This window comes from Pinus tabuliformis, chromosome X, assembly GCF_031772625.1.
Source record: "Pinus tabuliformis cultivar Carrire ecotype Pingquan chromosome X, CPIR1, whole genome shotgun sequence".
Lineage (NCBI taxonomy): Eukaryota > Viridiplantae > Streptophyta > Pinopsida > Pinales > Pinaceae > Pinus > Pinus tabuliformis.
In genome coordinates this window covers 1,506,547,223-1,506,619,311 of record NC_142308.1, presented here as the reverse complement: position 1 = coordinate 1,506,619,311, position 72,089 = coordinate 1,506,547,223, and the positions used below count along the sequence as shown (strand labels likewise).

At 38.5% G+C, this 72,089-nt stretch overlaps 1 long non-coding RNA gene across 7 annotated transcripts; it reads left to right on the top strand.

Moving 5' to 3' along the window:
- The first annotated feature begins 53,646 nt into the window (after positions 1-53,646).
- LOC149145771 (uncharacterized) lies at positions 53,647-65,448 on the top strand. 7 transcript variants are annotated; one of them, XR_016264654.1, is made up of 7 exons: positions 53,647-54,407; positions 54,608-54,705; positions 55,091-55,169; positions 55,398-55,486; positions 65,014-65,091; positions 65,197-65,231; positions 65,388-65,448. It is a non-coding gene; the product is annotated as an uncharacterized LOC149145771 (long non-coding RNA). The 7 variants fall into 7 exon arrangements; XR_016264648.1 differs by lacking the exon at positions 65,388-65,448 and having other exon boundaries at positions 54,613-54,705; positions 55,096-55,169; XR_016264650.1 differs by lacking the exon at positions 65,388-65,448 and having other exon boundaries at positions 54,613-54,705.
- Positions 65,449-72,089: the final 6,641 nt, after the last annotated feature.

Below are 72,089 nucleotides of genomic sequence, written 5' to 3'. Positions count from 1 at the left end.
TGATAGGGGGTGGAAGTCCTATGCTTGATTTTTTGATGAGCTAGCAGGTCTTCAATTAAGTTGGAGGTGAACTGGCTTCCTTGATCGGTGACTAGCTCTCTTGGGTAGCCAAATTTGTAGAAGATGTTTTCTCTTAAGAACTCGGCCACCTTTTCTTCTGTCGCTGCTTTGATTGCCTTGGTTTCTGCCCACTTTGTCAGGTAGTCTGTGCACACAATGATGTAAGACCTCTGCCTCGAAGGAGGATTGATTGGACCCACAAAATCCATACCCCACTTCTCAAATGGCTCAAGAGTCACTTGAGGTTGGAGAGGCATTTCATCCCTTGGAGTCGGTTTCCCCATCCTTTGGCATCGGTCACATTGACTGATATATCTTCTGACATCTTGATGAAGCGTGGGCCAATAGTAGCCTGCCTGCAGGATTTTGAAGGCAGTCCTCTTTGCTGCAAAATGTCCTCCACAAGGCCCGTCATGACAGGTGAGGAGGATATCAAAGACTTCCTCCTCCCTTACACAATGCCTTAAGATCTGATCAGGGCCAAGCTTGAATAGGTTGCCCCCGATCCAAGTGAATGAGGCACTCTTTCTGACAATTCTGCTCTTTTCTCTTGAGGATAAGTGCGGAGGGAACTGTGTTGAAACAAGGTAGTTTGCTATATCAGCAAACCATGGAGAGAGTACTGAAATAGAAAACAGATGTTCATCAGGCATCTGGTCATCCACTGTTCCATCCTCACCTGCAGGTAAATCCAATCTAGACAAGAAGTCAGCAACAACATTCTCTTTACCTGGTTTGTCAACGATAGTCAAGTCAAACTGCTGCAACAAAAGTAACCATCTAATAATACGAGCATTCACATCTGGTTTATTCATTAAATATCTAATTGCAGCATGATCAGTATGTACAAATGTTTGATAGCCAGTGATATAATGTTGGAACTTGTTCAGTGCATGGACCATGGCCAGGAATTCTTTCTCAGTTACAGTGTAATTCAGTTCCGCCTTGGATAAGTTTTTGCTGACAAAGTAGATGGCATATGGAAGTTTTTGTTCAACTTGTCATAAGGCTGCCCCTATGGCTTTGTTCGAGGTATCAGTGTGGATGTGGAAAGCTAGGGCCTAGTTTGGACCTCTCAAGATTGGGGCAGACACCAACTTGTCCTTTAATTCATTCAGAGCCTTCTGACAATCGTCAGTCCATTTAAACTCAACATCCTTTGCCAAGAGGCTAAACAATGGCGAGGCTAGCTTGCTGAAGTCTTTAATGAAACTCCTATAATACCCCGCTAATCCTAAGAAACTTTGAACATCTCTTACCTTCTGAGGAGGTGGAACCTTCTTGATGAGAGCAATTTTGTTAGGATCCACTCGTAACCCCTGGCAAGAAATGGTATGGCCTAGCACGGTCCCTTCAGTCATCAAGAATTCACACTTTTCAAGACTAAGGGATAGGTTCATCTCAATGCACCTGGTGAGGACTTTTCCCAGATTGGACAATGCTTCCTGGAAGTTGGACCCATAAGGAGTGAAGTCATCCATATAGATTTCCACCGAATCATGGATCAGCTCAGAAAAGATGCTTAAGACGGCTCTCTGGAAGGTGGCAGGAGCATTGCATAGTCCAAAGGGAAGAACTCGGTAAGCAAAGGTACCCCAAGGACAAGTGAAGGTGGTCTTATCTTGGTCTTCCGGGCTGATTTGGATCTGGTTATACCCGCTAAACCCATCCAGGAAAGAGAAAAACTTCTTTCCTGCCAGTCCATCCAACACTTGATCTATGAAAGGTAGAGGAAAATGGTCTTTCTTGGTAGCTTTGTTCAGTTCTCGGTAGTCCACACAGATTCTCCACTTCCCGTTTTTCTTGGGAACCAACACCAAAGGGGACACCCATTCGCTATCCGAGATGGGGTAAATGAATCCGGCATCCAACAGTTTTTGTAATTCCTCCTTGACGATGTCCTTAAGGGCTGGATTCATTCTCCTTTGGGGTTGCCTAACCGGTTTACAGCCTTCTTTGATGTAGATGTGATGGGTGCAGACCGAAGGATGGACTCCTTTCATCTCCTTATAGCTCCAAGCAAAAGCATCTAGATGACTGGCCAACAGACTACACAGCTCCTTTTCCTGGGAAGGAGATAGGGAGGAGCTGATCTTTAACGTTCTCTCAGGGCCGAACTCCACATTTTTTACTCTGGGAGTGACGGGGTCGGTCACACAAAGGTCCACTAAGTGCTGGCTTGGGCATCCTCCACCAATTCCTCTAAGGACAATGCACTGGGAGGTGGAGTCTGGATCAAGGTCTCAATCAAATCGTCCTCGGTTGGGAGGCTTCCCCTAGTGGTGTCTAGGGTGCACAAAGGTGTTGAGTACACCTCATCCTCTTCTCCTTCCTCCAACCAAAGTGGTAAGTCATGCTCTAATGAGGGTTGGGCAGGAGGGTACAGGACTAGCTGCTTGGACATAGGACCATTTTTTATGGTCATGTTTCCTGCACGGCAGCTTATGTAAGCATCTGTAGTGGCTAACCAAGGCCTTCCCAAAATAAGAGGGTATCCGGTAAGCTTTGCCTTTGGTTGCAGAACCAAAAAGTCAGCAGGGTACTCCCAAGAGTCAACCGAGACCAAGACATCCTCTACAATCCCTTCGGGAGTCACGGTGGAGCGATCTGCTAGTTCCAGGACTGTCGAGGTCTTTCTCAGGGAACCCTGAAGGTTGAGTTTGAGCATGGTATCCCTGCTCATCACATTAATGGCAGCCCCCAGATCAATCAATGTGTGAGGTATGATGGTGCCATTGATGTGGACATCCACTACAGGACTCCCAGGATCCAAATACTTTGGGCAGATGACTTGTCCCAACATAAGATCAGACAGTTGTCCTATGACATTGATGGTTGAAGCATCTCTTTTTCGCCTGCCTGGATGTCTGAAACACTTTTCCTTAACCAGTTTGTTGTATATCGGTACATCTTTGATGGCTTGGAGAAGTGGTATTTTCACACACAACTGTTTGAGCTCTCCCAGAAGCTCATCCTCCTCTGGGTTGGGTTGTGTGGTGGCTGTTAGTCTCTCAGGAAAGGGTGGAATGGCCTTTGGTTCACTTTCCTGTTTATCTTCCTCGTCCTCTAGGGGAGGAGGTTGGCGATCCGGAAGAGTCTTTCCAAATCACAGATTGATCTCCTGGATCTCCACAGCATAGGTAGGGCATGATGTTTCCCCAGTATATACCTGTTGGACCTGTCTGTTGTTGGGGTTCGGGTTCGGTTGAGCAGGCATTTGGGGCTGCCTTGGAGGAGCAGGAGGTAATGGTTGTGGTTGAGCCGGTGGTGGAGGCAAAATGGCGGGAGGAGTATTGTACTGGGGCCTCCACCCCGGTTGAGGTGCATTCCACTGAGGCTGTGGCTGGGCATGTGAGTGAAACGGAGGAGTAGTGGGCTGAGTATGGTACTGAGGTGGGTAAGACCATGGAGGAGGTATAGACCAGGAAGGATGAACAGGGGGTCCCCAGGAAGGCATAGGAGCAGATTGGTTGGGGCTGTAATAGGTTTGGGGTGTCCCTTGTGGTGGGCTCCAGTATTGTAGCAATAATGCTACAACTCCTGGGGCTTCCTTCTTTAATTTTATCAACCCGGTAGTTCGTAACAAACTTGGAAGCGAAGGTGTTGTATGCACAAGTACTAGCTCTTGTCGCAGCTGTCACTTGGTCAGCTGGCACAAGTCCGCTAGGGCTCAAGCCAACTTCTATGAGTTCTCAGAAGAAGCTTTTTAACCGATGAACGAAAGCTATCTCAAAGGAAATTAACCTACTGCAGAAAGGAACTGAAGGCCAACGAGAAATGAAAACCCTAACAAACCCTAATTCTACCAGCTAGTCCTACTGGTGCAAAGGTGGGAATGCAAAATACTGGAAGAGGTGCCATTACTTCTAGGAAGGTGAGATGCATGTGCCTAGACTACTTTGATCTAAATAAAACGTATTTTTGTATTTTTGTTCAAGTTGTTGGAATTATTATGTGTGTGCTTCTATCTGGGTCTTTGACTGTGCAGGGATAGATCAAGGAGGGAAATGCTTGGAAGAGGTAAGGAAGGCTCAGAGAGGGTCTAAGGGATCCCTAGCATCCTTTCAGAGAAGTTCATAAAGTTCAGATGCTTGGCAACCGTGTTTACAAGCTTCTACAGGAAGTCTGCAGGGGTTCTACAGGATGTTCATAATTTCTACAGGAAGTCTGCTAATTTCTACAGGATGTTCTGCAATAGGATTTTTGGGTGAGGGATGAGTGGAAGAGGCTATGTGGATGGACAGGGAGGTAGGAGGGGAGCTTTTGATGACTTATGGACGGAGAGATGAGATGGAGAGGGGGTGTGCAAAGCTGGTTGGTCTGGAGGAGGTTAGAGGAGATGGAAGGCCGAAAAGGTGGAACCACGTGGGTGATAGAAGAGTTTTGGAGGTAAGTGGTCTAACTGAGGGAAGAGTGGATGGCCTAGGCATGACTTAGGAGGGTAAGGGCGTGAGAGAGAGACACTGCACAGTGTAAATGAAACAAATCATCCGTGTCTTGCATTAAACCGAGATTTCATCAACCTATTCTAACTGTTTTTATAAAACCACAGAACAACAACGTGATTTTGTAAGGAAACTCTTGCATGGTACTGAAACAAAGATTCATTCCACAAGATCTGAATGCATGGATGCTGCTACAACCGAGAACATTGCATCAAAGCTTGCATGAACATGTAAAATTGTGTTTTTGGTGGGTGGCACGGGCTGCAATCCCAATCTCTAAACAGAGGTGGAAGTGAGTGTGCAATCAACCCTTTTTGGAGCTCTGATTAACTCTAATCTCCTTACTCTAATCTAAGCTACTGGAAGCAACTTTATCCATGAAACTAACCTACTTAATCACATCAAGAAATTCAACTCGGCAAACTGTGTTTCCAAATGCATGTAAAGGGAAAGAAATACAATGATGAAAGAAAAGTAACAATACAAAGAAAGGAGGTCTATTGCTCTCAGGTTGGGCCCAACCCCGAGAGCTATAGCTCCTCTAAGAACTTAGAACTAAACTCAAATCTGCCTGCCTTTTATTAAAAGATGATAGTCATAAGTCTAACAACATGCCAAAAATGGCTTACAAAGAGCAAAACAGTGCTATCAGCTCGTATTCCAGAATAAACAACAAAGTTTCAAAAGTCCCCATCGAAGGCTACAGCCTCATCATTTATACATTACAAGGGCCAAGCTGGCCTCCTAAATTAGTGGGGTTTGGCTGCCCAAACTAAGAGTAATCTGTTGTTTCCTTTCAATCCGTTTGGCTGCCTTCTAGCTCGGTGGTGGTTGGAGCTCGGAGTTGGGGTGGAGATCACGAGGAAGGCCATTCAATGTTGTGGACAGCCTTCCTACAAAACCGCAATCCCATCTTGGGTGTCTCCTAGCCTTCATCTGCGTGGTTTTGCTCCATTAAATGTCAAAAAAACCTGAAATGAACATGTGTTAGCCACCTAGGAATAGTGACTGCCCTCCTTCGTACAAATAACATGAATATACTAAAAAATGATGCATAAGTGATGAAAAATGAAGGGTTGAGCAAGGGTAAGTAGGCCAAATGAGCCCAAAATGTTACCAAATTTGGGGCTCATCATCACCCCCCGGCTAAAGTGATTGCTCATCCTTGAGCAACTAATCCAGCTCCTCATCCTTCATTGCCTTTACTGCCACCCTCACATCCCAAGCTTCTGCAGTAGTGTCCTCCTTGCTGACATGGAACCCAGCCTTTCTCTCCACCTCTTCCCACTGTTCCTGCTCATCTGTCTCTATGCTGCCTTCCATCAATCCTAACAGCAGAGGTGGGCTTAGCTTGAGGCCAGTCCAGCTGGCCTGGAGGTTCTGCATAGATTTCTTATAGAGGGGCACCCGTACTAGAGCTTCCCTCATTCGAGTTGGAGTATGATATTCCCTGATTTTTAGACTGTGGGCCAATGTATTCCATCGGCGGGTGCAAGCGTGAACACAGTTGTCCCCTAGCAGTCTCTCCATATCCTCAAAATGCGCTATGGCCTGGGCTTGCTAATCCATATATTTCAATGAAGCTTGAGGGTCAGTGGATAAGTGTTGGTGTGCTGATATTAATGCAGTTGGATCCCCTGGTTCTGCTCTAATTAGTAATGGCTCATTCAGCTCTCGGTTCATGACCGCTTTGGCTTCTGCTGCTCTTTTGTCTTCATGGTTCAACCATGAGGCAAGTGCCATTAACTGCATATCCCCCAAGACCGTGTTGGGATCCCATGAAACCACATTAGGAAGGGCCAAATTATGGAGGTAGAACTCCGATAGTTTGGCCTTATCCTCAGATGAACTGGTATTGCATAATTTAGTGAACTGCTGCGGGTCTTGGAGCTGAGGTATACCCCTTTGCGCCAAGATGTTGATTTGAAATTGTAGCCATTGGTCTCTCAGGTACAGGCCATAGGATTTGGCCGGCTGTCTGCATTGTATAGCATCCATGGCCCAACTGGCCATGCAGGCCAATTGTGCCTCTTTCTGTTGCAGCTGTTGTTTGAGAGCTTGCACCTCAATTTGTGCTTGCAGCTCTATTTCCTGTAGATGTGTGGTTGGCTCCCCAAGACCGGTGTGCAGTTCTTTTTTGCCTTGCTGTTCTGCTGTGGTGTCCCCAGAGGATGTGCCTGTTCCTCTCCTCAGCTCCTGTAGCTACAGTCTAAGCTTTTCGTTTTCTTCATGTAGGAACACCCGTTGGCAATTTGCCACGTGTTTAGCCATAGCTAATTCCCTTCTGGCCTCCTTGAGTTGCTCTTCCAAGGGGCCTATGTCTGCCACACCTTTTGATTTGGCTATTTTCATCCACGTGTGTGATCGTACTCTCTCTTCCTCCAATGCAAAGAACAGTGGCACAATGAATTTCTGTGGTATAATTTTACCAGCTTCCAAGAAGTTATAGTATGAGCTCAGACTTGGCTGAGGGCTAGGCTCCGGAATGTGCTCTTTTTCTTCTTCTCTTGGTGGCTCTACTTCGCCCTCCCTCGATGGTGATGAGGGTGCTTCTCCTTCCATTCTCTCTGTTTCCTTAAGCCGGGCTAAGGTTTCCTGTAGAGCAGCTTCAGCATCCTGTAGCCGGGCTTTTGAAGCCAATTGGTCTAATCTTTCTTTCCAAGTAGTTGTTTTCGGGCTCCCCCTCTCATAGGTGACTGATATCTTTGAGGGGGACCTCTCCTTGGGCGAAGTAGGGGCATCACCTATAGTGATTGGGCTGCTGGATGGAAGCTGTGGCTTGCCCGTTTTTATTCTCACACTTCTCCTGGCTTTAAAATATAGAGGGGCCTCCCTCTTTCTCTTTTCCTTTGGCTTAGGAGGTGTACTGAGAGCAGCCAGCACAGCTGCTGCCTCCCTTGCAAGAACGTCGGCTTTCTTTTCCTTGGGTTTTCTCTTTTCAGAGCTTCCTGTAGAAGGCCCTTTTTCAGCTGATTTCGGGCTTCCTGTAGAAGCCGGTTTCGGTTTTCCTGTAGAGACAAGTGGCACCACTTTAGGTTGCTTTGCTGAGGGTGTTTTACTTTTTGACTTGATCGAGGCTGCTGTCGAGGTGCCTTTGCTGATGTGGACCTGCTCAGTCTTGTCCACCCTGCTTTGTAATCTCTTCTCTCGGGGTGTTAATATGGGTGCTTCCTCTTTCTCCTTGGCACCCCTTTTCTCTTGTTTCTCCTTTTTCTCTGTCTTTGGTGTTTTGGCCGTGGGTCTCTGGCCTTTTTCTTTCTTTCCTGCGGGTACTGACTCCTTCTCCTCGCTGCTGGAGGAACCAAGCTCTTCAGTCAACATTTTTATATTGCCATCCTTGGTCAGATTTCGGAAGGCTTCCCATGAGAGAGGGACTTTGTATGTGTGGAGTGCATCCTCCACGAGGAGCTTAATGAGCCCATGATGAGCTACCTGGTCTGGTGTGCCCTCCCTCAACTTGGTGGCACATTCAGTCATAGACTGCAATAGAAAGTAGGGAATGCTTAATTTGTTCTCTGCAGGTAGGTCCATATGATGCCTCAATTCGGTGAGTAACCGAAAATGGTACCCATACACAATGCTAAACCGACCTTTGCAGGTGATGTATTTCATGATTTGGAGGCTGACTTCGCTCCAAAGTGGTAGTAAGCTAGTCCTGCGAACCCCGTTCTTATCTTCTGAGAACTGCTCCTCTGGTGGAAAGAATTCTTTCTTAGCCTGTTGGCCTAATTTCCTCTCTTCTTTGTCCCATGGTACTCCCATTGGGAGCTCGGTAACTCGGCTGATGAACTGTGGGGTGAGTCTAAGACTCAAACCCCTGAAATTGACGGTGGTTAATGTCTTTGATTTCGGCTTCAGAGCCCGCAAGAACTCTTCTGCCACCTCATCATCATACCCCTGCAATTTGTCGCAGAACGACATCCATTGAGCGCGGGTGAACAGCTCCACCACCTCAGGGTTCTCTCTTAATTTCTTAGAGTCGACTGGTTCCTTTCTGATGAACCCACCCGGCATGGTGAAAAACTGCTACGTTGGCTGGAGGTGGCGAATGCAAAAAACTAGCCTTTTGGGACAGAGCCACGCGTACAATTCGCGAAAACTATCTCTAGATGAGTTTTAACAGAGCTTTAATTACAAATTATATCTTGTAGGAGACTTTACATACACCCTGACGACAATTCATGCAAACGGCAGACAATACTTGCATTCCTTTATGAGCAGACTGTAGAACGTCGACTCCGCCACCCTTGAAACCAATTGCATGGGAGGCAAGGTTCAGGCTTACCTTTTTAATTCGCCACCTTTGACGTGAAGAGCCCAATTTTCCCGTGACAGCGAGCTTCCTGTAGAAGCAGCTTTCCTGTAGAAACAGCGCACGGGTTCTGGAGAACACTGCAGTGGTTCTGCGCTCTCTGTGCTGCTTAACAGACGTTCGAACGGCCGAAGACTTGGAGTGTCGAGCTTCAGAGGAATCTGGATGCTCACTCGACTTTCAAACGGCTGATGATAAATGCGTGGGGTGGCAATCTAGCCGATAGATTTGAATCCGGCGGAATCCGTGGCGCGGGGGTGAGCTGTCCCTGCCGGACCGTTGGGCGACGTCACTTAATCATTCTACTGCAAGTTCGCTGACTGCCGCATCATTCCCCGCAGATCCGCCGCCGCCATTTCTGTTAAAACGCGCTTCTCCCCGACTGGATGGCTCTCACATGTGCACTAGCCGTTCCTTTTGCCACGACCACCGTTTACACATCCGACTAGACCATCTGACTGGTCGACGTGGCCAGTCGAATGGCCATACGACCGCTCAACCCATTCACTTCACACTTGCAAACATTTCAAAGTAAAATTCATGTAATTCGACGGAAGAAAGGGCGAGGCACTTACCTGTGCGGCCGCGACATGATTCTTGAGGCTTTTGGACGACGATGACTAGATTTGTTTGCTGCTGCTTGATTGCACAGGCCCGGAGGTTCCTCTTCACAGGCTGTTGATGATGAAGCTTATGATTCGGCTGCATGTGCCTGCGTTATCCTTGCATGTTGCAGGTGATGGAATGGTGTACACTCTAGTTGGCTTAACTACTACGGGACTCCTGCAGGATGTCCTGTAGCAGTTTTTCCTCCTCGGGTGCATGCTGAACGATGAATACAGTGGCATCATGATCACGCTCACAGGGCCCTTGGATAGCAGTGATGGGTATTTCATGGCACCTCAGCATCTTCTTTCATTTAAACATCGCTTCCTCTTGATAACTCAATGATTTGTTTTGATTGTGCAGGTACTTTTATTGCATGTCAACTGGGGTGGTAGCAGAAGGTGACAGCAGTGTGTGATGGAGGAAAGAGTAGCTTGCATGCCTCCATGTTGAACCTTGGTCGTTAGATCTCCTCACACAATGAATTCTGGGCCGTCCCGAACTTCTACAGGAAGTTTCCTGTAGAAATACAGAACTTCCTGTAGAAAGTCTGCACCTTCCTGTAGAAGACTAAGCTGTGATGAAATCGTGCCCATACCTTGGAGAAGATGAGTGTTCTTGGAGGGGGTGCTGGTGAGGTCTCCTGGAAACATGATAAGGATCCTTGGCTTTGAGTTGAGAGACCTCCTCTCCTTCATAGAATACCTGCAACCTGCATGCATTGCCACATTATAAACTTGTTGTCCCTGTCTTTTTGCTTATTGTTTTCTCTTTTTTTCTTCTTCCTTTTTTTTTGAAAGATAGCAGGGGCGCCTCAATGAGGTTTTCACCCTTGCCATCTGCCTTAAGCGCCTCAAAGAGGTTTTCACTCAAGGATTTTTTCAAATCCCTTTTTTTTTTTTTTTGAAAGACAATAGGGGCGCCTCAATGAGGTTTTCACCCCTACCACCTGCCTTGGGAGCCTCAGAAAGGTTTTCACCCAAGGATCTTTATTTTTTTTTATTTTTATTTTTTTTTAGATCTTTCAGGGTATGCCCAAAACAAAGGCAGAACCCTTCTCTATGACCAGCACTGATTTCTCCACAATTTTGATGAACTCTTGTCTTAAGAGAGGTTTCCTGTAGATCTTCAATCGATGCCCATTGACAAGCATGGGGATGGCCTCCTCGTCAATGGTCCGAATAAGAGCAGATCCATTGTTATGACATTTTTCCACTGCATATGGTCCCAGCCATCTGGTTCTTAGCTTCCCCTTGAAATCTTTGTGCCTGGAGTCATACAACAGCGCCCAATCTCCTGACTGGAATGGCTTGTCATTGAGGTGTTGGTCATGCCACACCTTCCTGTGAAGTTGAACCACTTCTGAGTGAAGGAGGGCCTGCATTCGGTGCTCGTCCAGTCCATTCAGCTGCAATAACCTTTCTTGTTGGGCATGGCTGAGATCTAGGTCCAGCTGAGCTGCCAACCTCAAAGTGTTGTATTCAAATTCAATTGACAGCAAAGCTTTCTTCCCATAGACCAGCTCATAAGGTGTGAAGCCGGTTGTGGTCTTCCAAGTGGTGTTGTAAGTCCATGTGGCCTCAACCAGGCGATCTGCCCAATCTTTCCTACTGCTGCTCACCACCTTAGTCAAAATCCCTTCTAATGCTCTGTTGGTGACTTCCACTTGCCCATTTTCCTGAGGATGATAGGGGGTGGAAGTCCTATGCTTGATTTTGTGATGAGCTAGTAGGTCTTCAATTAAGTTGGATGTGAACTGGCTTCCTTGATCGGTGACTAGCTCTCTTGGGTAGCCAAATTTGTAGAAGATGTTTTCTCTTAAGAACTCAGCCAACTTTTCTTCTATTGCCGCTTTGATTGCCTTAGTTTCTGCCCACTTTGTCAGGTAGTCAGTGCACTCAATGATGTAAGACCTTTGCCTCGAAGGAGGGTTGATTGGACCCACAAAGTCCATACCCCACTTCTCAAATGGCTCAAGAGTCACTTGAGGTTGGAGAGGCATCTCATCCCTTTGAGTCGGTTTCCCCATTCTTTGGCAACGGTCACATTGGCTGATATACCTTCTGACATCTTGATGAAGTGTGGGCCAATAGTAACCTGCCTGCAGGATTTTGAAGGCAGTCCTCTTTGCTGCAAAATGTCCTCCACAAGGCCCATCATGACAGGTGAGGAGGATATCAAAGACTTCCTCCTCCCTTACACAACGCCTTAAGATCTGATCAGGGCCAAACTTGAACAGGTTGCCCCCGATCAAAGTAAATGAGGCACTTTTTCTGATGATTCTGCTCTTCTCTCTTGAAGATAGGTGCGGAGGGAACTGTGCTGAAACAAGGTAGTTTGCTATATCAGCAAACCATGGAGAGAGTACTGAAATAGCAAACAGATGTTCATCGGGCATCTGGTCATCCACTGTTCCATCCTCATCTACAGATAAATCCAATCTAGATAAAAAGTCAGCAACAACATTTTCTTTACCTGGTTTGTCAACGATAGTCAAATCAAATTGCTGCAACAAAAGTAACCATCTAATAATACGAGCATTCACATCTGGTTTATTCATTAAATATCTAATTGCAGCATGATCAGTATGTACAAATGTTTGATAGCCAGTGATATAATGTCGGAACTTGTTCAGTGCATGGACCACAACCAAGAATTCTTTCTCGGTTACAGTGTAATTCAGTTCTGCTTTGGATAAATTTTTGCTAACAAAGTAAATGGCATACGGAAGTTTTTGTTCAACTTGTCCTAAGGCTGCCCCTATGGCTTTGTTCGAGGCATCAGTGTGGATGTGGAAAGGTAGGGCCCAGTTTGGACCTCTCAAGATTGGGACAGACACCAACTTGTCCTTTAATTCATTCAAAGCCCTCTGACAATCGTCAGTCCATTTAAACTCCACATCTTTTGCCAACAAGCCAAACAATGGTGAGGCTAGCTTGCTGAAGTCTTTAATGAATCTCCTGTAATACCCCGCTAATCCTAAGAAACTCTGAACATCCCTTATCTTTCGGGGAGGTGGAACCCTCTTGATGAGAGCAATTTTGTTAGGATCCACCTGTAACCCTTGGCAAGAAATGGTATGGCCTAGCACGGTCCCTTCAGTCATCAAGAATTCACATTTCTCAGGACTAAGGGACAGGTTCATCTCAATGCATTTGGTTAGGACTTTTCCCAGATTGGACAATGCTTCCTGGAAGTTGGACCCATAAGGAGTGAAGTCATCCATATAGATTTCCACCGCATCATGGACCAACTCAGAAAAGATGCTCAAGACGGCTCTCTGGAAGGTAGCAGGAGCATTGCATAGCCCAAAGGGAAGAACTCGGTAGGCAAAGGTACCCCAAGGACAAGTGAAGGTGGTCTTATCTTGGTCTTCCGAGCTGATTTGGATTTGGTTGTACCCGCTAAACCCATCTAGGAAAGAGAAAAACTTCTTTCCTGCCAATCCATCCAACACTTGATCTATGAAAGGTAGAGGGAAATGGTCTTTCTTGGTAGCTTTGTTCAGTTCTCGGTAGTCCACACAGATTCTCCACTTCCCATTTTTCTTGGGAACCAACACCAGAGGGGACACCCATTCGCTATCTGAGATGGGGTAAATGAATCCGGCATCCAACAGTTTTTGCAATTCTTCCTTGACAATGTCCTTAAGGGCTGGATTCATCTTCCTCTGGGGTTGCCTAACCAGTTTACAATCCTCTTTGATGTAGATGTGATGGGTACAGACCGAAGGATGGAATCCTTTCATCTCCTTATAGCTCCAAGCAAAAGCATCTAGATGACTAGCCAACAGACTACACAGCTCCTTTTCCTGAGAAGGAGATAGGGAGGAGCTGATCTTTAACGTCCTCTCAGGGTCGAACTCCACATTCTTGACTCTGGGAGTGACAGGGTTGGTCGCACAAAGGTCCACTAAGGTGCTGGCTTGGGCATCCTCCACCAACTCTTCTAAGGTCAGCGCACTGGGAGGTGGATTTTGGATCAAGGTCTCAATCAAATCATCCTCGGTTGGGGGGTCTCCCCCAGTGGTGTCTAGGGTGCACAAAGGTGCTGAGTACACCTCATCCTCTTCCCCTTCCCCCAACCAAAGTGGTAAGTCATGCTCTAATGAGGGTCGGGCAGGAGGGTATAGGACTAGCTGCTTGGACATAGGACCATTTTTGATGGTCATGTTTCCTGCACGGCAGCTTATGTAAGCATCTGCAGTGGCTAACCAAGGCCTTCCCAAAATAAGAGGATATCCAGTGAGTTTTGCCTTTGGTCGCAGCACCAAGAAATCTGCAGGATATTCCCAAGAGTCAACAGAGACCAAGACATCCTCCACAATCCCTTCGGGAGTCACGGTGAAGCGATCTGCTAGTTGTAGGACTATCGAGGTCTTCCTCAAGGAACCCTGAAGGTTGAGTTTGAGCATGGTATCCCTGGTCATCACATTAATGGCAGCCCCCAGATCAATCAAGGTGTGAGGTATGATGGTGCCATTGATGTGGACATCTACAACAGGACTTCCAGGATCTAGATACTTTGGGCAGATGACTTGTCCCAACATGAGGTCAGACAGTTGTCCTATGACATTGATGGTTGAAGCATCCCTCTTTCGCCTGCCTGGGTGTCTGAAACACTTTTCCTTAACCAGTTTGTTGTATATTGGCACATCCTTGATGGCTTGGAGAAGTGGTATTTTCACACACAACTGCTTGAGCTCTCCCAGAAGCTCATCCTCCTCTGGGTTGGGTTGTGTGGTGGCTGTTAGTCTCTCAGGAAAGGGTGGAATAGCCTTTGGTTCACTTTCCTGTTTGTCTTCCTCGTCCTCTAGGGGAGGAGGTTGGCGATCCAGAAGAGTCTTTCCAGATCGCAGATTGATCTCTTGGATCTCCACAGCATAGGTAGGGCATGATGTTTCCCCAGTATATACTTGCTGGGCCTATCTGTTGTTGGGGTTCGGGTTCGGTTGAGCAGGCATTTGAGGTTGTCTTGGAGGAGCAGGAGGTAATGGTTGTGGTTGAACTGGTGGTGGAGGCAAAATAGCGGGAGGAGTGTTGTACTGGGGCCTCCACCCCGACTGAGGTGCATTCCACTGAGGCTGTGGCTGGGCATGTGAGTGATACGAATGAGTAGTGGGTTGAGTATGATACTGAGGTGGATAAGACCATGGAGGAGGCACAGACCAGGAAGGATGAGCAGGGGGACCCCAGGAAGGCATAGGAGTAGATTGGTTGGGGCTGTAATAAGCTTGGGGTGCCCCTTGCATCCCCTGCTGGTAAGGTCTAGGTCCTTGTGGCCTCCTTTGGTTGAGGAAATAGAGAGGTTCAGTGGGGGCTTCTGTCCCTTGATACATGGCTTTAAGCCCAGGTAAGGTTGGACATTGATTTGTGGGATGGTCCTCCTCACAAACGAAACATACTTCAACCGAATGTAATGGGCATTCGTTCTTAGGGTGTCTCCTTGTACACCTAGGGCAGAAGATAGCCAAGGCCCTCTCAGCTTCTTCCTTCTTCTGCTGGATCCTGAATGTATCAAGTTGCATGGCAATGGTCTGTCTCACCTCACTTTTGAGATCCTCTAATTGATTTGCAAACTCATGTTTTGAGAAAGGAATACCAGCTGAGAGGAGGTTTCCTCTACCTCGCTTCTGGGTTGCCCTAGAGTGGTTTCTAAACACAGTCTTTATGTCCTCATAAGGCAGTTGGTAAATATCTCCTCTAGCTAACATGTGAAGGGTATCTAAGAGGTCTTCAGGGACTCCGCGGAGCAGGACCAACTTGAGGGATTCAGGGTCAAGTGTGCACCTGGCCCGTTTATAGCTAAGTTGGAACCTTTCCTCATAATCCTCTAAGGACTCATCATTTCCCATGGTCATCCGAAAGATTTCTCCCTTGGTTTCCTTGGACCTACAGTAGTCCCGGTACTTGGTATTGAAAGCTTGTTGCATCTGAGCCCAAGTGGTGATACTGTTCCCAGGTAAGCCCATGAACCAGCGTAATGCTGCATCCTTAAGGGTTGAGGGGAAGAGTTTCAGCTTCTGCTCATCTTCAGTATAGTCATAGGTTCGACAAAGGACAACAAACTCAAACAGGAAGGTATCAGGATCTTCAGTAGTCAGTCCATGGAAGTGAGGTAAAGCGGAGGGGCTAATGTTCTTCATTTTCATGTCCCCATTGGTCTCCCGGATGGGGAAGGCACCTTCTATTCTCTCATCTTCTCCTCTATTGTCAGCCATAGCTTCAGATGGAATGGTCTCTAATTCTTCTTCTGCTATAGGATCTTCGTATATCTCAGGAGGTTCACCTATAGGTTCTTCTGGATCACTGTCACCGAAGAAGAGAGAAGGGTGACTCAGTGATGTAGTGGGGGTGTTGGGTAAGAATTTGCCTGTTTTATCTCGATTCCTACGAGGCATGAAATGGAAAGACTTTTGATTGCTTTTGTTTTTTTTTTTCTCTGGTACCTGCAAAAACTGAAACAGATTGATCTACAACTAACTATCTTGCTAAAAGGAAAATGCAAAATTGAAATGAAAGCAGGAAAGAACTAATCTACTTTGCTCAAATGAAATTGCAGAAATGGAAATGCTAATCTACGCTCGCAAAAATGAAATTGCAGAATTGAAATGTTAATCTATGAAAGCAGGAAATGTCTATGCTACGTTTGCAGAATGGAAATGAAGTAAACTACTTGGCAGAAGGCGAGAGTAGGATAATGGAAGAAAAGAAACAATTACTAATACTCTGACGCTTCCCCGGCAACGGCGCCAAAAAGATGGTGGGCTCCAGTATTGTAGCAATAATGCTACAACTCCTGGGGCTTCCTTCTTTAATTTTATCAACCCGGTAGTTCGTAACAAACTTGGAAGCGACGGTGATGTATGCACAAGTACTAGCTCTTGTCACAGCTGTCACTTGGTCAGCTGGCACAAGTCCGCTAGGGCTCAAGCCAACTTCTATGAGTTCTCAGAAGAAGCTTTTTAACCGATGAACGAAAGCTATCTCAAAGGAAATTAACCTACTGCAGAAAGGAACTGAAGGCCAACGAGAAATGAAAACCCTAACAAACCCTAATTCTACCAGCTAGTCCTACTGGTGCAAAGGTGGGAATGCAAAATACTGGAAGAGGTGCCATTACTTCTAGGAAGGTGAGATGCATGTGTCTAGACTACTTTGATCTAAATAAAACGTATTTTTGTATTTTTGTTCAAGTTGTTGGAATTATTATGTGTGTGCTTCTATCTGGGTCTTTGACTGTGCAGGGATAGATCAAGGAGGGAAATTCTTGGAAGAGGTCAGGAAGGCTCAGAGAGGGTCTAAGGGATCCCTAGCATCCTTTCAGAGAAGTTCATAAAGTTCAGATGCTTGGCAACCGTGTTTACAAGCTTCTACAGGAAGTCTGCAGGGGTTCTACAGGATGTTCAGAATTTCTACAGGAAGTCTGCTAATTTCTACAGGATGTTCTGCAATAGGATTTTTGGGTGAGGGATGAGTGGAAGAGGCTATGTGGATGGACAGGGAGGTAGGAGGGGAGCTTGTGATGACTTATGGACAGAGAGATGAGATGGAGAGGGGGTGTGCGAAGCTGGTTGGTCTGGAGGAGGTTAGAGGAGATGGAAGGCCGAAAAGGTGGAACCACGTGGGTGATAGAAGAGTTTTGGAGGTAAGTGGTCTAACTGAGGGAAGAGTGGATGGCCTAGGCACGGCTTAGGAGGGTAAGGGCATGAGAGAGAGACACTGCACAGTGTAAATGAAACAAATCATCCGTGTCTTGCATTAAACCGAGATTTCATCAACCTATTCTAACTGTTTTTATAAAACCACAGAACAACAATGTGATTTTGTAAGGAAACTCTTGCATGGTACTGAAACAAAGATTCATTCCACAAGATCTAAATGCATGGATGCTGCTACAACCGAGAACATTGCATCAAAGCTTGCATGAACATGTAAAGCTGTGTTTTTGGTGGGTGGCACGGGCTGCAATCCCAATTTCTAAACAGAGGTGGAAGTGAGTGTGCAATCAACCCTTTTTGGAGCTCTGATTAACTCTAATCTCCTTACTCTAATCTAAGCTACTGGAAGCAACTTTATCCATGAAACTAACCTACTTAATCACATCAAGAAATTCAACTCGGCAAACTGTGTTTCCAAATGCATGTAAAGGGAAAGAAATACAATGCTGAAAGAAAAGTAACAATACAAAGAAAGGAGGTCTATTTCTCTCAGGTTGGGCCCAACCCCGAGAGCTATAGCTCCTCTAAGAACTCAGAACTGAACTCAAATCTGCCTGCCTTTTATTAAAAGATGATAGTCATAAGTCTAACAACATGCCAAAAATGGCTTACAAAGAGCAAAACAGAGCTATCAGCTCGTAGTCCAAAATAAACAACAAAGTTTCAAAAGTCCCCATCGAAGGCTACAGCCTCATCATTTATACATTACAAGGGCCAAGCTGGCCTCCTAAATTAGTGGGGTTTGGCTGCCCAAACTAAGAGTAATCTGTTGTTTCCTTTCAATCCGTTTGGCTGCCTTCTAGCTCGGTGGTGGTTGGAGCTCGGAGTTGGGGTGGAGATCCGAGGAAGGCCATTCAATGTTGTGGACAGCCTTCCTACAAAACCGCAATCCCATCTTGGGTGTCTCCTAGCCTTCATCTGCGTGGTTTTGCTCCATTAAATGTCAAAAAAACCTGAAATAAACATGTGTTAGCCACTTAGGAATAGTGACTGCCCTCCTTCGTACAAATAACATGAATATACTAAAAAATGATGCATAAGTGATGAAAAATGAAGGGTTGAGCAAAGGGTAAGTAGGCCAAATGAGCCCAAAATGTTACCAAATTTGGGGCTCATCACCTTGCATCCCCTGTTGGTAAGGTCTAGGTCCATGTGGCCTTCTTTGGTTGAGGAAATAGAGAGGTTCAGTGGGCACTTCTGTCCCTTGATACATGGCTTTAAGCCCAGGTAAGGTTGGACATTGGTTTGTGGGGTGGTCCTCCTCACAGACAAAACATACCTCAACCGAATGTAATGGGCACTCGTTCTTAGGGTGTTTCCTTGTACACCTGGGGCAGAAAATAGCCAAAGCCCTCTCAGCTTCCTCTTTCTTCTGCTGGATTCGGAATGTATAAAGTTGCATGGTGATGGTCTGTCTCACCTCACTCTTGAGATCCTCTAATTGATTTGCAAACTCATGTTTGGAGAAAGGAATACCAGCTGAGAGGGGGTTTCCTCTACCTCTTTTCCGGGCTGCCCTAGAGTGGTTTCTAAACACAGTCTTTATGTCCTCATAAGGTAGTTGGTAAATATCTCCTCCAGCTAGCATGTGAAGGGTATCTAAGAGGTCTTCCGGGACTCCTCGGAGCAGGACCAACTTAAGAGATTCAGGGTCAAGTGTGCACCTGGCCCGTTTATAGCTAAGCTGGAACCTTTCCTCGTAATCCTCTAAAGACTCGTCATTCCCCATGGTCATCCGAAAGATTTCTCCCTTGGTTTCCTTGTACCTACAGTAGTCCTGGTACTTGGTATTGAAAGCTTGCTGCATCTGGGCCCAAGTGGTGATACTGTTCCCAGGTAAGCCCATGAACCAGCGTAGTGCTGCATCCTTAAGTGTAGAGGGGAAGAGTTTCAGTTTTTGCTCATCTTCAGTATAGTCATAGGTTCGACAAAGGACAGCAAACTCAAACAGGAAGGTATCAGGGTCCTCAGTAGTCAGTCCATGGAAGTGAGGTAAAGCAGAAGGGCTTATGTTCTTCATTTTCATGTCTCCATTGGTCTCTCGGATGGGGAAGGCACCTTCTATTCTCTCATCTTCTCCCCTATGGTCAGCCATGGCTTTAGATGGAGTGTTCTCTAACTCTTCTTCTGCTATAGGATCTTCGTATATCTCAGGAGGTTCGCCTATAGGTTCTTCTGGATCACTGTCACCAAAGAAAAGAGAAGGGTGACTCAGTGATGTGGTGGGGGTGTTGGGTAAGAATTTGCCTGTTTTATCTCAGTTTCTACGAGGCATGAAATGAAAAGACTTCTGATTTCTTTTGTTTTTTTCTGGTACCTGCAAAACTAAAACAGATTGAACTGCAACTAACTATCTTGCTGAAATGGAAATGCGGAATTGAAATGAAAGCATGAAAGAACTACTCTATTTTGCTCAAATGAAATTGCTGAAATGAAATGCTAAGCTACGCTTGCAGAATTGAAATGCTAATCTACGCTTGCAGAAATGAAATTGCGGAATTGAAATGCTAATCTATGAAAGCAGGAAATGTCTATGCTACTTTTGCAGAATGGAAATGAAATAAACTACTTAGCAGAAGGCGAGAGTAGGAAAATAGAAGAAAAGCAACAATTACTAATACTCTGACGCTTCCCCGGCAACGGCGCCAAAAAGATGGTGGGCTCCAGTATTGTAGCAATAATGCTACAACTCCTGGAGCTTCCTTCTCTAATTTTATCAACCCGGTAGTTCGTAACAAACTTGGAAGCGACGGTGCTGTATGCACAAGTACTAGCTCTTGCCGCAACTGTCATTTGGTCAGCTGGCACAAGTCCGCTAGGGCTCAAGCCAACTTCTATGAGCTCTTAGAAGAAGCTTTTTAACCGATGAATGAAAGCTAACTCAAAGGAAATTAACCTACTGCAGGAAGGAACTGAAAGCCAACAAGAAGCACAAACCCTAGCAAACCCTAATTCTACCAGCTAGTCCTACTGATGCAAAGATGGGAATGCAAACTACTGGAAGAGATGCCATTACTTCTGGGAAGGTGAGATGCATGTATCCAGACTACTTTGATCTGAAGAGAACATATTTTTATATTTTTGTTCAAGTTGTTGGAATTATTATGCATGTGCTTCTAACTGGATCTTTACTGTGCAGGGGTAGATCAAGGAGGGAAATGCTTGGAAGAGGTCAGGAAGGCTCAGAGAGGGTCTAAGGAGTCCCTAACATCCTTTCATAGAAGTTCACAAAGTTTAGATGCCAAGCAACCGTGTTTATGAGCTTCTACAGGAAGTCTGCAGTGGTTCTACAGGATGTTCAGAATTTCTACAGGAAGTTCAATAATTCCTACAAGATGTTCTACAATCGGATTTTTGGGTGATGGGTGAGTGGAAGAGGCTGCATGGATGGATAGGGAGGTAGGAGGGGAGTTTGTAATGACTCGGCGACAGAGAGATGAGATGGAGAGGGGGTGTGCTAAGCTAGATTATCTTGAAGAGGGCAAAGGGAATGGAAGGCCGAAAAAAGGTAGAATAACGAGGGTAATAGAATAGTTGAGAGACAATGGGTCTAATTGGGGAACGAGTAGTTGGCCTGGGCACAACTTAGAAAGACAAGAGAGTGAGGGAGTAGCGCTGCACAGTGTAAACGAAACAAATCATCCACGTCCTGCACACAACCGAAATATTATTAACCTATTCTAACTGTTTAACAAAACCAATGAACAGCAACGTTATTCCTAAGGAGAATCATGCATGGTACTGAAACAGAGAAACATTCCAAGAGATCTGAACGCATGGACACTTCTACAAACAAGATATTGCATCAAAGATTGCATGAACATGTAAACCGATGTTTTTGGTGGGTAGCACTGTCTACAATTCCAGCCCCTAGAAAGAGGTGAAAATGAGTGTGCAAGCAACCCTTTTCTGGAACTTTTATCAACTCCAATCTTCTTCAAATTATTCTAAACAGCTAAAGAAACTCTGTCTTCTACCAATGTCCTACTTAACCACACCAAGAAATCTAACTCAGCAAACTGTGTTTGAATGCATGTAAAGGAAAGAAAACATAATGTTGAAAGAAAGATAATAATACAAATGAAGGAGGCCTTAGGCTCTCAGATTGAGCCCAACCCCGAGAGCTATGGCTCCTTTAAGAACTCAGAACTGAACTCAAATCTGCCTGCTTTCCATTAAAAGATAATAATCATAAGTCAAACAACATGCCAATAATGGCTAAAAAAGAGAAAAATAGAGCTAGCAGCTCGTAATCCAGAATGTGCAACAAGGTTTCAAAAGTCCTCTTCGAAGGCTAAAGCCTCATCATTTATACATTACGAGGCCCCAAGCTGGCCTCCTAAATCAGTGGGATTTGGCTGACCAAACTAGGAGTGAACAGATGCTTCCTCAAAATCCGTTTGGCTGCCTTCTAACTCGGTGGTGGTGGCTGTCAGAGCTCGGAGTTGGGGGTGAAGATCACGAGGAGGGTCATTCAATGCTGTGGACAACCTTCCTACAAAATCTCAATCCCATCTTGATTGTCTCCTAGCCCTCATCTGCGTGGTTTTGCTCCATTAAATGTCAAAAAAACCTTAAATAAGCATGTGTTAGCCACCTAGGAATAGTGATTGCCCTTATTCGTACAAATGACATAAATATACTAAAAAATGATGCATAAGTTATGAAAAATGAAGGGTTGAGCAAGGATAGTTAGGCCAAATAAGCCCAAAATGTTACCATATTTGGGGCTCATCAGGTGCATTGCACTTTTCAGACTCGGGAGGTGCGATGCATACCGGTAGACAGTGACAGACAGTGCGATGGGCCAGGGAGCGCAACTGAGATGGGTTTTGGCTCAAATTTGCAGCTGATTTCAGTGAGTTAAGCTGAGCTATGATGGACAGTAAAGAGCAAAGTACAGAGATATGATCTTGAGAGGTTACTGAGCTACCAAAAGGGCATCTAGAATACTTGTAAGTCAAATGTTCAATTCATAAAATAAACCAGAGATTGACTGAAGCAACATTCATCTACTATGCAGTTGCAGAGCAAGAGCAGTTCGAAGGCTATCTGACTAACTTCAAGCTCTGTCTATAGTTTATAAAACAAACAACAATAACAAACAAACATCTATTCGATCCCCAGCAGAGTCGCCATTTTTTTCTAGGAAAACTAGTGTCTTTTTGACCTACTAGCCCTCTAGGATTGGCAGTTATCCTAGCAAACAAACAATCAAAGCAATTTGGGATTTCCTCTATGATCTTCCACTTAACTCCTTGCTTGATCTCTCTCCCCCTTGACAAAGCTTGCACTTCCTCTCCTATTTATCCCGCTTAGAGAATACCTGTAGAAACAAAGTAACAAAGCACCATCAACGCATCTTGATCTATTATATCATAAGCATTGCAGAATCAGAAATACAATGAACATACAATGACATTCACAAATAACAACATTCACAAATACACAATTGTATGGAGGAAAACTCAAAGAACATTATTAAAATAGAAGGGAGAATTACAACCCAGTTGTCTGATCCAGCATGATCCTCCCAGCATCAAAGCCCTCTTCACCTCATGAAAAGCGAGGTCACCCAACAATACAATGCTCTTTCTCAGATACAAACTATTAGCACTTCCTTACAAATTACAAAATTCCAGCCTCCAGATCTCTCAGATGAGGGAACCATTTATAGATGTATGCAAGGGTGTGAGTCATCTCTGGGTTTTTTATTAGTGTCATTCCACTTGTTGTTCTTGGTTCCACTTGGAGATTTCTTAGATCTCTTACTCATACCTGGGTGAATTCAGAGAGGCAAGTGTCATAAGAGAAGTTTCTGGAAGATTCCATGAGCATACACTTAGCAAATTGTCTCGAACATTTGTCCATCCTCGCTCATCGTACCCCACAAAAGGCCTTTTCAGTATGCATCACACCTGGCTAGTGTAGAAGTCAGTATGCATTGCACCTTGACAGTGGAGCAGTCAATATGGTCCTGTTTTGGCAAGTTCTAGATGGTTTTTCAGGTGGAACTTTTGGGGAATGATGTAATCAGTTGACCATGATCTTTTAGGGTATGAAACAACACTTTTAGGGGCTAAAGAGCCCTAGTTTATCGACATATAAGATTGGGGTTGAGGTGCCCAAAATATGTCTATAACAACTTCTTACTAGGGAGATCCGTTTGACATGTTGGCGGGTTCAGCATCATCAACATTTCTGGCGCTAGAAGGAGGGCTTGATGACAAGTAGTGTCCTCTCATCCAATTTTGAACCTTTGCATATCTTTCATGGAGTCTTGCACTCTTCTTCCCCCGAGGTGTTTTTTGAATCATGAAGATGTCTCCATCTCGGGGAAGCTTTTCGAATCGTGAAGTGGCCTGGCCTGAGAACTTACATAACTTTCTTTACATGATTCATGAGGAAGATGAGTTTTCTAACGAACAGGTCGGTTTCCTGCTTGCATACGCACTTCGTGAATCTCCATTTCGTTGGGTGCTCAGCCTACCGGCTGACACCGTGCACTCATTTGAGCACTTCTGTGATCTTACTGAAGACACGTTCTATGATTTTTATCCAGACCATCTTGTCTGGAAACTGTTACTGCAATGGACGGCTCCGCATGAATCCATCATTCATTTTTGGCAGTGCTTCCATGACTTGCGGTTTCAAGCTCCGAGGAGCCAGATGAAATTTGCTTATCTTTGGGACCGGTTCGAGTAGTACCTTAAGAAATATGCCCATCCCAATAGGAAGCTTGAGATCAAGCCTTACTCAACATTCTTCATTGATGGAACTGCACAACCTCATGTGGGAGCAGGCACTGTCTCAATTGACTGTCTTGCCTCCCTCTCATTCAACAACTCCTCCACTGCCCAATGATGTTGAGGATCATGCTCACACACCTGTTCATCCTTCACACTCTCCCAACATCACTCCACTCAATTTTCATGCAGATTTGGTTGTGAGTCCTTCAAGTTCTCATTTGCACTCTTTTCTTCGACCTTCGTCTTCACACTCAGGTGTTCCTACGGATGATGTTGGCTTGTGTTCATCCATTCCAAACTCTTTGCTTATTGTGAACAAGGAACAACCCATTGACGGAGTTGGTGTTGCACAACCAACATGCGCTATCATTCATGAGGAGTATGAGTGGCAGCTTGAACATCAACACTCGACGAAGGATGATTCCCTTCGGTCTGATCCCCCTCCATTCTTTCCTAACCTCTTTGGTGAGTCTGCCATCCATTATTTTTCATGTGTGTCTTTGTCCATGGGTGCACCCATTGTTGATCACTCGCATAACTCACTATATGTTAGTCCATCATTCAACAATGGAGAGGATAAGTTATTCATTGAAGATCCACTTGATCCTTCATATGTCTTTTCCGGAAACACAGAGGATGAGTTTGTTCACTTTTCATCTATCCCTCTGTTTGATTTATCTGATCATGAGGATGCCGAAGAATTCATTGATTTTTCGGATCATGGCAGTCATGATCCATTTACTTCCATTGTTTATCACGATCATGAATATATCACAGTTGATCTTTCGAAGCCACCGGTTTATGTTGATCTACCCAATGATGAAGTTGAGACACCCAAGACTGTCAAGGCATTTCAGTCGAAGCTGATGGTTATGTCAGGCCCTTGCTCTCTTGGGGTTAGTCTCGCTTCCGATCATGAAATTTTTCAATCACCCAAGGCTCCTCATCACTCGTTTGTATGCATTTAAGATCCATCTCACACACAGATCACACTTCCTCCACTCGAACTGCACGATCCCATTTCTCATGCATTGGAGGAGTCTTATATTGCAAGCACTCATGCACGATGCAAGTTATCTTTGTTTCTTTTGTTTGCTTGCATGTCTCAGTCAAGAGTGTTCTTATGCTTCAAATTTCACGTAGTGTCACACAACACCATGATAAGTCCACGGACTGCCCGTCATGCACATGCACTCACTTATGTCCCGTGGGCACTTTGAAACACGAAGTGTGGTTGTCTTCATTGTTATATATTTCTTGTTTGTTGGTCCGCACAACTAGGTTACTCGCGGACCAAGCCTTCACCAACATGGATCTACCAATGTGTCGGTGGTTGCATTGGAAGTATCACTTCACGTGATCAGGGCCATGAACTGTTAGTATAGGAGTAGGAGTAGTGTTTTCTTTCAGTTGCTTGCATGCATGCTTGTTTTCTTACATGCTTTGCTTGCTTGTTTGTGTGCTTGATTGTTTTCTTACTTGTTTTTCTTTCGCTTTTACTCCTGCTCTTGCTTTTCTTTGTTATTTGTTTCATTCATAGGTTAGTTTGCATGAAGCCATGTGTGACTCATGAAACAAGTTCGGTAAAGTACAAGAGGGCTTGTACAACTATCACTACTTGGTTATCTGTCATCTTGCCTCTGTACGATGAGATTGTTACTTTTAGTCCATGATACGTCAAAGGAAAATACATAATATTCGAAGTGAACCTTGGTGAAAACACAATGCTTGCATGCTAACTAGTGTCACCTTCTCTAGTCGGTTGTTTTTGGGTTAACCCTTGTCAGCGCAGTCAAGTAGATTAAGGTGAGGGGGGAAACCTTAACAGGCACGTCAGAGATACAATAAATTACTTCTCTTTTGGAGCAAACTCCTCTGCTCTCAATAAGTTGGTATCCCTCTTCTGCCTCTGAAATGAATGTGTTATGCATAGTGAAAATGAAAAAAGGAAAAGTCAAAAAATTCAAGATGAAAATGAGTAAGGCGAAATAAGAGAAAGGCTTCTTGCGCAGGGAGGTGATGCAAGTAACTCCGCTAGGGTACCGACCAGGCTCATTGGTAGCGGAGCCATGCTTGTGTTCCTATGTGACTCCACTGGGGTACTGTCCAGGCCTGCTGGCAGTGGAGCAACACCAGAGGTGAAACTAAGACTCTGACGACTATACTGCTTGTGCACCTATATACCCCTCAACCCTAATCGAAACAGTTGTGTTGCCTTGGCTTGGAATGTGTGTCAATTGACCAAGAGTCTGGCAGATGCTACACCTTACAACAAGCTAGTGTGAAGTCAATATGAGCTGAGAATTGAACAATACTTCCGGAGGTGTTAGACTTGTTTTTCACGAACAAGGTCCATTCAGAGAGCTGGAGTTCTACCAGTGTGTCACCAAGTGTTGTAGCAGCTACAACCACCCTCCAAAATTTTTCCTTATCTTGTTTTGGAGCCTCCCTACCAACCTTACACATCACTTTGTCTTTCTTCATCAAGTACTCAAGACTCAAGTGTTTCCCTCGCACAAAGGCAACCTATCGATCACAGTTGATCCATTCCCCTCATTGGCTGCTCACACAGACTTGGTCTAGCTGCAGGATGATAAGCTTCCCCTTGAAAATTGCACATTTCTGGAGGGCAACCAGCCTTCCCTCCATGAATTGCGCAATCCTCTCTGACAGCCTGTTGGGCTCCAGGATTGCGCAATCCTGCCAGCCAACCCTCCCAGTAGGATTTGCGCAAATTTTCCCAGTAGTAGGTTGTTTAGACTAGGATTTGTGCAAATCTAGGCAAAAGTCAGCTGCTCTACCCATAAATTTCACAATCCCCTTGGGCAATCAGCCCAGCTCACAGTTAGGAATGCGTATTTTTCCCAAGCAGTTGAGCAACTGCATGCATGGATAGTCTGGTTAACCAATTCCACTCGGGACCAAGGAAACTTGACTTGCATGCTAGCATGACTTGATCTTCCCAAAATAGCAAGAGACATCATGCAAAGGGCATCCCATGATTCAAGGAGCTAATTTTAGCAGCCAGGGGTTACATGCAAATTTGTTTTAGAAGTTTCCCTCCAAGTGTCGCTCTTTCCTAGATTTGTGGCATGCGCGTCATGAGACCAAAATTATTTATTCAACGCACCATAGCTCATTAATTCACATCGATCTTGGAGCTCTGACGTCCCACAGCACATCCAGGACTCTTCGACACATCCGGCTCAACTATTCACAGGTAAGTGGCCTCAACTTGTCTTTTTCAACATTTCTGTCATTTTTTGTGTATTCACTTGTGTGAGTGTTGTTTGCTTGATTTCTTTGAACACCTGTTGTCATTTACATGTATTCTAGTTTGTCCTAGCTTTGTTTTAGTTTTTTTTGTTATCTTAATGTTGTCGCATGCATGAAATTGTTTTGCATAGACGTTCGCCCAACCGATGAACTACCTCACCCACATGCATGTTGATTTATTTGATGAATCTTTCATTCATTTTTTGCATGCATTTTTTATCACTTCTTGTATCACTTAGTGTCACCATGCATTCACTATCTTACTTGCTTTCAGTTGCTCGTTAGTGAGTTGGGCCAACCTTGGCCCGAGCTCTGCCTTCACCAAGGTTGCATTGCGCAATCAGGGGAAGGAAGGCTCACCTTCCTCTCCAGTTATGCGCATTATTTCCCATCACTGGCCTCCAGGACTATTTTGTGCATTTCTGGAGGACAGTCACTGCTTGGCCTAAGAAATTGCACAATTCTATCCCTGAGCCAACAGTCCTTCCCAGTTGGAATTACGCAATCCCAGCAACCTGTTTCCTGATTGGATTGCACATTTTGCAAATCCAACAACTAGTCCTGCCTCCCAGACAACCCAGACTAACTTTTGCGCAGTTCTGGCATTCAGTCACCCAACCTCCCTAAGAAAGTTGTGCAATCTTTCTCATCAGTTTCCCAAGTATGTGTTGTTTCCTTCCCCGGATTTGCTCTGTTTTCACTTACATATTTCTTGCCATGCATGCTGCTTGTTTCTAGATCTTTTAGGTGTTCATCTATCTCAATGGATTTTAAGAGAACAAGATCTCAGGACACTAATGGTATTGCAGCTGGAAAATCAGCCAAGTAGGTGTCCTCTGGTTTGCGATCTATGAAGATACGAAGTTGTATCTAGACAAGGACATCAAACTGAAGTGGTAAGAGGTGAATGAAACATTCGCAGGTACTTTTAGGGAATACCTTGAAGATCGTCAGGTGTACGTGAACATTCATAAGTCTGAATTGTACCAGATTCAATGCAGATACCATGTGTTCCCATGCACGCACATGATTCACTAGATCATCTCTCACATTGACCCCGAGACGATGACCTTGAGCAGTGTCAGTGGGACGAAGTTTGCAACATTCTGGGCATGAAATTACAATGAGATGTATCATATGACCGAGCCCATGTCTGTCATGACTCCTCTCTTCATCTTGCCCAACAACATAGCTCACTCCAGAGACATTCTGAAGGATTGGGTAAAGGAGTTAGCTCGTTTCAATATGACACCCAATCAGATCTACAAGACAAAGATCTTGAGGAAGGAATACAAATACTTGGTCATATTCGCATGTCGACTGAGGGCCAAGAAAGCAATGAAACCTTTCCTCAGAGTTGGGTGATCGCACTGGACTAACTGGCTAGAGAAGGAAGACCATGCAACTAGTCCGACATACTAGCTCATCAATTGAGGGAACAAGTCACAAAGGCTCGACAGTCACCCGAGGGTATGCATGCAGAGATTTATATGTCCGCCTACATTCTAGATGCAGTTTGTGCCCGACATGAGTTCCCATGCTTAGAGTGGGCATGGTCACTAGCGGAGACTGTTGTGAACACGTATTTCAAGTTGTTGTCCAAATGTAGCTTCATAGGAGTGATCATACGGTTGTCTAACCATTTTGTCACCGAGTGTATAGTGTTGGGTTGTGTTATATTCTTTCCACGACTAGCCCACGTAGTTAACCAAGGGGTGAAGGAAGGCGGAGCCCCCCCTTTGTTGCGTCGATTGCGTAGCAGGGGGGGTCATAGGGGGTTTGAGGGGTGCAGGTGACCCCACTCTATGGGGTTTAGGGCAGCGCCCCGGAAAATTTTGTTTTTGGACCCTATATTAGGTTGGGTGGACCTACCTATGGTTTTGTGCATGATTTTTCACACATGGTTTTGGACGCAATGGTTTTTGGTCCATGGTATTGGATGCTTCAGCATGTATAAATATGTATTGTAACATTGAAAGTAACATAATGAAAAATCAAGCTGGTAGTCTTGGTTTTGGGATCCAGGGGAAAATCTATGTGTATATGTGTTTTATGTGTTATGCTCTTGCATTGTTTATTTTCTGTGTTTTAGAATTCGTGTGTAGGTAATTTCTGTACGGGGTTAAAACCTACATTTGGTATCTGAGCTGTATTGGCTTCAAGGGGACGCCTTTGTTTCTAAGGGGTTTCGCTCGGGCCTATGGTATACCTTGTTCAATGGGAGATCTGCGGGATCGATTCTGGTGGTGAAAGAAGATGGCGAGCAGTGGAAAGATAGAGATCGAGAAATTTAATGGTCAGAGTTTTGAGTTATGGAAACTCAAGATGGAGGATTTGTTGGTGGATAAAGATCAGTGGATCGCAGTAGATCCAGGTACTAAACCAACAGGAGTGTCCGATGAAGAATGGAAGAAGTTGGATCGGAAGGCAAAGAGCACAATACGATTTTGTGTCTAATATTCAGTATTGTTGAATGTATCAGGGGAAGCTACGATGAATGTTTTGTGGGACAAGTTAGGGAATTTGTACCAATCTAAGTCTCTGGTGAATAAATTGTTCCTACGGAAAAAGTTGTATAACCTGAGGATGAAAGATGGAGACTCTGTTGAAAGAGCATTTGAACACATTTAATAATGTGGAAAGTCAATTATTATCTGTTGATATTAAAATTTTATATGAAGATAATTGCATCAGTTTGTTGTGTTCTCTACCAGATTCGTGGGATAGTCTGGTTATTGCAATAGGTAGCAATGCAACTACCTTGCAGTTTGATGAGAGCCAGAATGGTGATGCCTTGTCCTTTGTGTTGTGTGTTCTTAGCCGAGTTGGGACTGGTCCCTTTCAACTTGGAACTCACCTTCACCTTCTTCTCCCTTCGAAGTGTTAGAACCTATCATGCACCTTCCTTGACTCTTTACATCAGTCACACCCTTACTACTGACATAGTTATCTTACTTGCCTCTATGCGACATCGTGATTAAGGCGTTACTTTATGACCCACTCCCGGTACTCCTACACCAAATAGTCTGAGGTCTAGTTGGGACTTATTATTGGGGAGATCCCCTTAACATTTTGGTGGGTCCAACACTGTCAACAGGTTGAAATATGGTGTTCAACAAGGGATGATATGCAACATCATCTTTATTGCAACCCTTGATCAACATTATGGAGGGGTATGCCACTCTTATGATGTAATGTCTTATCTTTGTGGACCCTAATTCAAATTAAGGGGAGATGTTGAAATTAAGGGAGAACGTCACTCTTCTAATGTAATCTCTTCTCTCCATGTTCCCCAATTCAAATCAAGAGAAGATGATGAAATTAAGGTAGTAATATTTGTTTAAATGGTAGTAATCTTCAATTGTGATTACTTGGTGTAATGACTAATTGACTTCATTATTGTATTACCAAGATAAGGTTTAATAACTAACCTAGTCAAGTTTATTTTATATTACTCTAGGTGACTAAGGCCTGCGTAGGCATTTATGTGGGCTTATAACCCCCTCATGGGGGAAGGGAACCACCACATAACTTATACATAAATGAACACCTTATGATCCATTCGCAATTCCATATTCAATCATTTAGTGATTGATTATTTATCTTATAGTCACTTACAATTTGTGTTTCATCTTGTTTAAGGGTCATCTTGTCTTCTCTTTTCAAGCTTAAAATTTCACTTGTGTTTGGAATATCTCACACTGCAACCATAATTCTTTAGTTTAAGGGTTTGATCAATGATTCCCTCTCCGTGTCTCTCTCTCTCTATTACTGTAGGTTGGAGGGTTTGTTAGTGGTTCCATTTGTGAATCAGAAAGGCAGAAAGATTCTCTTGTTTTGACAATTACTTGTGATATTATTGTATTCTTATTAAATTTCTTTATGTTCTTCTCATCAAGAAATCATCAAAATAAAAGCATGAATATCAATGATACTAGATATAGGCAGTCAACCAGGGCTAAAACCCCTCTAAAGGGGATAACCCAGTCAAACTCTTCCACTAGTAGATTCAAACTAAAATTGAGACAATACAAGACCTTAGACCAAACCAAATGATTCTCGTCACTCCACCAAGTCATCCTTTCAAGATGATTAAACAATCTTCAATATTTAACCTTAGTCTAACAACTTCAACTCATAATTTCGTCGCTCCAGCTTCCAGAATTTTGACCCTAATGTAGATGTGAAATTTCAGCCCTCCTACAGCAACCCAAAAACTCACACTTGTGGTAGAAAAGAGACAAATTTAACTTACTTTTGCTTAACAAGTGTCTCCTTCTCCTTCGTTGGGGTTTTCTCCTTCTCGATACGTATTTCGCTCTTATTTTTCTTCTCTAGCAACTACATATCAAACTTGATTTTCTTGTGCTACAAATGAGGTCAATTTGCTTATATATAGTTGTTTATGGCTCCCAATTAGGCTTACTTGTCTTCTTTGAGGTCGATTTGGTGGAGGAGGCCCAATTGACACATTTTACATCAAAATATTTTTCTCTCTTAATAGATAAATCCCAAGAAGGGTCCATTACATGATGACAAGAACTACGACTCATGACATAAACCCTAGAAGCCTACAATGGAGGCTTTGACCTATAAATAAATAAATAAAGCATGAAACACATGCTAATAAATGATTTTTCTTTTACAAATAAATTTCCTTTTTCTTTCTTTTGAAAAATATATTACATCATGACCCAAGTACAATTATGAAGACTGGCACTAGTTACATTCTTCAACACTTCCTCTTAATTAGGGTGGTATTCATTATTACATATATACAGAGGTATATGGAAGATATCAAAATGATATTCTCTACGAGGAGTCACATCTCACACAATGCTACATATTATATACTTGAACAAGTTATCTAATCAGGTGGGACTAAGGTGTGTTCCAAGCTTCAACTACTCAAGGTACCATCATGCTTTAGCTCCAACACAACTCTAGGGATCTAGGCATCACATTTAAGGTCAGAACTCAACAAGACCAATGATACCCTCCCTACTTTGGGATCTAGACATCATCACAGCGCAACTAGATGTCCTCCCAAGCAGCTTGTTACCCCAAGATGCTTCATCTCTCCTTATTAACTAAATCAGATATATCCACCAGTCCAAGCATTATTCAAAATGTTCAACCTACTTATGGAGAGATCCTACATAATCACAACCCCAATTAGTAATAAAATTTCAGATATATACAAGTAAGCACAAACCTTTGGGGTCTTCAATCATTTTGACGCTACTTAGATTACTATCAAATTATCCAAATACATCTTGGCGAAAGCTTTCTTCTTTAACTTTTTCAACGGCACCAAACACAACCTTAACATTTTTTCAACATGATTTAGTCTTTGTTAACATATTCATGCATCTGTAGTACTTTCATTCATTCTTTGATCTCATACTTTCTTCAAGGTATTCACTATATCTGTCATAATCTACCCTCCCTCTTAACTGGGGAGATATTCTCATTCTTTATATCCAAGCACCCCCTCAACTTGGGGAGATCAACAACTTCATAAAATTGAAGAAACTTCAATCTTTCAATTTTTTCAGAAACATTATTCTTTATTATGGTAACACGATCATCTATACATCATTCTTGCAGAATCCTTAATTTATCATCATCATCATTATTATCAAGTCATCTCCAACATCTTGAAGATTATGTACCCCCAAATCTTCAACAACTAGGTAGAAGCATGAAGTCAACTTTATCAAAATTATTAGAATAATCAATTTTAGACATCAAAATCCTAAACCTAGTTAGGTTCATAGTCAACAAGGGTTACATCTTTTATATGCTCGACTTCAACAACTTGCTAGGGTTTAGTCACACACGGGATTCCATAACCAAGACTTAAAGTCTTAGATATCATCAAGAGAAACAAGTTAGTAATCCAATCATATTATACATCTAAGGTTTCAAGAATATGTTAGAATTTCATGTCAAACTTTACTAGGGTTTTGTTACAAACCCTAAATTTCTTTAAACTAAAACATGAATAATAATCCAGTTATCATTCTATTATTTCATATCAAACTTCAAAATTAAATATACAACAAATTTTGACCACGATAGGGTTTATATTATACAAAAGTACATACACCTAGGGATTTTATTCCTATAATCTCACATTGACTATAGCAAGGGTTTTGTCATAAACCCTAATTTATCAAAACCTAAAGATATAGGGTTTCATTATATAACATAGACATCAACAACAAACTTTAAAAAGGGTATGGTTTTATCAAAAAGATTATCAAAATCCTAAGCATTAAGAGAATAAGATTTCATCATATGTTCTTGATTTTATCTACAAACCCTAAGTAGACAAGGATTTCATTATTAACATCGAGATACCCTCAGCAACAAAAGGTTATGGTTTTACAGTGAACCCTAAAGGTTAGGGTTTCAACAAAATGAAAAAATGGTAAAAGATAGTATAACCAGGGTAGATTCAATCTAGTGGTTAATCACCCTAACAAGAATCTTTATCATTTAAAACCCTAAACATAAGAGAGTCAGTAATATAAAGGAATTTTCAAATGAAAAAATAATCATACCTCCTTATGTGAAGAAGATCTGCAACGAGTTAAATCAAATCAAACATACCTTGAGTTGTTATATAACAAATCTTGTAGAGTTTCTTTGATAACAATCTTACTTTCATGATACAAGTCTTTCTTTGAAGTTTCCTCCATAACCTTTATGTATTTTGTAAGCTTTCTTACAAAGGAAAAATGAAAAGAAAAACTTATGAGTATGTAATACAAGCCAATCTAGATGTATGGAGGAAATCAAACGTGAAAGAAGAAACAAAGAACAAGATACTTATCTTTTGGTAAAATGTGAAGGCTCCCTCTCAATTCAATCTTTCTGAGGGATACCTACAACTTATAAAAAATAATTCAAGAATTTCTATCAAGACATATTAGATCTATGAACTATAAAAATCAAAACATAAAGCATTACAAAATCAAAAGTAGAAGGATATTAGTATCCCTAAAATACTTAAGAAAATAAATCTCCAACTTCAAATTTTTCAATTTTATTTTTCTTGGGTAGAGGTTAATCAACAAATATTGTATGTTCTCTTTCTCTCTTCTTATTCCTAGGATTTTTAGGACATTGATTCTTGTAGTGTCCCATCTTATGACAATTGTAACATTCAATTTTTGATAGACCAACCTTCTTCTTTGGTCCTTTAAATTTATTTTACTCTCCCTTCTTCTTGTTTTGAGTGGAATATGCATTGGAGGCATTGTTCTCTTCATCTTCATTCTTGTCAACTACTAATGAGATGCAGTCTTCTTATTGACTGCATGCATGCCAGATTTATTCAAAGGATGGTGTGTCTTTTCCACTGCTAATACTTGATGCAAAAGAGCTCCATGATTTTGGTAAACCTAAGTGCAACAATCACAAGTTCTTTCTCTGTTACAACTTCATCAATGGCTTATATTTCATCTCTTATTCGAGAGATCCTTACAAAATAGGAAGATATAGTGTCATCTTTCGTCATCTTTATTCTTCTTAGTTCATTCTTGAGACTAGCTATTTGACCAATGTTCTTGATGGTAAATAGTTTGGAGAGAGCTTCGTACATCCCTTGTGCATTATTTTTGTTGGATATGTATGGGATTATATTGTCCTTCACTCCATCTACAATTTAGATTCATGGCCAAGATGTCAGTTTCCATGTACTTTTCCTTTCTTGCATCATCCACTGGTCTCTCAACTTTTCCTTGCACAAAATCCAATACTTTGTGCTTAGTAAGGATGAGATCTATCCTCTTCTTCCATTGCCTAGAGTTGGAGTCTCTTTCTACCTTATTTCTATCTTGATTGAGGTTGCCATAGACTTTATAATGTCTTCCTTAATTTGAAATACTTTCTTCCCCGAAAACCTTTTTCTTAATCCTTCCTTCAATAGATTTTCAAGCTGTCTTTTTCATTCTCTTCTTTCACCTTAGATTTGATACCATGTTATAAAATAAAAAAGGCAAAAATATTCTCTTATTTTGACGATTAATTGTGATATTATTGTATTCTTATTAACTTTCTTTATGCTCTTCTTTTATCCTCTTCTCATCAATAAATCATCAAAATAAAAACATGAAGATCAACGACACCATATATAGTCACTCAAACAAGGCTAAAACCCCTTATGAAGGGGAAAACCCAGTCAAACTCTTCCATTAGTAGATTTAAATCAAACTTGAGGCAATCTAAGACCTTAGACCAGGCCAAAAGACTCTTCTCACTCAACCAAGTCAGCCTTTCAAGATGATTAGACAATCTTCAATAGTTAACCTTAGTCAAACAAATTCAACTCATAATTTCGTCCCTCCAGCTTCTAGAATCTCGACCTTACTGCAGATCTGAAATTTCAGCCCTCCTGCATCAACCCATAAACTCACACATGTGGTAGAAAAGAGAGAAATTTGGCTTCTTCTTGCTTGGCAAATGTCTCCTTGTCCTTCACTAGGGTTTTCTCCTTCTCCTGAGGCATTTCACTCTTCTTTTTCTTCTCCAACAACCGTAGATCAAACTTTCTTTTCTTGTGCTCCAAATGAGGCCGAGTTGCTACATATATATAGTTGTTGTTGGCTCCCAATTAGGCCGACTTGGTGGCGGAGGCCTAGTTGACTCATTTTACATCAAAATATTTTTCTTTCTTGATAAATAAAGCCCAAGAAGAGTCTCTTACATGATGAAAAGAACTACGACTATGACATAAACCCTAGAAGCCGACAATGAAGGCTTTGACCTAAAAATAAATAAATAAAGCATGAAACCCATGTTAATAAATGTTTTTTCTTTTACAAACAAATTTCCTTTTTCTTTCTTTTGACAAATATATTACATCACGATTCAAGTACAATTATTAATACAACACTAGTTACATTCTTCAACACCATTCAATCCTCACCTATCTCTCATTATCTCAACATGATATGAGAACCAATGTGATCCTCCTTGACCTTCTTCACTATAGAGGAACCACTTCCCATGTAACTGGGCCTATCGTAGCATTAAGAGGTGTTAAAATGATGACACATGGATTGAATTTCAATGACAATAGATAGGAAATTGCACGTCCCAGAGTCTATTTCCTAGAGGAATCTTTACGCAATGTTGAAGGGAGAGATGAGATGACTCGATGACAACCTATTGCGACAAGAATGAGGACCAATCAGAAGCAATACCAGCACAACGAGTTGGATCGACCAAGGCACGTAAGCCCAAAGATTCTTCCCTGGGAGTGCAATTGAGACATAAGTGGAGGGGAGTGGGATGATGCTAGGCTAGGTTGTGATGGCATAAATGCAGGCCTGACAACCCATTCATTAGAGCATGGAGTATGTGTGGACCCATAGACAAGTATGCCCATAGGGTCAACCTTGACACAAATGTTAAGGGTGCAATTGTAATAGGTCAAGTAATAAAGCCCGAGTGACAAGAATATTAGTGGCATATAACAACTCGTTGTAAGTGGAACCACTTCCCATGTAATTGGGCCTATCGTAGCATGAGGAGGTTTAAAAATGGGGCCACATGGATGGGAATTTCAATGACAGATGACAGGAACTTTCATACCCCGGAGGAGGCCTCACACAATGTTGTAGGGAGAGTCACGATGACTTGACATTGGGCCGTCATGATAGGAATGTGAACCCATCAAAAACATTGTCAACACAATGGCGTGGACCCACCTGGGCACGTGACCCTAGAGGTTATTCCCCAAGAGTGCAAGTAAGACAAAATTTGAGGGGAGCAACATGACGCTAGCCCATGCTGTGGTGGTTTACAATGGCCTTGACAACTCATTCATTAGAGCATGGAGTATGTGTGGACCCACAGATAGATAAGACCGAAGGATCAACCCCAATGAAAATGTTAAGCATGCAATTGCAATGAGCTGGGTAACAGAGTCCAGGTGATAAGAATATTGACAACAAAGAATGTATGTATGTATGTGTGTATGTATCTATGTATGAATGTATGTATGTAAATGCATATGATTTGCATTTTAATGGGTAGCGTGGCATTACAGAACCCAAACCCATGAATGGATCAACAAAAAATAAACAATTTCCCAGTGGTGTTGAGATGCTAGCCAAATTGGTATAGCCACGTGGTTGCCACTTGGCCGGGTTGATGATGTGGAATTTTCTTATGTGTTAGAAATTCAAATGGTCACAAGTCGAATTGAAGTAAAATTTTATATCACCAAAATCGTCTTGACGAGACAAACATAATGATGATGTTGAACTAAGGTTTTAAGTAATTTGAAGAGACTAAAATTTTTAGATCCCATTTTCATAATGACACCTTGGATATTGGGAGAGTATAGTAACCACCCCCTCTTAATCGGTGTTATGGTGAGGATTATGAGGGGGCTATTATATACACCATTTTGTTTACATGGCACCCATAGAGACTACATAGGGCACCCAAAGCTAGCATTTGGACACATGAAGATGCTTTAAGGCTTGATTTGAGGACCCTTCTTCAAATTGATGGTTGATCATGATGTTTAGAAAATCATTTAGCCCTTCCAGTGCACCTTTGGAGCATTTTGAGCCCTAAAAGGTCATGACATCATGCTTATTGAGGGCTTACAGCTCACACATGTGGGAATTTATTGACATATTTTAGTTGTTGAGCTATTGGGTTGGCTTATAACCCATTTAATTTGTGTTTACTCAAAATTATACATGTTTTAGTGGCTTTTAGTGGATTGTTATATGTGATAAACCTCCTATAAAAGGAGATCACCACTTTTCATTTTTGATCATCACAATTATGGATTTCAACCTCTCTAGAAGAGCTCGACTTAGCCTATTATACTTCACTACTTGAGGAGATGTGATCTTCTATGGATTTTTGCTAAATGGAGACTAGTTTTTGTGTTGGATACATCTTTTTAAGATTGAAAGAAGTCATGTTCTATGATAATTTGTGAGTGTTTATTGCATACCTTTTATGGTTTTACACATAACGAAATATTGCTAGGATTTCTATTGATTCCTTGTATAACATTTTTTATTGGAAAATCTTGGTAAATTCTTGTCTGTTTAATCTATATTCCTTGAACTCCCTAGAAAACCTCCTAGAGATCATTTTTCTAGTTAATTTCTCCCCTCATAAAAATATAGTTAAGGTTAGAAAGTGAAAACTAAGGTTTTCCCCCTTAGTCCTTGCAAAAGGTTGATATATCCATGGTTTGAATCCTAAAGACTCTGTCACCCAAGTAGGGAAAAGGCATTGGGATCCCTCTGATATAAAAAAAATTGAAAACTTTTACCGTCCCTCTCTCTCTCTCTCTCTTTTTCAGTCCTTCAAGGAAAGTTGCTAGGGCTAGGGCAGGGGTTGAATTCAATTAGGACTTGAGCCACTAAAGCATTGGAGCTAATTTGACATCTTTTCATTTTGTTGGACCTCACAAACTCAAAATTTAGCAGTTTTCTTGGTGAAAAATTCTTTATTAGGGTTGACATCATCAACCGTAGGTAAATTAATGCCCGAGTAAACCCTACTTCTACACAAGGCTTCTACTTAGGGTTTATTAAAATTTTACCATTCTGTTTTGTTGATTACATCTTTGAAGTAAACCTCTTCATTGTGCTTATATGACTAAAGGCACCCTTATTGAGTCATATCGTGAAACCCTAGAACTCAAGTACACTTTTATAGGCTTATTTTATGGTATGTTGCTCCTTGACATAAATATTTCTACCCTAATCCAATTAATAAGTACCTTTATTAAGCCCTTCTCTTGCATCACCTTAAACCTATTGACTTAGAATACCTCTTGGGTGACATATAATGGGAAGCCTCCCATGTGGTGAAATTCCATTGGGGAGCGGGAAGTGCAGTGCTAAGGTGACACTGACATCCACCTTATTATTGTGTCTTAGCATGGCTCTTCCCCTTGTAAGGCTTGCTAGACTTTTAGGCAACAAGACCCTAATGTCTTGCTCCTTAAAAGACTTTAAGACAATTATAAATATATAATGGAGATGGAATGATGATGACATCATAAGTGCTCTCTTCTCCCTTATATATACAATAGGAGAGGGAGTTTAACATAAAATAAGGACACATTTCCATATGAGTAACCAACAAGGAAACCTACAATGAAGCACTCTACAATACAAGGATATACAAATGTCATACAATGGTTTATCCAACTACTATTATAAAATGCCCTCCATACATAATGCTCCTTGGGCTCAACACCGCTCCTCCAAGCTAATGTGCTCTCCAACAAGTTGTTAGCCGAACACTCTCTCTTCCATAATTTTTTGCTATCCAAGTGTCCTCAGGTAAGGCACTCCTCTAACAATGTGCCAAATTTCCTCCCATGCACAATTCTCCTCAACATGTGTGCCAATGTGGCCACTAAGATCCAATGCTCACCCTTGACATATGTGCTTAAGTCCATCACCAACCTCCATTAGTATGATTTTCAACCCAACCATGTTTGAGGTGTACACCAAATGACCCTAAGATCCAGGGGCTAAGTGCCCTCCTCCAAGTACCCAATAGTCCTCCCCCTAGGTGGTACCTATATTAATCAATGTATCTACCCCTCCATTGTTTGAATTCAATGATTAGTCATCATACCAATTAGAGTAACAACCTCCTAGATAAGGGTGTCATCTCAACACTCTAACCAAGGTCCATCATCCACCCGAACTAAGACATCCATGACTCCATGAAGAATCACCAAGGGACTAGGAGTTCTTATATTCAATTATGGCACGATGTTCTCTTGTAATGCTCTTATAAGCCTATTGTGTTTTTCTAATTTGAATCAAGGTTTGCTAAAGTATTCACCACATATCTTCTATCTCCTAGTGATATAAAAAAGTAACCATAGAAACAACTTGTTATGTCACTCCTTCCACATATGAGCAATTAAATGACAATGATGCAAATTTTTTGAGCAATCTATCTCCTCCAACTACTCTTAAATCATTTAAAGGCTATGCTCAAGTGGGCCATTTCCACACTTGTAGATGCTACAAATTTTCTTGAAAGCCCCTTAGGTATCTCCTCCACCATAGGCCCTCATTTCCATGGTCCATGACATGCCCAACAACTTTTGTATTTGTGCACCTTTGTCACTATGGAGCACATTATCTACTACTAATGATCCCATTACGTTGCTAAGGTTGAGATATGGTGTTCAACAAGGGATGATATGTAATGCCATCTTTATTTCAATCCTTGATCAACATTATGGATGGGTATGCCACTCTTATGATGTAATGTCTTCTCTCTGTGGACCCTAATTCAAGTTAAGGGGAGAGATTGAAATTAAGGGAGTATGTCACTCTTCTGATGTAATCTCTTCTCTCCATGTTCCTCAATTCAAATCAAGAGAACATGATGAAATGGTAATAATCTTCAATTATGATTACTTGTTATTATGAATAATTACCTTCATTATTGTATTAGCAAGATAACGTTTAATAAATGACCTAGCCAACTTTATTTTATATTACTCTAGGTGGCTAAGGCCTGCCTAAGCATTTATGTGGGATTATAACCCCCTCATGGGGGAAGGGAACCACCACGTAAGTTATGCATAAATGAACACCTCGTGATTCATTTGCAACACCACAATAATTTAGTGATTGACTATTTATCTTATAGTCACTTACACTTTGTGTTTCATCTTGTTTAAGGGCCACCTTGTCTTCTCTTTTCAAGCTTAACATTTCACTTGTGCTTGTAATATCTCACACTACAACCATAATGCTTTAGTTTAATGTTTTAATCAATGTTTCTCTCCCTGTGTCTCTCTCTCTCTATATTACTGTAGGTTGCACGGTTTGTTAGTGGTTCGATTTGTTACAAAACCAGAAAGGCAAAAAGATTCTCTTGCTTTGACAATTACTTGTAATATTCTTATATTCTTATTAACTTTCTTTACGTTCTTATTTTATCTTATTCTCATCAAGCAATCATCAAAATAAAAACATGAAGATCAATGACACAAGATATAGGCACTGAAGCAGGGCTAAAACCCCTCTGAAGGGGATAGCCCAGTGAAAATCTTCCATTAGTAGATTCAGATTAAACTTGAGACAGTCCAAGACCTTAGACCAGACCAAATGACTCTCCTTCCTCGACCAAGTCATCCTTTCAAGATGATTATACAATATTCAATAGTTGACCTTAGTCAAACAACTTCAACTCAGAATTTCGTCCCTCCAGCTTCCATAATTTCGGCCCTTTGCAGATTTGAAATTTTAGCCATCCCACAACAACCCAAAAACTCACACGTGTGGTAGAAAAGAGAGAAATTCAACTTCTTTTTCTTGACAAGTGTCTCCTTTTCCTTCACTAGGGTTTTCTCCTTCTCCATAAGTATTTCACTCTTATTTTTCTTCTCCAGCAACTACATATCAAACTTGATTTTCTTGTGCTCCAAATGAGGTCGAGTTGCTACCTATATATAGTGGTTTATGGCTCCCAATTAGGCCGACTTGTCTTCTTGGAGGTCGACTTGGTGGAAGAGGCCTAATTGACTCATTATACGTCAAAATATTTTTCTTTCTTGATAGATAAAGCCCACTAAGGGTCTATTACATGATGATAAGAACTATGACTCATGAAATAAACCTTATAAGCCTACAATGGAGGCTTTGACCTAAAAATAAATAAATAAAGCATGAAACCCATGTTAATAAATGATTTTTCTTTTACAAATACATTTCCTTTTTCTTTTTTTTGACAAATATATTACATCATGACTCAAGTGCAATTATGAAGACTGACACTAGTTACATTCTTCAACACTTCCTCTTAATTAGGGAGGTGTTTATAATTACATATATACAAAGGTATATGGAGGATCTCAAAATTATATGCTCTACGAAGAGTCACAACACACACAGTGCTTTGAATTATATACTTGACAAAGGTATCTAATCATTTGGGACTAAGGTGTGTTACAAGCTTCAACTACTCAAGGTACCATCAAGTTTTAGCTCCAACACAACCCTAAGAATATAAGTATCGTATATAAGGTCAGAGCTCCATAATACCAATGATACCCTCCCTACTTCGGGATGTAGACATCATCACATGGTGACCATATGTCCTCCCAAGCATCTTGTTGCCCCAAGATGCTTCATCTCTCCTTATTAACTAAATCAGATATATCCACTAGTACAAGCATTATTCAAAATGTTCAACCTACTTATGGAGAGATCTTGCACAATCACAACCCCAATTAGTAATAAAATTTCAAATATATATGAGTAAGCACAAACCTTTGAGGTCTTCAATCACTATGATGCTACTTAGATTATTATCAAATTATCCAAATACATCCTGCTAGAAAATTTATTCTTTAACTTCTTCAACAACGCCAAACACAACCTCAACATTTTTTCAACATGATTTTGTCTTTGTTAGCATCTTTATCCATATGTAGTACTTTCATTCATTCTTTGATCTTATACTTTATTCAAGGTATTCACTATATTTGTCATTATATGCCCTCCCTCTTAACTGGGGAGATATACTCATTCTTTATATCCAAGCTCCCCCTCAACTTAGGGAGATCAATAACTTCATAACATTGGAGAAACTTCAATCTTTCAATTTCTTCACAAACATTATTCTTTCTTATGGTAACAAGGTCATCTATACATCATTCTTTTAGCTTCCGTTATATATCATCATCATCATTATTATCAAGTCATCTTCAATATCTTGAAGATTATGTACTTGCAAATCTTCAGCAACAAGTACAACCAGGTAGAAGTATGAAGTCAACTTTATCAAAATTATTGGAATAATCAATTTTAGACATAAAAAACCTAAACCTAGTTAGGTTCATAGTCAACAAGGGTTACATCTTTTATATAGTCGACTTTAACAACTTTCTAGGGTTTAGTAACAAACCCTAGATTCCATCACCAAGACTAAATTCTTAGATATCATCGACAGAAACAAGCTAATAATCCAACCATATTATACATCTAGGGTTTCAACAATATGCTCTTAGAATTTCATGTCAAACTTTACTAGGGTTTTGTTACAAACCCTAAATTTATTTAAACTAAAACATCAATAATAATCAAGTTATCATTCTATTATTTCGTATCAAACTTCAAAATTAGATATACAACAAATTTTGACCATGCTAGGGTTTTGATTATACAAAAGTACATACACCTAAGGATTTTATTCCTAGAATCTCACATTGACTATACCAAGGGTTTTTTCATAAACCCTAATTTATCAAAACATAAAGATCTAGGGTTTCATTATATAACCTAGACATCAACAACAAACTTTAAAAAGGGTAGGGTTTTACCAAAAACATGATCAAAATCCTAAACATTAAAAGAATAGGATTTCATCATATGTTATTGATTTTATCAACAAACCCTAAGAAGACTAGGATTTCATTATTAACATTGACATACCATTAACATCAAAAGTTTAACGTTTTACAGTTAACCCTAAAGGATAGGGGTTCAATAAAATGAACAAATGGTAAAAGATATGTAAGAATTTACAGGTTAAGTTCCTCAGACAGAACACCAAAAGGACACCGCTCACAACCAGATCGCAAATCAATACACCAGTATTTTGACGTGGTTAAAACCCTCAAAGAGGGAAACAGTCCACGGCCTGAGCCAACGCGGCCACTTCAGGCAATTTATTAATAAAAGAATGAAAATTTACATATGTTTCTCTCATGCACAGATTACCCTACAAATGACCCTCCATGCGCTTTAAATAGAATTCATGGACCAATCGGGTGTCAAGCCATGGATCAAGTGTCGGTAATACCGAGGAGAGAATGAACCGTCGGATCACTACATATCGTGACCGTCGGATTGTAAGTTACAAAATGTACAACGGTAAAGAAACACACTTTACCTAACTCTATACCTAACTCTACACTAGACCAAGTTGTACTTAACTATTTCCTATGTGTTGGAATATCCTAACATCCCCCCTTAAGAACAACCTGGGATAGGATTGAAGGATTTACAAATATGACACAATAGGAGAAGGAAGGAGGCACTAGAGCCTATTCCCCCTTAGTGACAACTTCCTGAACTCCAACCATAAATCGAAGTTTAGTGAACTTCGCCTCTGTGAGAGCCTTTGTGAAGATGTCTGTAACTTGATCATCTGTTGAACAATATTGCACTTCAAGAACATGGTCATGAATGAGCTTTCTGATGAAGTGCATGTGCAATTCAATGTGTTTGCTGCGCTGATGTTGGATTGGATCTTTGCATAGCTGAATGGCACTTTGATTATCACACCAAAGTGTAGTCGGATGCTGCTGCTGAAAGCCAAACTCTGACAGGATCTGACGAAGCCACAAGGCTTCCTTACTAGCTTCTACGGCACCACGATACTCTGCTTCTGCTGATGAAAGAGAAATGGAAGCTTGTTTCTTACAAACCCATGTAATAGGTCCTGAACCAAGAGTGAACACATAACCGGCAGTAGACTTCCGATCATCAGGGTCACCAGCCCAATTGGAATCAGTGAAACCAACCAATAGAGGAGATGCTTCGGCACTATAATGAATCCCAAACTGAACTGTACCTCGAACATAACGAAGTATTCTTTTAGCTGCTTTCCAATGACTTTCACGGGGGTTTTGCATGAACCGAGCAACAAGGCCAACAACAAAGGAAAGGTCAGGACGAGTATGAGTTAGATACAAGAGTTTTCCTACAAGTTGACGGTATAATGTAGCATCAACTTCAAGAGAAGTACAAGTGACTGAAAGTTTGACTCCAGACTGAAAGGGAGAAGGGGCTGGCTTACAGTCTTCCATGTGAAAATGACGTAGAATATCACAAGCATACTTGGACTGGGAAAGGGAAATACCCTCCTTGGATTGCAAGACTTGAAGACCGAGAAAATAGTGTAAGTGTCCTAAGTCTGTCATTTCAAATTTCCTTTTAAGGCTAGACTTCACATGGTTTATAAGGTTGGGATCACTACCAGTAAGGATAAGATCATCAACATAAAGAACAAGTATGATAAGAGAGTTGCCCACTTTCTTGGTGTAGACAGTATTGTCAGAATGACACCTAGAAAAGCCAGATTCTAAAAGAAAGCTATCCATTTTGGCATACCAAGCCCGAGGAGCTTGCTTGAGACCATAAAGGGATTTCTTAAGTCGACATACAAGGCTGGAGTCTGTTTGTATGAAGCCAATGGGTTGTTCCATATAGATTTCTTCATGCAAGTCCCCATGCAAGAAGGCAGATTTAACATCCATCTGATGGACTTCCCATTTGAAAGAGGCAGCAAGGGAAAGAACAAGGCGGATAGAGTTCATTTTGGCAACAGGGGAGAAGGTTTCGGTGTATTCAATGCCTTCAACCTGTGAAAAACCTTTAGCAACAAGACGAGCTTTATGTTTATCAACTTTCCCATCTGGTCCATACTTGGTTCTGTAAACCCATTTGCATCTGACAAGTTTTCGTCCCTTTGGTAGAGGAACAAGATCCCATGTATCATTTGCCAATAATGAATGATATTCTTCATTCATAGCTGCTTCCCAATCTGGATGGCCTGAAGCCTCTGCAAAGGTGTCAGGATCATAATTTACTGGAGCTTGAGCCAGTGAAGAAGAGGCTCTCTCGAACTGAGAACGTGTACGTCGCTGATCTGTAGGATCACCGGCAAGATCACCTGCTGCATCTCGAGTAGCACGAACCCATTTTGGAAGCTCAGGAGTTGAAGGAGGATCCTGAGATGGTTGGGGAGGATTGTCATCCTCACTTTCTTCATCTGAAGAAGAAATGTTTTCAAAAGTAGAAGAGATAGGGAGAGGTGGCACAACCGCCGGACTAGGCTCCTAGGCCGATATATTTTCATCAAATTTTACATCTCTTCTAATGATAACATTTTTGGACTTAAATGGAATAAGTCTATAGCCTTTGACATCTTCAGAATATCCAACAAAAGTACATTTTTCACTCTTAGGTTCTAAAGCTTTATGCTTTTCATCTGGAATATGGGCCCACGCTTCACTTCCAAAAACACGAAAGTGACTTACATCTGGTTTGATTGAGCTCCATGCTTCTTCTGGAGTGATATTCTTTAAAGCCTTAGTAGGAGTGCGATTTATTATGTAATTTGCACAGTTAATTGCTTCTGCCCAAAAACTAAGACCAAGTCCTTTAGATTGTAGCATACAATTAGCCATTTCCTTTAAGGTGCAATTCTTCCTTTTAGCTACACCATTTTGTTGTGGAGTATATGGAACAGTATGTTGCATTTGAATTCCATTCTCAGTGCAATAGTTGATGAATGTGTTTTTAACATATTCTCCGCCATTATCAGATCTTAACTTAAGAATTTGATGTCCAGATTGTTTTTCAACAAAGGCCTTGAAGGCCAAAAAGGTGTTAAATACTTCACTCTTGAGTTTTAAGAAGTATACCCAAGTGCGTCTGGAGAAATCATCAATGAAAGTTAAGAAATACTTGCAGCCAGAGAATGACACAACAGGAAGTGGACCACATAAATCACTATGCACAAGCTATAAAGGGGCTGAGGCGTGCCAAGAGGCACGTTTTTCAAAACTGTCCCGATGATGTTTTCCGAGTACACATCCGGAACAAACACCATCTCTGCAAGATACCATAGGAAGACCTGCCACCATATTTTCTTTACATAGATGCTGAAGGGAGCGATAGTTTAAGTGACCAAATCGCTCATGCCAAAGTTTGCTCACTTCATCGTTATGAGCAACAAATACTGAGGGAAGATTTGATGACCCAAAGTTGTGAAACTTATACAACCTTGTGGAATCATCAGCAATTCCAGTAGCCAAAATCTGTTTAGGATCTCTTATGTCCTTGATTACAACATCATGAGGTGAAAATTCAACGATTTTACCTTCACCTGAATGACTTATCTGATATACAGATAGAAGGTTGCAGGATAAGGTTGGAACACATAATACATCATTAAACTGACCATTGTCTAGATGAACAGTTCCAGTCCCTACAACATTAAGAGATCTATCATCACCAACATATATATTTTTGGTGTTACAATCATTTAAAGAAGAAAACATGGCTTTGTTTTTGGCCATGTGATAAGAAGCTCCAGAATCAATGAGCCACTCATGAGAATGAGAAGAAGAAGATACATTTAATGCATAGCCAGACCGAGATGCTTGACAACCACATGCAGAAAGTGCCATTCCTGAAGATGAAGTTGAAGTTGAAGATTGCCCCAAATGGATGTTATGCTTCTTCATTGCTGCTTCCAAGGCTTCCATCTTCTTAAAGCATTTTGATTCTAAGTGGCCATCTCGATTACAAAAATTGCAATGTCTATCAGTCTTCTTCCCTTTGTTTTTATTTGTCTTATCATTTTGTTGAAATGATTTTTCATTTTGGGGTGGAAATTGCTTAGGACCCTTGTTTGGTTTAGGACCATTCTTTTTAGGATATGACTTCTTGGGATTCTTTGAATTTGGTTGCTGCTGGGCGGCTAACGCTTTCTTGGAAGAGTTTCCAAGATTAAGAAGACCAAGGTGTAAGAGTTTTTCTTGTTCTCTTATTAAAGAATCACAAAAAGAGTCAAAGGAAGGGGACTTGTAGTCTATTCCTTGAGAAATGAAGGCTTCTCTTGTAGAATGGAAGGTGGAAACAAACACAGAGTAGGCTGGTCCCAACTTTGTAAGAATGGGATAGATAAGGTTACTATCTTCTTTCTTAACTTTAACACCTTCCAAAAGATATCTAAGGGTCTTGAACTTGGACAAGAAATCTTCAATGCAATAAAAATTATTAGGGTCCAATGTAAGCAACTCAGTTCAAGTTGATGGGCTCTAATTTCATTTTTAATGCCAAAAACTTTATTGATTTGTTTCATTGCTTCATCAGGAGAATCAATTTCTGCAATATGGAATCTAAGATCTGGAGAAATAGACATCCCTATCAGTCCACGTGCTTGATCTTGCCTATTTTCCCATTTAGCAGCCTTATCTTCATCCTTCGGTTTCTTTTCTTGGCCTGAGGCTATTCTGAAGAGACCTTTACTTCTAAGTAAATCCTCAATGTAAGCCAACCATTGGAAGTAGTTGGTGTTGTCAAGGGTAACTTGGTATTGACTTTCCATTTCAATGGAAACGGAAGCTAAAGATACTGAAAGTAAGTTTTCCAATGGATAGATCTCGAAAAATTAGGCTGGTTTAAAAAAAACGGCTCTGAAAATGGCTTACGGATGAAGAAGTTATGGCTTTTTGAAAAAACGTTGTTGAAGTTGCCGACGAAGTGCGGGAATGTGCGGAAATGAAAAAGTCCGCCCCCACAAAATGGAGACTTGAACCCAAGACCTCTACTCTCTTAAAATAGCTTTGAACCAATTGATCTATACAAAAAATTTGAGAGAGAGAGAGAGAGAGGGGGGGGGGGGGGTGCTTTGGGTTGCGTGCTTGCCTTGAGAAAACTCTTTTCCCTACAAAACACAAAACACAAAACCCAACACGGACATGCAAAGAAAACGAACCTTATGGCTCGAAGTTAGCTTTAGCCGAAAAACTAAATATTTTCAAAAATGAACCTTGCGGCTCAAAGTTAGCTTTGGCCGGAAACTAAATATTTTTTCTCAATGTCTCTGATTTTCCGAGATCACCCTAAGGCGCAGGGAAAAGAGCATACGCATGAGAAAAATCCTTCCTTTCTGTTTCTGATTTGCCCAGATCGCACAGAGTCGCAGGGCAAAGAGCATACACAGAAATGAAAGGTATAGATCCGGTAATAAAAAGGCTAAATAAACCGAAACCGAAATAAACAGAGAGAAAATAACAGTAAACTGCAAATAAACACTGTATACCTCCAGATCTTAAAAATAACGCAGCTAGGGCTACCAGAAACCTTTTCGCGTGAAACGAAAGAAGTTCCTCACTGGAACAGATGCTCTGAATACAACAGAGCAGTCCTCTCGGCCCGAAAGCAGTCAGAAACAGCAGATCTAGGAAACGGTAGTCGGATGCAGTTCTACCGGCTTCAGATTTGGATCACCAACGGACGCGGCCCTCAAATAGCTTTGATACCATGTAAGAATTTACAGGTTAAGTTCCTCAGACAGAACACCAAAAGGACACCGCTCACAACCAGATCGCAGATCAATACACCAGTATTTTGACGTGGTTAAAACCCTCAAAGAGGGAAACAGTCCATGGCCTGAGCCAACGCGGCCACTTCAGGCAATTTATTAATAAAAGAATGAAAATTTACATATGTTTCTCTCATGCACGGATTACCCTACAAATGACCTTCCATGCGCTTTAAATAGAATTCATGGACCAATCGGGTGTCAAGCCACGGATCAAGTGTCGGTAATACCGAGGAGAGAATGAACCGTCGGATCACTACATATCGTGACCGTCGGATTGTAAGTTACAAAATGTACAAAGGTAAAAAAACACACTTTACCTAACTCTATACCTAACTCTACACTAGACCAAGTTGTACTTAACTATTTCCAATGTGTCGGAATATCCTAACAAGATAATATAACAATGGTAGATTTAATCTAGTGATTAATCACCCTAACACGAATCTTTATGATTCAAAACCCTAAACATAAGAGAGTTAGTAATATAAAATAAATTTCAAATGAAAAAATAATCATACCTCCTTATGTGAAGAAGATTTGCAACGAGTTAAATCAAATCAAACATACCTTGGGTTGTTCTTTAACAAAACTTGTAAATTTTCTTTAATATCAAGCTTACTTTCATGATACACATCTTTCTTTGAAGTTTCCTTCACAACCTTTGTGTATTTTGTAAGCTTTCTACCAAGGAAAAGTGTAAAGAAAAGTTATGAATAAGTATTACACGTCGATCTAGATGTATGGAGGAAAACAAACATGAAAGAGGAAACAAAGAACAAGATACTTATCTTTTGGTAAAATGGTGAAGGCTCCCTCTTAATTCAATCTTTCTGAGGGATTCCTACAACTTATAAAATACAATTCAATAATTTATATCATGATATATTAGATCTATGAACTATACAAATCAAAACATAAAGCATTACAAAACCTAAAGTAGAAGGATATTAGTATCCCTAAAAGACTTAAGAAAATAAATCTTTGACTTTAAAATTTTCAAATTTATTATTCTTGGGTAGATCTTCATTGACAACTATTGAATGTTCTTTTTCTCTCTCCTTATTCCTAGGATTTTCTGCACATTGATTCTTGTAGTGTCCCATCTTATGACAATTGTAACATTCAAGTTTGATAGACAAACCTTCTTCTTTGGTCCTTTAAATTTCTTTTATCCTCCCTTGTTCTTGTGTTGAGTAGAATATGCATTTGGATGTGTTGTTCTCTTCATCTTCATTCTTGTCAACTACTAATGAGATGCATGCTTCTTCTTGACTGCATACATTCCACATTTGTTCAAAGGATGGCATGTATTTTCCACTGCTAATACCTAATGTAAAAGAGCTCCATGATTTTGGTAAACCTAATAGTGCAATAATCATAAGTTCTTTCTTTGGTACAACTTCATCAATGGCTTGGAGTTCATCTCTTATTCAAGAGATCCTTAAAAAATAAGAAGATATAGTGTCATCTTTCGTCGTCTTTATTCTTCTTAGTTCATTCTTGAGACTAGTTATTTGACCAATGTTCTTGATGGTAAATAGTTTGGAGAGAGTTTCATACATCCCTTATGCGGTATTCATGTTGTATATGTAGGGGATTATATTGTCCTTCACTCCATTTACAATTTAGGTTCATGGACAAGATGTTAGTTTCCCTGTACTTTTCCTTTCCTGCATTATCTGCCGGTTTCTCAACTTTTCCATTAACAAAATCCAATACTTTGTGCTTAGTAAGGATGAGATCTAACCTCTGCTTCCATGCTCTATAGTTGGAGTCTCCTTCTAGCTTATTTTCTGTCTTCATTGAGGTTGCCATAAACTTTATAATGTCTTCCTTAATTTGAAATACTTTCTTCCTTGAAAGCCTTTTTCTTAATCCTTCCTTCAATAGATTTTCAAGCTGCCTTTTTCCTTCTCTTATTTCACTATAGCTCTCATACCATGTTATAAAATCAAAAAGGCAGAAACATTCTCTTGTTTTGGCAATTACTTGTGATATTCTTGTATTCTTATTAACTTTCTTTATGCTCTTCTTTTATCCTCTTCTCATCAAGCAATCATTAAATAAAAACATGAAGATCAACGACACAAGATATAAGCACTCAACCAGGGCTAAAACCCCTTATGAAGGGGAAAACCAAGTCAAAATCTTCCACTAGTAGATTTAAATGAAACTTGAGACAATCCATGACCTTAGACCAGACCAAAAGACTCTCCTCACTCCACCAAGTCAGCCTTTAAAGATGATTAGACAATATTCAATAGTTAACCTTAGTCAAACAACTTCAACTTAGAATTTTGTCCCTCCAACTTCCAGAATTTCGACCCTACTGCAGATTGAAATTTCGTCCCTCTTGCATCAACCTAGAAACTTGCACGTGTGGCAGAAAAGAGAGAAATTTGGCTTCTTCTTGCTTGACAAACGTCTCCTTCTCCTTCTCTAGGGTTTTCTACTTTTCCTTAGGCATTTCACTCTTCTTTTTCTTCTCCAACAACCGTAGATTGAACTTGTTTATTTGTGTGCTCCAAATGAGGTCGAGTTGCTACCTATATATAGTGGTTGTTGGTTCCCAATTAGGCCGACTTTGTGGAGGAGGCCTAATTGACTCATTTTACATCAAAATATTTTTCTTTCTTGATAGATAAAGCCTAAGAAGGGTCTACTACATGATGACAAGAACTACGACCCTTGACATAAACCCTAGAAGCCTACAATTGAGGCTTTGACCTAAAAATAAATAAATAAAGCATGAAACCAATATTAATAAATGATTTTTATTTTACAAACAAATTTCCTTTTTCTTTCTTTTGACAAATATATTACATCATGACTCAAGTACAATTATGAAGACCAACACTAGTTACATTCTTCAACACCATTCAATCCTCACCTATCTCTGATGATCTCAACATGACCTGAGAACCAATGCGATCCTCCTTGACCTTCTTCACTGTTGGTTAGGAATGTTTCTACAAATTTCATGTTGGTTTTGTAGAATTTGCAAACCTCACATGTGAAATGAAACCCCAACTTGAAGAATTTTTAGGCTAATTTCTCTCTCCAATGCACCTATTCTAGCACATTGTTTCCATTTAAGCAGAGCAGTGCCCCAAAGATGTTATCTTTCTCCTTGGTGCAAGTTTTATTATTTCCACTTGGTTGTTCTTTCAGGTATCAAAATTTACAACTGAGGATTGTCCTTAACCTATTGAGTGTTGGGGCATTTTTATCCTATAATGTTTGTTGGACAAGGGCACCGTATTTAGGGCAGTTTTAGCCCCCTTTTATGCATAAAAATGGAGAATTTATACGCAATTTCGAATGCCTAGCTTTTAGGATTTTTTGTTGATTTATTTCACACCTATTTTTTGGATCTCGAAGACTTTTTGGCTGGTAGGACACACCTATGCATTGTTTCTACTAGGTGGTTTTTAATAATAAGTATGTGCACAAGGGTCTTGGAAATATTTCATGGAAGAAGATCATGCCTTAGGTACTAAAGAAAGATTTGAGGCATTCAAAACACTCAAACAATCCTACAATACCTTTTGGAATCACTTTAAACAACTTACAAAATGTGTCAAGTGATTAGGTAAAATGGAATTGGCCATGAGCTATTTTCCAAATAAACTACAAATGAGCACACAAACTTACAAGTATGTAGATACTTAAAAATGCACATGTATTTAGGAGCATGCATGTGCATAGAAGTTTTAATCACTAACAATTCTTCATACAAATTTTCTTCCTCAATTTTCTATTTTAAAATAATTCTCTCATCTTAAAATATAATTTATTTATATCTATAATATATTTTCATATCAATATAATTTATTTATATCTATAATATATTTTATTTTGATAATGACCGTGTTTTTTTAAATTAATATTATAAAATAAATATTTTAACTATTTTTCCTTTAAAATTGATATCACATTTTTAATACAATTATAAAAAATATATAAAATACGGTTTCTCATAATAAAACTGTGTTACAAACGATTTTTTTTTAAATACGTAACGGGTCATTTTTTTAATTTTAAAGACCGAACCTGAAACAGGTGGCATTTTTAAATTTCTTTTAAAGAGGTGACGTCATTTTTTAAAGACCCAACTTGAAATTATGTTTAACTATGTCTTTCAAATCCACGTCACTTTCAAATCCAAATAAAACTGTCTTTCCAAATCCACGTCACTTGCTCGCATACAATTCGATGCAGGAAGCAACTCGTAACTTACTTGATCATATTCCACGTCATTTACTCGATCATATTAGCTTGTATGCCGATTTCAAAATTTAATACTCTACGGCTACATTGGGCTCCGTGCGCAGCGGTTAATAATCTCTACGGCTACATTGGGCTCTGTGCGCAGCTGGCGGATTTGAAAGGGAAAAACTCGAATGCATTTCAAATCCGATATATCATTATTACATTTAGACGGCAAAAGAAAGGGAAATCGCACTAGCAAGCTTGGCCGACAGATATAGGAAGAACAGTGGCCAGTATCGGCTTTCATGGCTGGGAGTTGGTGGGCAAGCTACGTTTCATGGCTGGGATATGGTGTAGAGTATCTGTGTTTCGATTGGCTGCTAAGTGGAGAAGGAGATTGGAGAAGGGCTGAGGAAATTAGGTAGTAGATAGAGTAGAACATATTTTGGGTTTGTTGGAGAAGGGTTGAAGAAATTAGCTAGCAGAGTAGAACAGATTTTGGGTTTGTTGGAGAAAGGTTGAAGAAATTAGGTAGTAGAGTAGAATTTTGTGTTTTAGAATTTGGATTTTAATACTGTGTTTTCTTTTCTTTTTGAGCATGGCCATGCTTATTTGTTTATACTTTGAATTTTGCCTGTGAATTTTAGTTATTTATTTATTTTTGTTTTGTTTTGAAAATGGTTTGTTCCTCTAGATTGGGTTGTTTGCTGTTTATTTGGTTCTGCATTCTGGTTTGAGAGGTGAACACTGGCTAGTTGGGGGTTAAGAGGGTTGATTGGGAGAGTGAGGCGGGGGTTAAGAGGGTTGATTGGGAGAGTGACGCTGCCAAGAATATAAGATGGGATGACTGATTAATGGTGAAAATTGAGAAGGTATATATTATTTTATTTGTTATTTAAAAATTTTGATGGTAATAGGTTATTATCTGAATTTTTAAATCACTATGTATTGAATGTTTAAATCACTATCTATTGTATTGCATTGTCTACAGAATATTTATGAGTATTTTGTAGAACATTTTATCTTGTTTTTTTAATCTTTTGTGGGTTAATTGTCCTGTTCCTTTTTCAAGTGCAGAGGAAGGAAGAACTATACTACCAGGAAGGAAGAATTATACCACCAGTTAATAGTGGTGGAAAACACAGATGCTGTGTATTTTCTAGATTGCAGGTGAGCATTAACTTTTGGTTTCTGTCTTATCTAATTAATTTCTAATTAAATTTTAATGAGGAAAGTTAGGTGTACTTAATATGATTAGGGTTTAGATGCATACACACCATGCATGCAAGGGTGGGGAAAATTCTCATAATCTTTAGTGGGTTATTCAATGTCTTTGAATTTTATTTTTTGTACTGGTTATAATAGGGTTTCATTATTGAGTATTGTTTGTCAAAGTTCAATATATTGGTGTTGAGTAGTGCAGCATAAAACCCTCTGATGCTTAAATCTAAAGAAGAATTTGGGGTTCTAGAATTCTTCTTTTAGAAACTGTTTGTAGAACATTTTATCTTGTTGTTTTTTTCTTTGGATTAACTTGTCCTGTTTCCTCTTCAAGTGCAGAGGAAGGAAGAATTATATGATCAAGAAGGAAGAATTATACCACCACCACATGCTGTGTATTTTTTAGATTGCAGGTGGGCATTAACTTTTGTTCTCTCATATCTAATTAATTTTTAGTGAGGGTAGGGTAGGCTTACTTAGCAAGCTTAGGGTTTAGATACAAACACACTATGCATGTAAGGGTTAATAGTTCATTATCTGAATTTTTAAATCACAATGTAGCTCATGGATAGATTACTCTGTAGAGCATTTTATCCTGTTTTTTTTTTGGGTTAACTTGTGGAGTTTCTCTTCAAGTATAGAGTATGGAAATACTATACCATGAAGGGAGAATTAGAGCATGAGTTAATAGTGGTGGAAAACACACATGCTGTGTATTTTTAGATTGAAGGTGAGCATTAACTTTTGGTTTCTGTCAATATCTAAATAATTTTTAATGAGGGAAAGATACATAGGTGTGGAAAAATTTCGTAGTCTTTGATTTTTTTTGGGTTATTCAATGTCTTTAGATTTTATTTTTTATAATGGATATCATAGGGTTTTATTCTTGAGTATTGTTTATCAAATTTCAATATATTGATACTCAGTAGTGCCTGCATTAAACCCTCTGGTGCTTAAATCTGAAGAAGAATTTGGGATTTCTAGATTTTTTCTTTTAGGAATTATTAACATATGTTTAATATGTGAGTAAAATTTAATTTCAATTTTATTATAATTATTTTCCTCCCTGCATGTTGCAAATAAATTTTGGTCATTGAATGTTATTTTATCCACAGATTTTATTTTTTTGTACTGGTTGCCATAGGGTTTTATTCTTGGGTATTGTTTGTCAAAGTTCAATATATTGATGTTGAGTAGTGCCATCAAAAAGACCCTCTGATGCATAAATTTGAAGAAGAATTTGGGGTTTCTAGAAATTTTCTTTTAGGAACTGTTTGCAAATGTTTAATATGTGGGTAAATTTTTATTTCAATTTTATTATAATTTTCTTCACTGCATGTTGCAAACAGATTTTGGTTATTGGAAGTTTTTTATTTAGGCTAGTGACCCACAGTCCAAGCCATGTTTGGCTTATAAAACATATTATGGGGTGAGATCATTAACCATTCAGTGACCTGTAACAGTCAATTCGTGCTAGGATAAACCTTCTAATGCTGAAAGCTAAAGAAAATTTTGGGTTTCCAGAATTTTCTTTTTAGTTACTAGTTGTAGAAGTTCAATACTCGAGTTAAATTTTATTCCAGTTCTATTATAATTCTTTTATCTCCTCAATACTTTATTCCAGTTCTATTATAATTATTTTATCTCCAACATTTTGCACATAGAATTTGGTCATTGGAGGGTTCCCTATTTAGCTGAGCAACTCACAATCCATGCCATCTTGAACTTATAAAGTAACACACATTTGGGGTGAGATTATTAACCAATCAATGACCCCCAACAATCATATTCATCAATCTCCATTTGTTATTTTTCTTAACCAGCTTGAACAAAGTGGCTTTAGGGATCATGGATAGACTTACTAGTCCGGGAGAAAAAGTGCTGGTATGCCATCTAAGATGGATGGAATGAGACCTGCCAGGTCACACTTGCATTAGATGGAAACACACCACCTATGCAAAAGCACATTGAAGCAAGACTTGTAGGAAGACATTTGGATTCAGCAAGACCCCATTATGTAAGCAAACACTTTGAATCAAGGCCAATTTAGAAAATTATGGTTCTCAAATGTGTCCTTACCTATCTAAGTGTAAGCAAGTAGCATGGGATGAACTAACAATAGGTGTGCTAGGGGGTGATCTAACCTAGATAAGGAAAGAAGGTTCAAATACTTGGCAGGGGTTAGCACCTCTGTTTAGTCTTACTCGAAGCAAATCCTAAGTATGTGATTTTTTCTAATGAGGAGTTCAGGGTAGGCTCATTCCTTTTATTTTACAGAACATTAACTCAAATCCGATTCAACTATCTTTGTGCAAAATCAATACCTACGTTATGGTTTGGAAGAAGAAATATAGTTCCTACATTTTCCTTCATATTAAGTATGCTGTGAACATTTTTGTAGCCAAGGCCCATAAAAATGCCTTTTATATTTTTCAATTTAAGAGAGTACTACCCTAGTCTTTAAGCATTGCATTCCTTTGCATATTGATCTTATATGGACGGAATCCAACTCCTTGTGTTTCTAGTGTGTTTATTTATGTCAGTGACTGCTAAAATTGGAGAGTAAGAATGGAGTATCTTTTATTGATTGATAATCTTCCTTTAGGGACAGAAACAGTCGAGCCAAAGCAATTAACTTATCTCCCAAACATAAGAAAATATTTGGTAAAATTAAACAATTCCCAAACAACGATCCATTTCTCTCCATTCAACAATATTATAAGATTTACCAGTTCATTTTTAATTATCCAATTGCATTCATATATCTTATACCCATAACAAATTCCATCTATCCATTTTTGCTTAAAGCAATGTGAGGGTTTACCCATAAGGAAGTGTCTGGTTATTCATTAATGAGTTTGCTGAGAATGGGTAACTTAAGGACTTAACCCTCCTAAAAGGTAAAAGGTTAGTGCATGAAAGAGTTAACCAAAAAGAATCCACCTACATAATCTTTTTACCTCCTCCTATAATATCCAACCATGGTAGATACCTCTTAGTCCTTCTCTTGCTCAAGTGGACAAAGAGAATGTAAAAAGGTTTGCACTCTTTGAACATTTTAATTCCACTATTTAAAATTTTGTGACCATAAAGTAACAAAGGAGTCTTTAACATATAACATATGTATATAGGTAAGACAAAGGGTCCCTTCAATGTGTTCACAGTTATAATATAGGAGCCTAATGTATATAGGGTGCATTCAGTTAGATTCCGTTAGTCTTTTAACTTTTTTTAATTGTTATAAAATGTATCCTTAAACTTGCTTCATGAATGAGCCAGTAAGGGACCTTAAAGGTGTTAGAAATCAATGAGTAAGGTAGAAATATAATTGATCTAAAATGTATCTTTAAGGCTACTTCATGAATGAAGCAGTAAGGGATCTTAAAGGTGTCAAAAGTCGACCAGTAAGGTAGAGCCAGAAATGAGCATGGATTTAGGTGGATGATGCAACCCAGTAATTCGTTGTAACTCACCATTTTGAACCTTTTTTCCTTTAGCCTATCTTATGAGGTATGGCGAGTTACTTTTATGAGCCATCAAACCAAGCTCTTGGGGTTAGTTTTCTACTTTTTGTCCCTTCTGTTGGGGTTCTCCCTTCAACTAAGAGAAACAAGTGTAGAAAGTAGAATGTCAATGAAAATGATCAACCCATGAAGCTATGATCAAGAGGGGTATTCTGGATGGGGGGAGGAAAGGGCGCAAGAGGCACATTCAGATGAACCTGGCATTCTTGTTAGTTGGATGCCAATGATGAAAAGATTTTTATTAAGATGATCACCTACCATGCACCCAATAATTAGGAATGGTGGGTTTACACATAGCTATTAACCCATAACAGACCCAATTCCCTTCTTAAAAATATAGATTTCGGTACTAGATATGTGCAATTCTTATTAAAAAATCAGATTGCCTGAAAATGTTTACCCATTGCCCTAGTCTTGGTTCCTTTTCTAGTTTTGTAGCAAATAAACAGCCCTCTCATCTTTTGCATATTCAGCTAATAATTTTTTCTGCGTCCCAGTTCTACCTTAGATATGGCACATAGCTCAGATAACATAGCTAAGAAATCAGCTGAAGCATTATTTATGCACTTATATTGAATTTCAAAGTAAAAACCTTGTAGTTGACTTTCCAACTTCACCAAAATTCCACTAGGAAAATGAATACTCCAAAGTTTCATGCTCCATTTGGATTTTGAGGCGTTGTCCCAATAAATATGGCTTGAATTTTACTATAACATTCATAAGGGTCAACATTTCCTTATCATAGATGCATAACAACTGCTCCTTGTCAGTCAATTTCTACTTTGAAAAGCTATAGGCTGCTGATTTGCATGACCATAGTGTTCATGTCAGTGCTCAAAGCATCATATTTCACTTAAAAAGTCTGAGAAATTTGGAAGTGCAAATACAGGGCTGGGCCTTTTTCATGCGTCAGTAGCCCCCTCTACAGTCCCCATCCATTTAAATTGATTCTTATTGGTAAGATCAGTGAGGTTTGTCATGATGCTTCCAAAGCCCTTGACAGAACTTCCTATATAAATTGCATATTCTATCAAGTTCTCTCAACTGAGCCACATTCTTGGGAGTTGGCCACTCAAGAAACAAAGAGTGAAATCCAAAAAATAAAGAGTGAAACAGAGCCAGCACTGGATGATTGAGAAAATTGTCTCAACCTCTTTGATCACTATTTGATAGGAAGCAAAACTAAACGATTTTCATTCTAAATATTTTGTGTTCTTTGCCACAATAATGCTGGGATAAATGGAAATACACTGAGAATTAATTTAGAAAAAAATAAGTTAGCAATGAAGTTATATTAGTTTCACCTTGTGTACAAGTATTTAACAGATGCCCGCTTGTAACACGTATGTAACAGATGCCCGCTTGAGTGTTACAGCTTGCATAGATAAGAAGGGACCCCTTCTGCAGCCTCCATCCATTTGAATCCATCCTTTATTGGTAAGGTTGGTTAGGTGTGCCATGATGCTTCCAAATTTGACAAGACTCCCTACATAAATCACATATTCCGTTAATTTCTCTTAACCGAGTGACAGTCCTGGGAGTTGGCTAGTCAAGGATTAAGGAGTGAAATTTAAGAAATAAAGAGTGAAACAAAGCCAGCCCTGGATGATTGAAAAAATTGTTAGGCTTCAGGTTCATTGGTCACAATTTTATAGGAAGCAAAACTAACTGTTTTTCATTTTAAGTATCTTGTGTCCTTTGCCACAATAATGTTGTGTTAAGTGGAAATATACTGAGAAAATCAATTGTAGACAAACTTAAGTTACTGATGAAGTCATTCAGTTTTGTTTTCTGTTACATGTATTTGATAGATGCCTGAATGAGTGTTATAGTTTGCATAGATAAGAAGGGAGACCTTCTGCAGCCTCCATCTATTTGAATTGATCCTTATTGGTAAGATTGGTTAGGTATGCCCATGATGCTTCCAAAACCTACAGACTCCCTATATAAATTGCATATTCTGTTAAGTTCTCTTAACCTAGTCACATTCCTGGGAGTTGGCTAGTCAAGGATTAAGGAGTGAAATTTAAGAAATAAAGAGTGAAACAAAGCCAGCCCTGGATGATTGAAAAACTTTTAGGCTTCAGATTCATTGGTCACAATTTTATAGGAAGCAAAACTAACAGGTTTTTCATTTTAAGTATCTTGTGTCCTTTGCCACAATAATGTTGTGTTAAGTGGAAACATACTGAGAAAATCAATTGTAGACAATCCTAAGTTACTAATGAAGTCATTCAGTTTCATTTTCTATTACAAGTATTTGATAGATGACTGCTTGAGTGTTATAGTTTGCATAGACAAGAAGGTAGCCCTTTGCAGCCTGCATACATTTAAATCTATCCTTATTGGTAAGATCAGTGAGGTGGGCCATGATGCTTCTAAAACCCTTGACAAACTTCTATATAGATTGCATATTCTATTAAGTTCTCCCAACTGAGTCACATTCTTTGAAATAAAGAGTGAATCAGAGCAAGCCCTGGATGATTGAGAAAATTGTCAGGCTTCAGATTCCTTGATCACAATTTGATAGGAAGCATAACTAGCTATTTTTCACAAGTATCGTGTGTCCGCTGCCACAATAACGTTGGGATAAATGGAAAGATACCGAGAGAATCAATTGTAGACGAACTTAAGTTACTAATGAAGTCATTCAGTTTCACTTTCTGTTACAAGTATTTGATAGATGCCTGCTTGAGTGTTGCAGTTTGCATAGATAGACATTGGTTAAAACTTAAACCACATTAGCACAAGATGTCAAGTAAATTCAGAACTTTGAAGCCAAAACACACATCACTGAAAATGAAGACCTAACTTGCCACTTTCTATTACTTAAATAATTTCGCCTTACATAAACTAGATCTGGAGAAGAAATCTGTAACTGTGAACCTGGATGAACTGTAATTCAAATTTGAGTACTAAAACCTTGATGAAAAAACTGAGATCTGTGAACTAGACAGAGATAGAATTAAGTAACATAACATCATAGCCCCTCTTTCTTCTTGGACACATACTAGCCTTAACGAAATAAACCAGATTTGGAGAAAAAATCTATAACTGTGAACCTAGTAGATGAAACTGAGAGCTTGTGAACTAGATCTGGAGAAGAAATCTGTAACTGTGAACCTAGATGAAACTGAGAGCTATGAACTAGACAGAGATAGAATTAAGTAACACACATGATATGTACTATGTCTTCGACATATATAGTCCCTCTTTCTTCTTGGCCACATACTATCCTTAACGATAAAGAAAGGTCATCAACTCCTGCATTCATAAAAAGTAGCAAGGGCAGGGGTACTCCATGATTGGAGTTCTTATACATGTGAACAGGTTTGTCTCCATCTGGATTAAAGACCCGCGTCAAATCAACAGTCTCATCTCCGTGGGTGTAGCCAAAAAGCTCAATGCTATATAAATTGCATATTCTGTAAAGTTCTCTCAACTGAGTCACATTTTTGGAAGTTGGCCAGTCAAGGAAGGAGTGAAATTCAAGAAATTAGGAGTGAAACAGAGCCCGCTCTGGATGGTTGAGAAAATTGTCAGGCTTCAGGTTCCTTAATCATAATTTGATAGGAAGCAAAGCTAATGGTTTTCTTTTCTAATCATAATTTGATAGGAAGCAAAGCTAATGGTTTTCTTTTCTAAGTATCTTGCCTCTCTTGCCACAATAATGTTGGGATAAATGGAAATATTTTGGGAGAATCAATTTTAGACGAACTTATGTTACTAATGAAGTCATTCGTTTTCACCTTTTGTTACAAGTATTTGAAAGATGCTTGCTTTTGAGTGTTACAGTTTGCATTGATAAAACGGTAGTCCCTTTGCAGCGGCCATCCATTAATTGAGATCCTTATTGGTCAGTGAGGTGTGCTATGATGCTTCCAAAACCCTTGACAGTATAAATTGCATATTCTATTAAGTTCTCTCAAGTGAGTCACATTCTTGGGAGTTGGCCAGTCAAGTAAGGAGTAAAATTCAGGAAATAAGGAGTGAAACCGAACCAGCCCTGGATGACAGAAAATTGTCAGGCTTCAGGGACCTTCATCGCAATTTAATAGGAAGCAAAACTAACAGTTTTTCATTCTAAATATCTTGTGTCCTTTGTCACAATGATGTTGGGATAAGTGGAAATCCACACAGAGAATCAATTGTAGATAAACTTGAGTTACTAATGAAGTCATTTAGCTTCACCTTCTGTTAATGCCTGCTTGAGTGTTAGAGTTTGCCGTGTAGAATGGGCCTTTTTTTGGTCATAGTAATTCCTTTGATTATTCAGATCTCTTCAGTCTGATGCTCTCCAAACTGAGCTATCACACTAAGGGGGATTTTACTAGGCACTATATGGTGCATGTCCAATAATTCTTTTACTGCTCTTTCTCTGTCATCTTTAACTTAAGATACATGTAGGGTGAACATTCTACTGTTCCAGGGACCCAAAAATATATTTCTACTGTTCTTCATGGTAAATAGCACATCTCCTCTGATGCATATTCACTTTATTCATCCTGTATAGTTCAACAATGAGTATATCTTTGAATGTGGTTGGTAATACCAATTGCACGTCTTCTGATGCATATTCATCGTATTCATCCTTTATAAATGAACAATGAGTATATATTTGAATGTGTTTGCTTTTCATATAAGCAAATTCATCAACTCCTTTGGACTTTGATAGCTTGTGGGATGGTCACGGAGGAAAGAAATTGAGACCCATCATCACAGTTGTTGAAACCCGTCATGGCCAGTATCGGTTAGTTTAGAAAAAGTATTGGATCCTGATCAAATAAAAATAGGTCAATTGTTGCACCATATGTAAAGAGTTACTTCACTGAGTGAGTTCTGTGAGAGTGATGAAACGGAACCAGCCCTGGATGACAGAAAATTGTCAGGCTTCAGGTTCTTTTATCACAATTGGATAGGAAGCAAAACTAACAGTTTTTCATTCTAAATATCTTGTGTCCTTTGCCACAACGATGATGGGATAAATGGAAATACACAGAATCAATTGTAAAGAAACGTTAGTTACTAATGAAGTCATTCCACTTCACCTTCTGTTAAAAGTATTTGACAGATGCCTGCTTGAGTGTTACAGTTTGCCATGTAAAATGAACTTTTTTTGTTTGTCATAGTAATTCCTTGGATTCTTCAGATCTTCAGTCTGATGCTCTCCAAACTGAGCTGTCACACTACTGGATAGGCAAATGGGCTTTTTACTAGGCACTATATGATATATGTCCATGTCAAGTAATTTTTTTACTGCCCTTTCTCTGTCATCTATAACTTAAAGATACATGTAAGGCGAACATTCTACTGTTCCAGGGACCCAAAAATATACTTCACCTGTTCTTCATGGTAAAAATTGCACATGTCTTCTGACGCATATTCACTATATTCATCCTATATAAATCAACAATCAGTATATCTGCATATTCACTCTATTCATCCTGTATAAATCAACAATGAGTATATCTTTGAATGTGGTTGGTAAATTGCACATATCTTCTGATGCATATTCACTATATTCATCCTGTATAAATCAAACGAGTATATATTTGAATGTGGTTGCTTTTCATGTAAGCAAATTCATCATGCATAAAGCAACTCCTCTGGACATTGATAGCTTGTGGGATGGTCATGGAGGAAAGCGATTGAAACACATCACAGATGTTGAAACCCTTCATGACCGGTATCAGTTGGTTTAGAAACAGTATTGGACCCTGATCAAATAAAAGCAGGTCAATTGTTGTACCAGATGTACATCGCTATTCAATTGTTGTCAATTGAATGGATGTACATCGCTATTAATTAAAAAGAGACCGATTTCAGTATGTCTTGCGATGTGGGGCCTCGATCACTGTCCCATCAGTTTATGTGTTACTACCCTAATGATTCGAAGAGTTACTTCCCTGAGTGACTTCTGTGAGAGCGATGACCTCTCATCGGAGAGTCTGGAATACCTTTTTGATAGTTTATGTTTTTAAAACCAATTCATTATGCCTATCCAGATCGATATATATACCCAGTCGGAGAGTCTGGAATACCTTTTTGATAGTTTATGTTTTTAAAACCAATTCATTATGCCTATCCAGATCGATATATATACCCAGTCGGAGGGTCTGGAATACCTTTTAAAAACCAATTCATTGTGCCTATCTAGATCGTTATATATATACCCAGTTGCTCTTCGCGTGGATTCTGTTGTTTACCTTGATTTTGAATTAGTGAATCTTTATCCAGATACAGAGGTGTGTAAACCGCTTAAATGGCCACATTAACCCCCGAATAGGGTTTTAGGCGGTGGCTTCCTCCATTGATGTCGACGGGATTCGTTTCGGTCTTCATTAAGAACTCTCAGCCAATTGGATTTTCCCGTAGACAGGAATTCTGGTCATGATTTCTTAAGATAGTAATATCATTAGGCAAGGATTTTCATTTGATAGCACTTTCAATACCTCGATACAAAATAAAATGATAATAACATTTACATTTACAGGTCTTTCTTGAAACTTGAAATGCTTTAAGAGATGGGATGGGTTGCTTAGGTGTACCCTAGATATTATTTTTGTAATTTATGACTATTTACTTCATACCTGAAATTTACAATGAATTAATTTTTATTATATATAATAGTTATTTGACTGGGAATGATAGTTAATTATTGTTTTTTGTTTTTATTATTATTTTTAGTAAATTTGTAATCAAAAATTTGTTTTCCCATCTTCTTATGAAACAGGTGTTAAACAATTGGATGGGGAGAGGGCTTTTGACCAGAAGTCATAGAAGATGATGGAATTGTCTTTCCCAATTTCATGTGAGATTATTATAATATTTATAATAGATTAATTTTTATTATTTATAATATTTATTTATTTTGAAATAGATGTTGAAAAATATTTAACTATTTTTTTTTAAGCAGATGCAGATTGTTGTGACAGAGTAATATATGAGAAGGTAGATTAAATTTTCTCCCAATTTTGTGAGATTTTTTTTTTTTTTTTTGCCTGCAATTTTAAATGGGAGAAAACTATTTTTTTAATTGTTTTTGTTATTTATTATTTTAAAATAGGAATATGATTAAAACTTTAATTTTCTGATGGTATGAAACAGAGATCAGTACAAGAAGAGTGTGCACAGCAGCAAGATGGGAAGTGCTTCACACAAGAAGAATCACAGCAAAGATGGGAAGTGCTTCACAAAGGCTCAAACTCTGTCAAATAATCACATATTAGGTGTAATTGTAAATTGTATTATGATTTTTGATGTACTCTCACAAACTATACTTTAATATATAATCAGATTTTTTTTTGAGAGGGGCTAGACCCTTCTCACAACCTCCAAGATAGCTATGGCCAAAGCTATCTTGGAGGAGTCTCTTTCTGGAGTTTTTTTTTTCAATTTTTTTTTTTGTTTTATTTATAATTATATATATATATATAAATATATATATTTTGTTTATAATTATTTATTTAATTAATTAATACTTTTAAAAGGAAAAAAAAAATCAAACTTCATATTTTAAAATTTTATTGAGCATGCTCACATTTTTTTTCACATTCACATTGCTTTCACATGACACTTACATATAATAACCTCAAATGATTTAATAAAAACTGAACTCATAAAATTATATTATTTTCTAATTTTGTTTGACAACCATAAATGATTTAGTAAAATTGAACTTATAGAATTACATTCTCACATTTTTTCACATTCACAATTCTTTCATAAAAATAAACCACATTTAAAAATTCTGATTCAAGATAAACTGCTATATTTAAAATTTTGTTATCTAATAAAAAATAATATTTAAAATTTATACAAAAAAGAGACTAAATTTTTTTATATTTATTTGTGTTGTGTTGTGTTATGTGTTGTTTGTGTATAATATGATTATACACACATGACATTGTGCTTAATATGATGTATTTTGTATTTTAAAGTTATGAAAATTTAATAAATATTAGTTTCAAAGATATATGTACAATTGTATTATCTTGTGTTATCTCATATGCATAAATTTGTATTTTTTATAAACACACATATGGTTTTCAACTTTACATTTTAAAATTGTACATCAAAATTTGTGTGATCTCATATAGTTACAAACATATATGGTTTTCAACTTTACATTTTAAAATTGTACATTGAAATTTGTGTGATCTCATATAGCTACACATAATTTATTCTTAAATTTGTATTTTTATAAACACATATATAGTTTTCAACTTTACATTTTAAAATTGTACATTTAAATTTATGTGATTTCATATAGTTGCAAATACTTAATTCTTCATAAATGTGTATGATTTATTAAAATCAACTCATAAAATTACATTCTCACATGTTTTCACATTCACAATTCTTTTGTAAAAATAAACTACATTTAAAAATTCTGATTCAAAATCAACTTTTGTTATCTAATAAAAAATAATATTTAAAATTTATACAAATAAGAGACTAAATTTTTATATTTATTTATGTTGTGTTGTATTGTATTGTATTGTAATGTGATGTGTTGTGTTGTGTTGTGTTATTTGTGTATATATGATTATACACACTACATTGTGCTTAATATGATGTATTTTGGATTTTAAAGTTATGAATATTTAATAAATATTAGTTCCAAAAATATTTGTACAATTTGTATTTCTTGTGTTATCTCATATGCATAAATTTGTATTTTTTATGAACACATGTATGGTTTTCAACTTTACATTTTAAAATTGTACATTGAAATTTTGTGTGACCTCATATAGTTACAAATAATTAATTCTTCATAAATTTGTATTTTTATAAACACATGTATAGTTTTCAACTTTACATTTTCACATTTTTTGACATTCACAATTCTTCCAAAATTCTTAATTCTTCATAAATTTGTATGATTTAGTAAAAATGAACTCATAAAATTACATTTTCACATTTTTTGACATTAACAATTCTTTCATAAAAATAAACCGCATTTAAAAACTCTGATTCGAGTTGAACTTACATATTTAAAATTTTGTTATCTAATAAAAAATTATATTTAAAATTTATAGAATAAGAGACTAAATTTTTATATTTATTTATGTTGTGTTGTATTATGTGATGTGTTGTAAATTTGTGTGATCTCATATAGTTGCAAATAATTAATTCTTCATAAATTTGTATTTTTATAAACACGTGTAGTTTTCAAGTTTACATTTTCACATTTTTTGACATTCACAATTCTTCCAAATACTTAATTCTTCATAAATTTGTATGATTTAGTAAAATGAACTCATAAAATTACATTTTCACATTTTTTGACATTCACAATTCTTTCATAAAAATAAACTACATTTAAAAATTCTGATTCAAGATGAACTTACAAGTTTAAAATTTTGTTATCTAATAAAAAATTATATTTAAAATTTATACTAATAAGAGACTAAATTGTATTATGTGATGTGTTGTATTGTATTGTATTGTAATGTGTTATGTGATGTGTTGTGTTATTGTTGTTTGTGTATATATGATTATACACACATGACATTGTGCTTAATAGGATGTATTTTGTATTTTAAAGTTAAGAAGATTTAAGAAATATTTGTTTCAAAATATTTGTACAATTGTATTATCTTGTGCATAAATTTGTATTTTTTATAAACATATCATATATGCTTTTCAACTTTACATTTTAAAATTGTACAGTGAAATTTGTATGATCTCATGTAGTTACAAATAATTAATTCTTCATAAATTTGTATTTTTATAAACACATATATAGTTTTTAACTTTATATTTTAAAATTGTACATTTAAATCTCCAAGTATTTTTTATAGCAATAATTGAAATATTAAAAATTTTAATATGTATATCATCACACCACTGCCAAAATGTGGGAGGTGGGAAGTGAGTGTCTTTGAGCATTTGTTTTAGTGTTTTAATTTTATTTATTTTAATTTTCCAAATAATATTTTAATAATAAAGTTGGATGTAAGTGACATATCTATGATATTTGATTTTCTATTTGTTTATAATATAAAACTAGTTTTATTTTAAATTTGTGATTTAAAAACTAAAGATTTCAACTCACACATTTTGTATTCAAAACTTTGATTCATCACATTTCATTTGCAAAACTTTGATTCGTCACATCTCATTGTTTTTATATCATATGAATTATAATATCCACAAACCACACTTTACAAAATAATGTTGATTTAAAAAAATTAATAATTAAAAATTTAAAAATTAAAGAAACTTAATACCACTTTAAATTTACAGAGTTATTTAAAAAATTAAAGAGGCTTCAAAATTTATATATTTATTTATGTTGTGTTTATTTTTTATAGCATAATTGAAATATTAAAAATTTTAATATGTATATCATCACACCACTGCAAAATGTGGGAGGTGGGAAGTGAGTGTCTTTGAGCATTTGTTTTTGGTGTTTAATTTTATTTATTTTAATTTTCCAAATAATATTTTAATAATAAAGTTGGATGTAAGTGACATATCTATGATATTTGATTTTCTATTTGTTTATAATATAAAACTAGTTTTATTTTAAATTTGTGATTTAAAAACTAAAGATTTCAACTCACACATTTTGTATTCAAAACTTTGATTCATCACATTTCATTTGCAAAACTTTGATTCGTACATCTCATTGTTTTATATTCATATGATATTATATATATCCACAAACCACACTTACAAAATAATGTTGATTAAAAAAATTAAAATTAAAAATTTAAAAATTAAAGAAACTTAATACCACTTTAAATTTACAGAGTTTTTTTAAAAAATTAAAGAGGCTTCAAAATTTATATATTTATTTATGTTGTGTTGTGATGTATTTTATGTTTGTGGGTATATAACAAAAAGCATACAAGGTTGTTCTTTTTTTTTGTTGTTGTTGTTTTTTCCAATAAACTACATTTAAAATTCAAGATTAACTTCCATATTTGAAATTTTGTTATCTACTAAAAAAAATAATATTTAAAACTTATACAAATAAGAGACTAAATTTTTATATTTATGTATGTTGTATTGTATTATGTGATGTGATGTGTATTTTATTGTATTGTATTGTAATGTGTTGTGTTGTGTTATGTGTTTGTGTATATATGATTATACACAAATGACATTGTGCTTAATATGATGTATTTTGTATTTTAAAGTTATGAAGATTTAATAAATATTAGTTTTAAAAATATTTGTACAATTGTATATCTCATATGCATAAATTTGTATTTTTATAAACACATATATGGTTTTCAACTTACATTTTAAAATTGTATATTGAAATAATTAATTTTTCATAAATTTGTATTTTTATAAACACATACATAGTTTTCAATATTACATTTTAAAATTGTACATTTAAATTTGTGTGATTTCATATAGTTACAAATACTTAATTCTTCATAAATTTGTATGATTTAGTAAAATTGAACTCATAAAATTACATTTTCACATTTTTTCACATTCACAATTCTTTCATAAAAATAAACTACATTTAAAAATTCTGATTCAAGATTAACTTACATATTTAAAATTTTGTTATCTAATAAAAAATAATATTTAAAATTTATGCAAATAAGTGACTAAATTTTTATATTTATTTATGTTTTGTTGTTGTAGATTATGTGTTGTATTATGTGATTTTGATTGTATTGTAATGTGTTATGTGATGTGTTGTGTTGTGTTATGTGTTGTTTGTGTATATATGGTTTTAACACACATGACATTGTGCTTAATATGATGTATTTTGTATTTTAAAGTTATGAAGATTTAATAAATATTAGTTTCAAAAATATTTGTACAATTGTATTATCTTGTGTTATCTCATGTGCATAAATTTGTATTTTTTTATAAACACATATATGGTTTTCAACTTTACATTTTAAAATTGTACATTGAAATTTGTGTGATCTCATGTAGTTACAAATAATTAATTCTTCATAAATTTGTATTTTTATAAACACATATATAATTCTCAACTTTACATTTTAAAATTGTACATTTAAATTTGTGTGATCTCATATATAGTTGCAAATACTTAATTCTTCATAGATTTGTATTTTTATAAACACATATATAATTTTTAGCTTTATAGTTTAAAATTGTACATATAAATCTCCAAGTATTTTTAATAGCAATAATTGAAATATTAAAAATTTTAATATGTATATCATCACACAACTGCGAAAATGTGGGAGGTGGGAAGTGTGTCTTTGAGCATTTTTTTTTAAGTGTTTTAATTTTATTTATTTTAAATTTTTAATTTTCCAAATAATATTTTAATAATAAAGTTGGATTTATGTAAGTGACATAGTAATGATATTTGATTTTCTATTTGTTTAAAATATAAAACTAGTTTTATTTTAAATTTGTGATTTAAAAACTAAAGATTTCAACTCACATTTTGTATTCAAAACTTTGATTCATCACATCTCATTGTTTTTATATTCATATGATATTGTATATATCCACAAACCACGCTTTACAAAATAATGTTATTTTATAAAAATATTGAAAATTTAAAAATTAAAGAGACTTAATACCGCTTTAAATTTATAGATTTATTTAAAAATTAACAAGGCTTCAAAATTTATACATTTATTTATGTTGTGTTGTGATGTATTATATGTTTGTGTGTATATAACAAAAAGCATACAAGGTTATTTTTTTCCTTTGGAAAAAACGTAATTTTCATTGATATATAAAAATTACATGCTTGTTGTATATGCATAAGCATATGCTGTAAGAGGTAGTGCCTATCAGTTTCAAAAAGAAATCCAAAAATTTGATGCCTTTTATCCACACAGGGAGGCATCCTTTTCTGATATGATCATCATATTGTTTTTACCAAAAAAAGAGTAGCATAGAAAGGCTCATAGTTATATAACCTGTCCATAGTTCTTGTTGGAAACTGAAAAATAAATAAAACATATAAATATTTACAGGTGGTAAGCAAAAAAAATCCATGATCTAAGCTCCCTGTGAGCTTGCTGTAGCATCTATGTCCATGAAGGGCTGGTGGTAGTACTGGTAGAAATTTCCCTCTTTATGTTCTTGGATCATCCAAGTGCAGGATGGCCTGTGCGTAGCTTCTTTGGATAATCTGTCAACATCTGTATTTCGCTCCATGAAAATGTGATGACATGTAAATGAGTCAAAAGCAGTAATAAGAGGGTGGGCCTCTTCGAGAATGTGTAACAAAGTGTATGCTGAGCATCTAGGTTTTTAGTTTATCCAATCACAAACAATTTTTGAGTCACCAAAGAGTTGAAGGTCTCGACATTGGATTTGCAGAGCATGTTGGATGAGAAATTTTGCAGAGGATAGCTCTGCGAAATTATTACTCCCTCCCCTAAACCCATCTGTATATGGAGGGAATGAGAATCAGAGAGGTTAAGTATGGCCCCTCCCCCGCATCCGTCCTCCTCGGCAGACCAGTCGAAGTAAGCCCATGGCTTTGAATGATTTATGGATTCGGGAATGATGGTTTTGGTTTGGGTTTTCTCCTCGTCATCGAGTATGATGGAATAGTCAGAGATGATATGAGAAGTAATGGAGGGCCAGTGTAGCAGGAGGTTTTGGAAGATGAGGTTGTTGCGGCTATCCACAGTCCCCAACATATAAGTAAAGGCAGAGTTCTCAGATTTTGTGGGCAGGCACTTGTCCACCAACTCGACCAAGCTTCCTTTACAGAAGTGTCGTGCCACCTTGTAGGGAAAGAAATCATTGTTGAGATCGATTGCCATAGCTCTCGGGCAGCCAGACATTCAATAAAAAGATGAGTGGCAGATTCATTGTTGCATTTACATAGGTGAC